General features: G+C 56.7%; 16 protein-coding genes and 1 pseudogene across 17 annotated transcripts; all 17 read left to right on the top strand.

Moving 5' to 3' along the window:
• Window positions 1–8,212: 8,212 nt before the first annotated feature.
• On the top strand, window positions 8,213–10,339 carry LBRM_18_0180 (conserved hypothetical protein; the record flags this gene model as incomplete). The annotated part of the gene is made up of 1 exon (XM_001563893.1): window positions 8,213–10,339. One exon carries the CDS (start codon window positions 8,213–8,215, stop codon window positions 10,337–10,339), a length of 2,127 nt encoding a protein of 708 aa, XP_001563943.1.
• Window positions 10,340–11,133: 794 nt separating this feature from the next.
• Window positions 11,134–12,543, top strand: LBRM_18_0170 (putative serine/threonine protein phosphatase type 5; the record flags this gene model as incomplete). Its single annotated transcript, XM_001563892.2, has 1 exon — window positions 11,134–12,543. One exon carries the CDS (start codon window positions 11,134–11,136, stop codon window positions 12,541–12,543), a length of 1,410 nt encoding a protein of 469 aa, XP_001563942.2.
• Window positions 12,544–14,804: 2,261 nt separating this feature from the next.
• LBRM_18_0160 (conserved hypothetical protein) lies at window positions 14,805–17,045 on the top strand (the record flags this gene model as incomplete). The annotated part of the gene is made up of 1 exon (XM_001563891.2): window positions 14,805–17,045. One exon carries the CDS (start codon window positions 14,805–14,807, stop codon window positions 17,043–17,045), a length of 2,241 nt encoding a protein of 746 aa, XP_001563941.2.
• A 3,633-nt stretch (window positions 17,046–20,678) lies between these two features.
• LBRM_18_0150 (conserved hypothetical protein) lies at window positions 20,679–22,604 on the top strand (the record flags this gene model as incomplete). Its single annotated transcript, XM_001563890.1, has 1 exon — window positions 20,679–22,604. The coding sequence occupies one exon, from the start codon at window positions 20,679–20,681 to the stop codon at window positions 22,602–22,604; it is 1,926 nt and encodes a 641-aa protein (XP_001563940.1).
• Window positions 22,605–23,563: 959 nt separating this feature from the next.
• Window positions 23,564–23,947, top strand: LBRM_18_0140 (conserved hypothetical protein; the record flags this gene model as incomplete). Its single annotated transcript, XM_001563889.1, has 1 exon — window positions 23,564–23,947. The coding sequence occupies one exon, from the start codon at window positions 23,564–23,566 to the stop codon at window positions 23,945–23,947; it is 384 nt and encodes a 127-aa protein (XP_001563939.1).
• Window positions 23,948–25,376: 1,429 nt separating this feature from the next.
• On the top strand, window positions 25,377–29,846 carry LBRM_18_0130 (conserved hypothetical protein; the record flags this gene model as incomplete). Its single annotated transcript, XM_001563888.2, has 1 exon — window positions 25,377–29,846. One exon carries the CDS (start codon window positions 25,377–25,379, stop codon window positions 29,844–29,846), a length of 4,470 nt encoding a protein of 1,489 aa, XP_001563938.2.
• Window positions 29,847–30,328: 482 nt separating this feature from the next.
• LBRM_18_0120 (conserved hypothetical protein) lies at window positions 30,329–31,684 on the top strand (the record flags this gene model as incomplete). Its single annotated transcript, XM_001563887.1, has 1 exon — window positions 30,329–31,684. One exon carries the CDS (start codon window positions 30,329–30,331, stop codon window positions 31,682–31,684), a length of 1,356 nt encoding a protein of 451 aa, XP_001563937.1.
• Window positions 31,685–32,424: 740 nt separating this feature from the next.
• On the top strand, window positions 32,425–34,863 carry LBRM_18_0110 (putative alpha glucosidase II subunit; the record flags this gene model as incomplete). Its single annotated transcript, XM_001563886.1, has 1 exon — window positions 32,425–34,863. One exon carries the CDS (start codon window positions 32,425–32,427, stop codon window positions 34,861–34,863), a length of 2,439 nt encoding a protein of 812 aa, XP_001563936.1.
• An 864-nt stretch (window positions 34,864–35,727) lies between these two features.
• Window positions 35,728–37,167, top strand: LBRM_18_0100 (conserved hypothetical protein; the record flags this gene model as incomplete). The annotated part of the gene is made up of 1 exon (XM_001563885.1): window positions 35,728–37,167. One exon carries the CDS (start codon window positions 35,728–35,730, stop codon window positions 37,165–37,167), a length of 1,440 nt encoding a protein of 479 aa, XP_001563935.1.
• A 1,118-nt stretch (window positions 37,168–38,285) lies between these two features.
• On the top strand, window positions 38,286–40,451 carry LBRM_18_0090 (conserved hypothetical protein; the record flags this gene model as incomplete). Its single annotated transcript, XM_001563884.1, has 1 exon — window positions 38,286–40,451. The coding sequence occupies one exon, from the start codon at window positions 38,286–38,288 to the stop codon at window positions 40,449–40,451; it is 2,166 nt and encodes a 721-aa protein (XP_001563934.1).
• A 2,025-nt stretch (window positions 40,452–42,476) lies between these two features.
• Window positions 42,477–42,950, top strand: LBRM_18_0080 (conserved hypothetical protein; the record flags this gene model as incomplete). The annotated part of the gene is made up of 1 exon (XM_001563883.1): window positions 42,477–42,950. The coding sequence occupies one exon, from the start codon at window positions 42,477–42,479 to the stop codon at window positions 42,948–42,950; it is 474 nt and encodes a 157-aa protein (XP_001563933.1).
• Window positions 42,951–43,685: 735 nt separating this feature from the next.
• LBRM_18_0060 (conserved hypothetical protein) lies at window positions 43,686–46,610 on the top strand (the record flags this gene model as incomplete). The annotated part of the gene is made up of 1 exon (XM_001563882.2): window positions 43,686–46,610. The coding sequence occupies one exon, from the start codon at window positions 43,686–43,688 to the stop codon at window positions 46,608–46,610; it is 2,925 nt and encodes a 974-aa protein (XP_001563932.2).
• An 873-nt stretch (window positions 46,611–47,483) lies between these two features.
• On the top strand, window positions 47,484–48,971 carry LBRM_18_0050 (annotated as a pseudogene). Its single transcript is given in 2 exon segments — window positions 47,484–47,537; window positions 47,541–48,971. Coding segments are annotated over 2 exon segments (1,485 nt in total).
• Window positions 48,972–49,532: 561 nt separating this feature from the next.
• Window positions 49,533–50,567, top strand: LBRM_18_0040 (conserved hypothetical protein; the record flags this gene model as incomplete). Its single annotated transcript, XM_001563881.1, has 1 exon — window positions 49,533–50,567. One exon carries the CDS (start codon window positions 49,533–49,535, stop codon window positions 50,565–50,567), a length of 1,035 nt encoding a protein of 344 aa, XP_001563931.1.
• A 717-nt stretch (window positions 50,568–51,284) lies between these two features.
• On the top strand, window positions 51,285–52,466 carry LBRM_18_0030 (putative mevalonate-diphosphate decarboxylase; the record flags this gene model as incomplete). Its single annotated transcript, XM_001563880.1, has 1 exon — window positions 51,285–52,466. The coding sequence occupies one exon, from the start codon at window positions 51,285–51,287 to the stop codon at window positions 52,464–52,466; it is 1,182 nt and encodes a 393-aa protein (XP_001563930.1).
• Window positions 52,467–54,529: 2,063 nt separating this feature from the next.
• On the top strand, window positions 54,530–57,538 carry LBRM_18_0020 (conserved hypothetical protein; the record flags this gene model as incomplete). The annotated part of the gene is made up of 1 exon (XM_001563879.1): window positions 54,530–57,538. The coding sequence occupies one exon, from the start codon at window positions 54,530–54,532 to the stop codon at window positions 57,536–57,538; it is 3,009 nt and encodes a 1,002-aa protein (XP_001563929.1).
• A 7,248-nt stretch (window positions 57,539–64,786) lies between these two features.
• On the top strand, window positions 64,787–66,676 carry LBRM_18_0010 (TATE DNA Transposon; the record flags this gene model as incomplete). The annotated part of the gene is made up of 1 exon (XM_001562137.1): window positions 64,787–66,676. The coding sequence occupies one exon, from the start codon at window positions 64,787–64,789 to the stop codon at window positions 66,674–66,676; it is 1,890 nt and encodes a 629-aa protein (XP_001562187.1).
• Between the last annotated feature and the right edge of the window lie 600 nt (window positions 66,677–67,276).

Here is a 67,276-nt window from a genome sequence, read left to right as displayed (position 1 = left end):
CACGGCCCAGTCAACCCGTGTGACGATGTTTATTTGAGTGTTGTAGAGGGAGGGAGCGAGGCACTCTTGTGTATTAGGAATTCTTCTTTAACTGCGCTTGTATATATCTATATATGTGCTTTCACCCCCACCCAAGATGGCGACTCTCCTTCTCTCTGTCTCCACCCTACTCATTTGTTTTGTTTTGTGCTTTCGCTACGTTTTACCTCATCTATGTTTTATATGCCTATGGTCGTCGCTTGTTGGTTCGTTAGAGATGTTTTGCATATACATACATCTCCGTCTATCTATAAATACACGTGTATGTATATGTATATGAGTATGTATGTATATGTATGTGTATATGTGTGTGTATGAGTATATATATATATAATTTGAGGAAGGAGGTGAAATCGGAGATAGTTCTCGGATCTCCGGGTGACAGCCACTGCAGGTATGACGAGGCCATGTCGCCTCTTGCTGTACTTTTCGATCTGCAGATTGGCGCTCATCTCCGACATTCCTCGTCACCATGTTCCCTTTTCTACGGACCCCTTTGTCTCCCCATTTGCGCTATCGTTTTACCTGTCTCGGATGTCAGTCTTTTCTATTGAAAAGGGTAATGACGCAATAAAGACTGGGAAAGCTGAAGCACGCTTGAGTGTTGGGCTGCGCGTGGCTCCTGCGCAGAGCAAGCACATACAACAAAAAGCGTCGAGTGACTGTGGCTGTGTGGTTCGTCGGAGTAAAGTACACAGGCGTGGTGTACGTGTGTGTGCGTGTGTGTGAAGGTCAGCGGGGACGTGGCGAAGATGTAAGCAGACGTAGGGATACTCAACAGCGAAAACGGTAGATGGACCTTCTAAACATGACTGCAGTCTGTGAGAGATTAGCGGGGGGAGGGCCGCAGAGAGTTGTTTTGACATTTGTGCATGTTTCAGGCCTTCTCGCTTCATACGTAGTTCCGTTCACGGCTCTTCGGCTGTCTGGGTCGTGTGCGCTCACCGTACCCATGTTTATCGGATACTTCTCTCTCTAGTTTCGGTTCCTGTTCAACGTATTTGCAGTCCTTCCCACCTCCTCTTGTGCCCATTGTTACCCCCTGCGCCATCGACGCACCTCCTCTCGCACCTTTTTTTATTATTTGATAGATTTTTCTGGTTGGTGTCGAAACTTCCTGCACAGCCCTCTCCACTGCGCTGCTTTCCCTCTTTCTTCGCTTCGCTGTACGGTTCCGTGTCCCATCGTCTGCGAGTTGTCTCCTCTCTGTTGTGTTTCAACCCTCGTAGTCGTCCTTCTTCACCACCCTCTCCTCTTCAAGATTGGCCCCTTTAACTCGTATTAGCCTTCTCTTCCTCATCTCCTCACTCACGCCTCTTTTGTTTTTGTGTGCCACTCATGTGAGTCACAGAGCGATTTTCTCTCTCTCAGCGCATCTTCCCTAAGCAGCGTACTGCCACTCTCTACCCGCAAGCGCTAAGCACTCGGTGGTAATAAGGGGCTGCACCCACCCACCCACCCACACACACCCAGTATGAAGAGGAACACTAAAATGAAGAGCGTAGCTGTACTGTACGAAAAAAGACCCTATAAAGTTACTTCCTAGCAACCAGCAAAGCGTACGTGGCTGTACTTTGTGCACTTTCTTTCCCATCCCCTCCCTCACAGACCCACCAACTCTCGCTGACCAGCGACTGCCCCTTCTCGTTTCTCCCTGTCTCTTTCTCTGTTTTGTTTTGTTTTCTTTCTTCGTTCTCGTTGTCCATCTGCTCCCTCACTCGCTGTCTTTTGACCCCTTCCATGCCCATTTCCGTCCATCTTCCTCTACTTCCCTTCTCTCAACCCTTTCGCTCCACCTTATCTCTTTTCCTCGCCCGCTTTTTCGTTCCTTTTCACCGCTGGTGAGGGGCACCTCAGTGCGTGGTCTCTCTGCGTCCGCTACCACACTCTCTGTGGTGGTGGGGGGAGTCAGGCAGCCCCCCTACCACTGCCAATGCCGAGTTGCCTCTGGTGGTGATGGTGCCAAGTGCCTGCGATGTAGGGAGGAGGCCAGAGCGGTGCGTCACTGCTGGTACCGGCGGGTGAGGCCGTGGATGGCATGGCGTCGGAGCGACCTGTGACAGTGAGCACGCTTGCGCCACACACATGGTGGGCATTGTGCGAGAGTGACTCGAGGGCATCGCACCCGGCCCCTCGCTGTCTGCTGGTGTGGGGAGCCTGCCCCCCCCTCCTCCCACTCCCGAGAGGGGGGGATGCACGAGGTGGCGGCCAGCATGACGGGAGCGGCTGGGAGGCAGCCTGCAGCGCGGGTGGTCGTGGCTTGAGGCCGGGGCCGTGCCCAGCTGACTGAGTGGGCGCACTGCTGTGGCGCGTGTGCCCACGGCTGCGTCGAACCCTGCGATGGTTCATGTCACAGGCCGGGGGTGGTGTGAAGCGTTGAGCCTCTGTTGTACGACAGAGGGGGTGATGGACGCTTTGGAGATCGAAAACGAAAGAAAAAATGTCGTATGGTGAATTCGGCACCTGGCCTTTTTGTTTCTTCGTTAGTTGTTAGTTTTTGTGCGTTGGATGCTTCAGCTGTAGTTGAGATTCTCCTCGTGCATTTCTGTCCCTTTCCATCATTGTTACCTCTTTTGTTTTTATGAATTCGTGAAGGGCAGCCTTCTGCGATGTTTCTCTTGTTTGTTGTGTGGGCGCGTATTTTTTTTCTCCTATACTTTATTACTGGTGCACTTTCTCTCTTTCGTTTCTCTTTCAGTCTGCTTGTCTCTGTATTCCGTGGTTGCGGCATGTAGAGCGAAGGTGAGAGTTAAATATATGATGGGCATTTCATCTTTGTGCTCTGTCAATGTCTGGCACCCTGCCCATGCGTAGCTGTTTCGATCGTTTTTTCTATCTCGTTTACACTCAGATTGTTCTGAACAGCTGAGGGCTGAGCAGTGCCCGATGAGGCCTCTTTTATGTTGTTTATCGTGCGCTTGAACTCCAAGAAAATCGGTACACGGCTGTTTGTTCATGGATGTTTTTGTATGTTTTATCGACGCCTTATTCTGGCAGTCCACCTGATCACCGATGTGTTAGCGTGCGCGGAGGAGAGACGGAGCGGTGATTACGCACGAAGGGTCGAAGAGGAAGAATGCGTTGTAGGGCAACATGCTATGCATGCGGCACGGCAGCGGCCGGGAAGGAAGTGTAAAAGAGGAACCGCCGTGGACAACTTTACCGAGATCAACGCTGTGGCGTGGCGCTGTTGTCCTTTTGCGTGTGTTACTCGTCTTTTACGTGACTTTCCGAGTGCAGGTGCCACTAAGGCCTCCCTATCCTAAGCCATTTTGCCAGTTTTACTTTTGTTTTTACTTCTCCGCACCTGCATGGTAGATAATCTACGCACGAAATGAATATGCAGCGAGGAGAGAGCAATATTTCAGAGTTCACCTTGGTTTCGGTTTTCTGTTGAAGAGGCCGTCCCGAGGAGACATACTGTACGCGGTGCACAGCTGCTATACGTAGAAAACGCTGATCATTATGAGATGGGCAGTGTTGCGGAGGGTGCAGGGAGGGAAGGGGTGCCTCCTCTTAGTTTCTGCTTTTTTTGAATTTGCTCTGTAGTACTTTGCTGTTGTTTTGTGCTACGCTTGTCTTCTCATCCAGCATTCACGAATAAGGGTTCCCTCGTGCGCTCTCCCCTCATGTGTTTGCGTGGGTGATGCCTCGTCCCGGGTATCGATGTCCTTTCTGCACCTTTTTTGTTTTGGTCTTCCCACTTGCCCGCCCAGTCACGCTCACTCTCGGGTGGGTGAACGGAAGCGCTTATGACGGGTGTCGGGTGAGCGGGGGGCTTCACTGTGTAGTCTGCATGCTTGACCAGAGTACCTTCTGTCCCTTTTTTTGCCTTTATATCAGGTGTCTCGTGGTTCTCTTTCCTTTCATCGTTACCGTTGCCTCCCCCGTTCGTTTTGTGTGCTCTGTTCTCTTTATTCTATGCATGTGCTTATGCATGCGATGGCGCGCCTTGACGCAACGAAGGACGCAGAGCCCATCACGTGACTGTGTTTTGACTGTCTCCCCCCCCCTAAATCACCCATACCCGTGCGCACCCACGCCTTCAGAAGCACACCTGCGTATGTATATGTATGTATATGTATGTATGTGTATGTGTATGTGTATGTGTATGCTCACCCATACACATACACGCGCCCCCCCTGTGTGCCTATTGGCTGGTTCAACTTCTATCCCCTCTCCCGTTCCCGTAATATTAATACGCTGCGGCTACCAGTCGGCAAATCATCATTTTGCGGAGGGATTTACTAAAAAAACGGGGCTAGGACAATGGCCGGAGAAGAATCGTACGCGAATGGAAGTACATTATGCGCCACGATGGAGCCACGGTCCAACAGAATCGCAGAGAAAGAGTTGACTGTACCTACACGTGGAGGTTACGCGGGAGTTCAGGTCTTTCAAAGAAATGGGGAAAAGGGGCATTTGACGTGAGACCGATTCTCAGAGAGAGAAAACGAGCAACTTCCCTAGCTCGATCCCTGAGCCTTCTCTACCCCTTCCCGTCATACTCTTCATGACTTCGTGTTGCTTTTTTCCCTTGGAAATTTTGCCTGACTTGGGACTCTTTCTCATCCTGTGTATGTGTATGTGTGCGTGTGTGTGTGTGTGTGTGTGTGTGTGTGCGTGTGTGTGTGTGTGTGGAGGTTGCGTGCGTATTTCGTTCTCTCCTTTGACCTCCCTTTGTTTTGTTGGTGTTGGCTGATTTGGTTTGGAGTTTTCCTCCTTTTTCTGCGACACCGTCTTTCTTTTGCTTGTCTCGTCGCTCTTGTCTACCTTGAAAGGTTCATTTTATTTTCCCTGTATTGCTACAACACACTGTCCTCCTACCGACCGCCTCGAACGCTTGCATCGCACGCTCAGTCGGAGGTTGTACGTGTGGAATGACCGCTGCAGGAGTCGGTGACGGAGAAGGACGAAACACCGAGAGTGATGAGTGGCTGTTGCGTGAAGCAGTCAAGGGCCAACCTCGCACTCTCTTCTTTTCCATCGCCGTATACCGGTCGCTCTCTCTTACTTTCACGTGGTCGGCACTCTCTGCTCTTTCCCCCATGTGCCGTGGTCTAACTTATTTCCTGCTTTCTTCCCCCTCGCTACTCTCGTTCTCTGGCGTAATTTCTTCCTTTTACGCCACTACTTGGCCATTTTGCGCGTCACTTTTGTCTTTTGTGGAGGTGTGTGTCGCAGGGGCAGAAAGGCAGGAGCCAGAGCAGCCAAGAAGTGACAAGGGGGTTAACCTGTGTTGGAAAAGGGGGGGAGGTAGGAATGCCAGGTTGAGGAAGAGGCGAGCCACCTCTCAACAAGCATCCGCCTCTCTCTGACGGCTCCGTCCTCTTCCTCACCTTCCCCAATATGCATCTTCATGCATCTACGCGTGTGCTGACTCTCATGTGTGTGTGCGGGGGGGGGCACTCGGGATCAACGCATCATCTTTGACGGCCACGCGACCTGTCTTTCCCTTCTCCCACCTCTCGCCTCTTATTCTCTTTCTTATAGTGCAGGTGTAGCAGAGGACGTGTGACACCACAAACCTTTCTGTGGAGGCAGGGCCCAGGGAGAACAGTAGAACCCTCGTGTCGTCTTCCTCTGATATAGAGTTTACGATGAAAGGTTGTAGCCAAAGGTCTTTGCCTATGTGTGTGTGTGTGTGTGTGCCATCTTCCGCTTCACTTTTTTGTTCTTCAGTCGCTACTCTTGCCTTTTGTTTTCCTTGTTTTCAGTGTTTCACTCACTCCGACACTTGCGCTTTCAGTTTTCCTTTCTGCCCTTTCGAACACATGCTGCCCTTTCCGCTCTTTCTTTCTCGAGTGTCTCGAGGGCAGGCATCCCCCACACCACACATTGGACCATTACTGCAATGTGTGTCTGTCTGTTGTTTTTTTCAGCCTTTCATTCGCCTATATATTTCTTTGGACTTCCTTCCTCGCTTCTGCCCTCCGTGTGAGTGTGCGTTTCTTACTTCTCTTTCTCGCATCAGACAGGGTATGTGCTCCTCCCTCTCTCTCTCTCTCTTGCACTTCCTTTCCCTGCACATCGTGTTTCTTCTCTTACGCTGTTTTTGCTTACTGGCCGCTCCTTTTTTGTTTTACTGTGCTGTTTAGCACCACTTTGCCGTGGCTTTCTTCTCGATGTCCTCTTGTCTCTCTGTCTCTGTATGCGTGTGTACTTATGCGCATTGTGACTCGTCTTGGGTTTTGTGCGTGTCTTCTCCCCTTCCTCCGTTCGCGTGCGTTGCTGTGTTCTCCATTTCCCCTTCGTTCTCCTTTTTCACTTTCTCTCGCTTCTTCCTCTCTACGCGTGTGTGCTTGTCTTGTATGCCCGCATGTGTGTGTGTGCCCCTCTTTCTCTTCCTGGGAGAAGAGGCAGTGACCGCTTTTTTTTGTTTTCGTTCTGGCCTCCCCCCTTTTCTGTGCTCTTTTAGTGCTGTTCACTGGGTCGTCGCGCTCTCTTTCACCAATCCCCCCTCTCCTTCAGTGTTCCCGACATCGACTTTCCTTTGTTGCTGTCATTAGCGGTGAAGACACTCTACGCATCGCCTGCGGACGTCGATACGCATACGCGTGCATGCACGCAGGTGAATTTTCTTATTTTTCGCTTTCCTCCTTTCTCCCTTCCGTCATACGTTTCACCATCCCCAACTCTGTCGTGGTTGTGAAGGCCTACGCGCGCAGAGCGGTGTATCAGCCGTCGGAGAGCAAAGATGAACAAATCACGTAGGGCTGTGAAGGCAAGGAGAGGAAGACGAGGAGGTGATCGATGCCCACACACAAGAAAGGAAAGGGCTCGGTAAAGAAGCAGAGTAGGTGGCGTGTTGCTCTGTAACAGCCCACAAAGCACACGCCATGACTTTTCCCCCTTGTCTTCTTCCCCTCCGTCTCCTTTCATCTCATGTACACCTGCTGCACTCTCAACCTCTCCCCTTCTCTTCTACTCCATAGCCACATATACGTGGCGATGCTTATGTGAGCGTGCGCATGTGAGTGTCATCGTGGGAGGGAAGGTGGAGGAGGAGGGCAGAACGTTCGAAACACCGTAGATAGCAGAGTAAGTCGTGACTGGGGCAAAGGCATCGGCCACTATTTTTTTCTGCGGAAATTGCGCACCGAAACGGGGCGGGCAAGCGAGCACGAGGAAGAGAAAAGAGCGAAACCACTGCAATTTCGGGAGACTAGCGAGGGGGCACACGATACAGGCGCGAAAAGGTTCACCGTTCTTGTTGATATAAAGAAGAGACCGCCAAGAGAGGAAGGGCGACTGAGTGGCGAGAAGAAGGAAACGCGTCTAGTGCAGGATGCCACATCCAAGAGCGATCTCGGGACGCGTGCAAGTGCCTGCGCACGAGTGCGTGCTTCTCCTGGGGCTACCTTCTTCATCGCTGTGTGTTCTCACTTTTATAAGTGAGGTGCACCAGCTTCACTCTGTGTCTTCTCTACCCTCTCTTGTTGTTCTCGTCTTCCTCACCTGCTTCGCGGTTTTCTGTGTCAGCTGCTCTCGCTTCCTTCGCGCGCCGCCCCCCCCCCCTCTTGCCCGCTGCCCATCGACCCCCTTTTTTCCATCTGATTTTCTCCTCAAGCCTTTTTTTTGTGCTTTCGCTACTGCGCCTTTTCCTGCACGCTCAGTGAGCACCACAGCAAAGACCCTAAAGAAGAGACGTACACATCGCATCAGCAATCCTCTTCACCCTTCTCGCGTCAGAGGGAAGCTGCCCGCAGCGAGCGAGTCCGTCTACACTGCGAGGAAAAGCATCGCATTGGATGCACTGCTAGTCTGCGACGCTCAGCTGCCCGCACGAGAGCCGCATGTGCTACCGTGGGGAAGTGGCCTTGGATCTGGCTGCTGCTCTCTGCCTGTCTCACACCAGGCGCCTCACAAACGGCGGACTGCTTACATCTCCAAGGCGTGCGCGGCCTCCGGCGCTCCCGCACCCCTTTCCTGAAATAGTTGTGCGCTTATATCTGACTTCTCATTTTGCATTGCTCTGCTTTTCCCCTGCCCTCTCCCTTTTGCTGCTTTAGCTTCATCTCGCCACAGAGGAGATTGAAGTTGGCCGTGCCGTAGCACCGCCTCTTCTCGTTCACCATCTTGCTTACGGCTTCCTCACCGTGTGCCTCTTTTTTCCTCTTCCTCTTCTACGTCTCTGAGTACTTGCTGAGAGACCGTTAACTCAAGGTGAACAATGCCGTCGTTGGTGTGGTTTGGGCGGGCGTGGTGGGTCGGCTCCGATGACTTTGTGTTCTCAAGCGCCGTGCAAGCCATACTCTTCTTTGGCAGCGGCGCCCTTATTGCATCCCGGGTGAACACCACTAGATCTAACTACCTCGACGACTGCGACCTCGCCAGCGTCTCGTGGGGGCGTACCATGATTGGACTTCTCTGTATGAACGTTGTCAGTGCGGTACTGTTTGTGTGTACTGCAGCCGTTAGTCTGCAGGGTGGCGTCTTTGAGGTCTCCAAGCGGAAAGCCGTGCCTTTGTTGTTGTATATTGATACCGCCTGCATCACCTTCATCTTTGTGCTTGCTTGCATAGGCGCCAGATACGCCATCTTTGGCACTGAGACCCAGTACTGCACCCAGGCGTCGACGCGCCATGTGCTGCGTGGCGCCATCCTAATTGACCTGATTCTCTTTGCGCTCTATGTCGCCTTCTTTATCGTCGCATTTGACCCCAGTGGAGGGCACGCGCATCGCAGCAGCAGTGACTATGCCCAAGTGTGGTGGAGGCGCTTCCACATTTGCTGCTGCCGCCTCAACAAGAGCAGTCACATGGAGGACGCCTACGCAGACCTCGCGCAAGTGTTCGCCTTTGCATTTCGCGGATACGACATCGTACCGAGCGACATTGCGGCAGGCACCCTCCTCTTGCACGGCTATCAGACCTGTTCTCGTGCATTACTCTCTCGCATGGTCAGCTACGGGCCCAACCCGAAAGGGTACCATGAGCGCATATCGAGTCAAGCCAGACCGGAGCCGCGCCTCACACCTGAACAACGCGCCTGGGCGCATGAGCTGCAGCAGTACAGTCGGTTCTTCATTGCGACCTACGGATGTCTCCTCTTCGAGTTCCAGAACTTGGGCACGGGCCTTGCCCGACTCTGCTGTTTTAACCCGTGCATGTGCTGCCGGCACCAACCTGGTCAGCACGTTGGTCAGGGGTGCTGGTGCGATGTGACTGCGCTTCTGCACGAGGCTCATATCCCCGAGGAGGATCTGTTGCTTACGAACTGGGACAACAGGGTCTTCAAGCCGGTGCATTATGTCGCCTACGACCGCACCAGCGACGTTATCATAATCGCAATCCGTGGCAGTATGTCGATTGAGGACTGTGTCACGGACTTCGCTGCGCTGCCTGTGACAGTGACGCTGCGCGACACGCCGCACGATGTGCCTATTAGCGAGTACTATGCGCACGGTGGAATGGTGCAGTGCGCCTACTACGTGCTCGAGAACCTCCGCGAGCACGGTATTCTACAGCAGCTCCTGAGCGGCCGCTTTGTCGGCAACAAAGTAGTACTACTGGGACACTCGCTCGGGGCCGGGGTGGCTCTCATACTGTCAGCGGTTCTTTGGTCTGATTATATGGGGCTACGCAACCGCCTGCGCTGCCTCGCGTACGCCCCTCCTGGTGGCATCGTTTCGAAGGCGCTGATGGAGTATCAGAAGGACTTTGTCGCGGCTGCGTGTATGGGCTACGACATGATCCCCCGTCTGGCCCAGCACACCTTCGAGTCCTTCTGCGAGGCCATTTTCGACGTCCTGGCCGCGTCGGACATCAACAAAAACCTCATTTTTATGAATGTCCTGCGCACCACTGAAATTGCGAAGTCTTTCCACCCCTCCTTCTTGGATAACTTGCAGGAGAGGCGTTCAGCCGAGAGCCTGTTGTTCCGTGAATCCTTGCAGAACACACTGTACAGCCCGCCACGTGAGACACCGAAGCTGTACAACTGTAGTCGCATGATCCACTATGTGAAGGTCGTCGAAGTGTGCACCAACACCTGGTGCGTACCAGGCTGCCGGCGTTACAACGAGGAGGTGTACATCCCCGTCGTACGTGACTTCGAGGAGGTGCAGATGATGCTGGCGTCGCCGACAATGCTCACAGACCACTTCCCCGACCGTTTCTTCCGCGTTATGCAGAAGTCGATGGAACTCTTCGACAAGGGCGAGCTTGACCGCTTCTACGTGGACGACCTATCGGACATGTCTCCGCCTCTGCATGGTGCCTCCATGCACTCTGTGAAAAGCGCAGCAACCACGACGACAGAGACTGGCTTCTTGGCCAACTACGGCAGCACTGTGTAGTGCGATACTGCACATTCGTGCATGATTGGAGAATCTGTCTCTCATACTTGCAGTGAATGAGGCCTACGCCAGCAAGTAAAAGCTCTGCGGGGTCGTCTTGCGTGGTACTCGCATCCCCTTCTACCGACCTCAGCCCTTTCCCCCTTCCCTACTATCCGCGTGGCCATCTATCTGGTTGACCAGCGGGCATCTGGAGGTGGCGAAGCGCAGTGAAGGACCTCTTTTCGTGGACACCTGCCTCAGACGACCTCTTCCGAAGCCGTTGTTTTATTCCAAGCCTGTTTGTATGATTGAGGAATGCCTGTCTGGCGCAGTTGTTCATTCTCCTGCTTCGTACCTCACCTTTTTCTGTCAAATCTGCTTGCTGTCTTGCCCTGAACTACCTCTACCGACACCGTGCGGAGTGTGACCATTGTTTTATTCTGCGCAGGGAGCGCTGCGATCTCTCAGAGTATCTCTGCGTGTACTCTCTCGAGTGAGCGACTACATCTAGTCGGTCCTTCCGTTTCCTCCTCATGCTCTATCCCTTCATTTGGAGCCGGACAAGAGACCCCAGTCCGTGACGGTTTTCATGGTGATGACTTTGTATGGATTCTCCGTCGCCCGCTGATGCGGTGGCTTCCGTGTCGTCCTCCTTTCGCTGCTGGCTCATCCTCTTTTTCTCCCTCGCTCACTCTCTTCGCTTATCGACACACTGCGCAGGCATACATATTCTAGTAGAATCCCACTAGTGCCGCTTCGCGGATACAGTCGAACCATAGCCTGGTGTTCCCTTCTGTCCTATTCAAGCCACAATGGAAGCGTCTGACCGCCTGAAGCAGGAAGGCAACGTGTATTTCCAAGAAAAGAAGTTTCAGCACGCGGTAGACTCGTACTCGCTGGCCATCGAGGCGCACAAGACGCCGACGCTTCTGTGCAACCGCGCATTTGCCTACTTGAAACTCGAACTTCCAGGGGCGGCGCTTGCGGACGCACAGGAGGCAATCGAGATCGACCCTGGTTTTGTCAAGGCGCACTACCGCAAGGCGTCTGCCCACCTGCTGCTCGGAAAGTTCAAGGATGCGCAGAGAGAATTCGCTGCCGTTCTCAAGCTTGTGCCGAGCGAGAAGGATGCGCAACGGAAGTATGACCTCTGTGAAAAGGAGCTCAAGCGCATTCGCTTCGAGAACGCTATCAAGTCCAAGGACGGCGAGGCGGTATCTAAGACAATCAAGCTCGGTGTCATCGCCGCATCGTACAGTGGCCCGCGCATCGAGAACGACACCATCACGGCGCAGTTCGTCGAGGCGATGCAGGAGCACTTCCGCGTTGAGAGAAAGATCGATCGCCATGACGTCGTCTTTATACTGCTGGAGGTGTTGAAGCTGTTTAAGTCGTACCCTAATTTTGTGAATGTCACGGTGCCAGACGGCGAGGACATCACCGTCTGCGGTGACACGCATGGCCAGTTCTACGACCTGCTCAACATCTTCAAACTGAATGGCAATCCGTCGCCAACAAACCGCTACCTCTTTAACGGCGACTTTGTTGATCGCGGATCGTACTCGGTTGAGAATGTGCTCACCTTATTTGCGTACAAGCTGCTGTACCCAGAGCACGTCTTCCTCTCCCGCGGCAACCACGAGGGACTGTCGATGAACCGCGTGTACGGCTTTGAGGGAGAGGTGCGGGCCAAGTACTCGTCCGAGGTGTTTGATTTGTTCTCAGAGGTCTTCAACGCCCTCCCGACGGGGCACATCATCAATCATCAGGTGTTCGTTGTCCACGGTGGTCTCTACTCACGCGACGACGTCACCATCTCTGACCTGCAGAAGCCGAATCGGTTCCGCGAAATCCCCGAGAGCGGCCTCCTTTGTGAGAGTCTTTGGGCGGACCCGCAGCCGATGTTGGGTCGAACACCGAGCAAGCGAGGCGTTGACTGTCCTTCTTTCGGCCCCGATGTCACCGAGACCTTCCTGAAGAACAACAATCTGACGCTCGTCGTTCGCTCGCACGAGGTGAAAGAGGAGGGCTACGAGGTAAGCCACAACGGGAAGTGCATTACTGTATTCAGTGCGCCAAACTACTGCGATCAGATGGGCAACAAGGGCGCCTTCATTCGCTTCACGGGCGGCTCCATGCAGCCTCAGTACACCACGTTTACTCACGTGGCCCACCCTGGCAAGCGACCAATGCAGTACGCCTGCGGTGCGGGCCTATTTTGACACTCGTAACGGTTAGAGGTCTACTTGTGGGCTCCCCTCGAGGTGAGTTGGATCTCCCGTCGCGGAGTGCAGGAGCAGAGAAATGACGAGGGGGGAGTCTTGGCGGGCACGTGCCAACGTGTGTATTTTTTCGGTCCGCTGCTTCTTTGCTTTGTTTGGGCGCTCTCGTGCTGAGACGCGAAAAGTATTTGTGCCGGTGCAATCCCCTGTGGCTGCGTATGCGCGGTGTGTGTGCGTGTGTGTGTGGTATCTGAACTTAATGCATCTAGGCAGAGGAGACTTGTAGGTGTTGACAGCCGGCTCAGCAAGGGGGGGGGGGCGCAGACAATGACCGAGTCAAGGAGAGGGGCAGAGGCGGGAGTGTGTTAGACCAAATGTCGAGACGGGTGAGATGCAGGATTTGGGGAGGAGGGGCCTCTCGCGAGGTACGGAGGCAGATGTATATGTTGAGAAGGCGATTACTCAATAGCGTCGACTGCTCTGGTTCCAAGAGCTGCCACACTCTACGTTTCTTTGGCTCAACCCCTGTTCCTACTCTAGTTCAGCGATGCTTGATGGGTTGCCGTGTGTACGAACGCTATTCTCTGGGTGTGCGAGCGCACCTTGCACTCTGCTCATTGACTAGTGCCCCTTTAACGCTCTGCGCTCGTGCCCTTTTGCGTTTGCTTTCCATGCCTACTCCTGCTGTGGCCCCGGCTGTTCTCGTTTTGCTTCTCTTGCTTGTGATGTTTCCTCTCTTGTAGGTATCGATGTTGCGCGCGCTAACCATCGCTCACGGATAAATTGTAGCCCCTTGTCCCTTCGTTTCTTGCTTCCCTCCTCTCTCCTGATTGCTAATGTGTAATACGCGTCTTGCGTCACTCTCTGTTTTTTTTTTTCTTTTGCCATTCCAATGGGCCGGAAGAGACCGACGTTATCCGCCGAGCAACCCCCACAGACCAAGAGCCACCAAAGTTTCTCGAGCGACGTACTCTTACAAACAAAGCCAACGCCCTCGGCGTTCTTTTTCTCTACGTGCATCTCCCCACATAACGCATTTACTGTTGCCTCGCTGGTGATAGACGCGCTGTGTACTTGTTGTTCTTGCATTCAGGGGCCTCTGCAGGGCACTCTGGTATTGTCAAAGGAGGCATCCGTGGTGCATAAGCTGCAGTTGAGAGACAGGGTATGAGCGCTTCCCTGTCTCTTCATTGCGAATTCACTTCCTCTCTCCGCGCATATTTTTCCACTCTCGTGCTGCTCGACAGCAAGTGAGCACAGTTACGGCATGACGTAATGCATCTCGATACCGTTTGGCTTCTTGAGTGACGCACCTTCTCGCTTTTGCGTTTCACTGCATTCTTTTCGCCTTCCCGCTTCTCCACGTTCTCTCTTCCTCACTATCGCCCGAGGCCCCTTCGCACTGCCCCCTCCACCCACGTTACCTCTTCTTCTTCGCCACCTCCCCTTCCCAGCATTAATCGCCTTGTCGTGCTGCTGAATTCCTTCGAGTGTGTACCGCGACTGCGAGTCCTCGAATGCAGCAACATCAATCAGCTGCAGTCACAAGTAGCAGTAGCGAATAACCGACACGTAAGGCTCACGAATACAAACATCGGCAGGGGCGTATACGTACGCAGATCGGAAAGCGCTGTGCATCCGCGTTGTTGTCTAGTATAGCCCATACACGAACCTCTTTCCTCTTCGCACCGGATTTGAGAGAAGAGTCGTGAGTGTTGCTTGTGACCGTCTCTTCTCGACGACACGTGCCCTCTCTCTAACATTCAGCATTCCCCATTTCTTCCACGCTCTTGTCGTGTTCGCGCTCATACTGTCGTTAAGTGATGCTTGCCTTGTTTCTCCCCTCTTCCTCTTTCTGTTCCGTCGCTCTTCTGCCCTTTCCTCTACTTGTGCGCGTGTGTTTTTAGGGGGTGGCTCGTGGGTGGCTTTCTCTTGCTCGTGGTGCGTGCTGAGCGCACTGTCGTTTTGTGCTCAGGCTCAGGAGGGAAGGGACACATACAAGAGAAAGGGCAGAGGAAGCGTCTTCGTAGTCTGGTGATTGTTGTTCGCTCACTTCGCATCATTATCATCGCGCAGCCGCACGTGAGACACGGATTGGGGTTCTCCAGTTATGTTTTGTTTTTCTTTCGCCCCTCCTCTCTGCACGCCTGTCGCCTCCTTCGAACTCCAAGGAGTGAAACGGGGTGAGCCCGACAGGGTGGTGGTGGTGGTGGTGGTGGAAGACACGGGAGCGCACTGCAGACTCTCTCACATTATCGAGGATGAAGCGAAATCGTTTTTGTGCCCCGACCGGGCGGTCGATTCGCCTCTGCATCACATTCGCCGCGTACGGCCTTTATCTCGCTGCGGCATTTAGTGCAACGGCACACCCATTCCGGAAGGACGCCTTGGGGATCATGAGGGAGAAACTGGGGAGCGTCACCCCAAAGCAGAAGAGGCGTTTCTACATTCTCCTCGATCACTTGCTTCGAATTTGCTTGTACGCCTTCCTGTCCGCGGTCTTCGCTGGGCTGACGCTCGGCGTAATGTGCGCCAACACCTTTACCCTCGAGATTATCGCGGAGAGCGGGCCGAAGCCGGATTGCAAGTACGCAGCGACGTTGCTGCCGCTGCGCAAACAAGGGCACAAGACGCTCTCCACTCTCATCATCTCCAACATGCTGTGCAACGTTCTCATTGTCCAGGAGTTCAGCGATGTCTTTGATGTTGTAGAGGCCATCCGTACGAGGGGCACGATCACCCACGTGGTCGACGATAGCGGCTCCGGTATTTGGAAGTTCATCGTGAGCACATTAGTCATTGTGCTGTTTGCTGAGATTTTGCCCATGTCCATCTGCTGCTCGAAGTACTCGCTGCGTGTCGCCGCGGCCGGCTCCATTTTTGTGAAGGTGGCGATGATCCTCACATATCCGCTGTCTGTTTCTCTGGGTTGGTTCCTCGATGTTGTGGTGGGTAGCGAGGAGACAGGGCAGCTGTACGACAAGAAGGAGCTGCGCAAGCTGATGGTGATGCACTACGAACGCGGCGGTGGGGATGACGCGCGCATGCCTAAGTCAGAGTTGAATCTTTTGCTCGCAGCCATGGATTTCCACGAGCGCAAAGTGCGCGATATCATGACACCGATCGAGAAGGCAACGTACGTCCGCAACACGGACCTCATCACACCGGACTTTGTGGAGATGTTGTGGAAGTCGGGTCGCTCACGAGTGCCGGTCGAGTCAGCGCCTGGAGTGTTTGAGAGCATCCTCGTCGTCAAGGACTTGATGACGGTGAACACGTCCTTGGAACTTTCGCCGCTGACAGTGGCGCAGGTGGTCAAATCAAAGAACCGCCGGTTCGCGATGGTGTGCACCATTACGTCGCTGCCGTCAATGCTCAAACTCTTTCTGGAGGAACAGACGCACATGGCAGTCGTCTTCGAGGAGGATCCTCACAGCGTGGGCGCAGCGATCCCGGCGATCGTGACGGATGTTGGCTCGATGTGGCGGGTGGAGCCTTCCGCGTCGCGCAGCTTTGCATCGACCCACCCCAAAATTGTCGGCATTCTCACAATGGAGGACGTTGTGGAGGAGCTGCTGGCGTCCGAGATCTACGACGAGTACGATCGCTATAACGCGGTGGAGCAAGAGCCGCTCTACGCTACTGTCGACATTCCCGGCAATGGCCGCTACCCCGAGACTCTTCACTTACCGAAAGAGCCCGAAACGCCGCCGCGCGTCAACTTCTACTCGTACTTTACCCACCCAACTGAGAGCATCCTGCTAACCGATTCTCAGGTGTGGGCAGTCGCGTACTACCTCAACCGCACGGTTTCTTGCTTCTACAGCTGGCAGCCGGCATACATCAAGTTGCTATTGGAGGAGTCTAAGGACCTGCAGCTGTGCTCCATCACTCCCAGTCAGCTTAGCAGCACAGCGGATTTGCCTTCGATCATGCCACCTGGCCAGACGCCCGACATCCCCAGCATGATTAGTTCGCAGACATCCGGCGTGCTGGGGATGGCGTCGCGGTCCGAGTTCTTCTTCAAGGGCGGGCACACTCAGTTTCTCAACGCGGCGAGCGACCAATCGCACATTTTGTACTCGCGCGGCATCCGCTCTGACCGCTTACTCCTCGTGCTGGGCGGTTGTGTGGAGCTGCTTGTCGGCTCTGAGGGCTTCCGCTCGAAGCTGCAGAGTTTTAACTACATCGGCGAGGGGGCCCTCACGACGCCGCTCTTTATCCCCGACTTCAGCGCCGTTGTGCTCACGGCGGCGCGTGTTTACAGCATCCCCAAGGCGCTTTTTGACAAGTACTACCATTATCAGTCCATCAACCGTGAACGTAGCAGCAATGTGTGCGTCCTTGGCCCGAGCTTACAGAGCACGCTGCGCCCCTCCGTGTCTCGTCATGCTATGACCACCATGGCCGGCAGCGAGTGTGATAGTCTCCTTGGTCACCGCACGGATGGCATTCAAGCGCTGCAGAGGCAGTACGGTACCACGAGCAAGAGGACGGGGTAGCACCGAGCTCACTCGAAAGCGCAAAGTGACAGGGGCAGCCACAATATAGGAGGACGGTGCTGAGGGAAAGAGCGAGAGGTTTCTCCGTGCCTCTACTCTGTACTGGAGCAGCTCATCCCTTTTCTTACATGTCGTGCTGTGCGGGTGCCCGAAGTTGTGACTAGTCGATTGAAGAGCTTCTCCTCTCTCCGACGCCCCCCCCCTCATTCCCTGCCCGAGTCTTTCTCTACACCTTCGTGGAGCCTGCCGATATCACGATGAACTGGCAAACGGTGAGGTGCGAGTGTTGGCAGAGTGCCACAGCTCTGCCTGGAAGAAACTCCCAGCGGTGAGAGGCGTGACATCACACGCCTGTGCGTTGAGGAATCGAGATGTTTCGACAAGGTAATCAGATGCCATCAGCAAAGGAAACCAAGACAACCTGCTTGCGGGAGTTTGCCAAGGGTAACCGACGGTACTATAGCAAACAATGTGGAAAGGAGAAGGACACTCAGCTGTAGGACAAGGGCAGCGTGCTGCTCTGATGGCAGAAAGTTTTCTCGGAAACATTGATGGTGCTGAGATTGCACACGTAGGCTAACCTCTACGCGCTACAAAGCATCAACTCGCTCTCTGTGCGCACCCATTTTGCTCCATTTTGGTGCCATGGGGGAGCGGGGAAGGGCGGTGAATTTTCTCGGTGCACATCGTCCACAGACTCGCACCTCGTTCTTCGGGCTTTTCGTTTAACACGTCTGCTTGTGCTTTTCTCTCTCTACTTCTACGCGGATGCTCGTGCATACTAACACAACTTTTGATTCATCGTCTCCCTCCATCAGGAGACAGCCAATCGATGTACGCGCGCGACGACAGCTCAGCTACCTTCGGAGGACTACGGCTAAAGCCTGGGCGTCTAGAAGGCGCCGTCTGCTGCTGACGCCCGCCATGCGTCTCACGCAGTCGTCTCGTCCTTCCTCGCATACGTGGGGCGCAATCGGCGCCAGATGGACTCGGGTGGGCTGCGCGCCTCGGCACAGGCGGGTAGCGTCCAGGGTCCTGCTCGAGGACGGAAGCGGTGGCGCCTGTCGGGAAGGCTAGTAGAGGGTGCACCAGGTTCATACCGGGTGTGCGCAGGGAGGAAGCCGGCCAGCTGCAGACCAAAAACCCTCGGACAGCCTGCACCTCGCCTGTGGGCCATGCCTCTCCCTCAGTCGCCTCAAGCTGCGGCGTCCCAGAAGGTGGTGTGGAGACCCTCCGCAGTGGAGCCTGGAGGGCGCGATGGTGCGACGCGGGGTGTCCTCGCTGTGCGTCCGGCACCCGTGCCTCACCGGCACACCCGGCCGGGTGTAGGCGATGCCGCACATCCCGCACGCACGCACGCTGCGGCGGATCGGTATGCATCGCTGCGCACCTTTTCCGCCCATCGCTCGTGCCCCTCTGGCTTCGGGATCCCTCGTACGAATGGGCTACACCAGGCCAGCCGTGCCTTACAGAGGGTTCGCACGGGGCATGCGCTCGGGGAGGAAGGGAGGAGCGCTTGGGGCCTCTTTCAGTAGGCTATACGGAGAGAGCATAGTTGGGCGCGAGCTGTCTTCGCCTGCTCCGGGTCAGAGCCCTCCTCTAAACGGACAATAAAGTTGAGCACTCAGTGGCTACTTAGCGCCCTGGTGACGGTACCCTAATCACAGATAGCGAAGCTGAGCGCCACTGCGACCACTCTGTGACTCTTTGTGCACTGTGCGGTATCAAGGTATCTTAGATTGCTTGTGCATGCCGAGTAGTTGTCATTGGGTTTAACATGTAACGTGGCCTAAGCTCAGTTGGGTCGACCTTTTATACCTAACAACAACGTGCGGTACGAGCCGGCGCTCAGTCCTCTGCCGTGAGGACTGTTTGTGACAGTACCTGTCCTCTGCCCGAGAACTTCTCGCTGCAGCAGGTCATTCTTATGTATGTGCCCGGGCGTGGTGCGCATCCGTCTATTAGGGTCACTGTAGCCAAGCGAGACCGTCACTGATTCCTTTTCGTGCCTGAGAATGGGGGGGGGACATTTACCTATACATGTGGGTTATTGAAGGACAATGCTGATGCCACTGTTGCGCTTCGTTTCCCTTGCTGCATCAGAGTACTGAAAGCCCGGGATACCAACTGCCCTGTAGATCTCTGCGATGAGATGCGTCTCTTGCACTGCGACTAAGCCAGGGGGCCGAGCCGGCCAAGGGCGTTTGGCGACATTCAGTCCCACTAAAATCCCACTGCAGAGAGCGCGAGCGAGTGCCCAGCACTGGGCTCAACATCACCGCAGCGACGCAAAAGTGGAGCAGACAACGGACACGCGTGCGTGTTTGCTGGATCGTCGGCACGATTCGTAGTGCGCTGATGTAGTTGTGGTCATGGCCGCACGCCTCTTCCGCACCGCGCCAGCCCGGGCCTGTCCACTGAGACCAAGAGCCTGCAACCGTGCCCGAGGGCAGGCTGCAGACTCTTGGCTTCCCCACAACGGGGAGGGGGGTGCTAGACACCCTGATATCATGCACTGGGGTGGCCGGCATCATCAGTGGAGAAAGGAAAGCAGAAGCGAAATAGGAAAATCAGGACAACGCAGATAAGCATGCAGTCATCCGCGCAGATAAACACAGAGAACCACTCATACAGAGAGAGTCTAGTGAGACCAATGCATGCACGCACTCCGACTATGTTGGACTGCGTGCATGCATTGGTTAGGCTCTCGAGCCCTGTTTCCCTTCTACACTTTGTACAATAGCTGACTAGCGTGTCATGGAGAGGCGCAACATGCTACCGATGCCCCCGTAGAAGCCCGCGTTGTTTCTCATTTTCTCTCTTCACTTTACTATCCACCTTCCCTCGCTACCGTATCTTTTCTTCTCCTTTCATGTATTTCTGCGGCACACACGGGGGGCGGTGACGAGCGGCCCCCCCACCACTCCCACCTTATGCGCTTCTTATCGGCCTTTGTGAAGTGGGTATGCGTGCGTGTACGTGTGCGGATCCCCAGTCTCTCTCCAAAGGTGTGCCTTCCTTCTTACTGCCTCTCATTGCGTACCCAACCATCCGCATACGCCAAGCCTTGCTGCGATTTGGTCAACCTCCGACCCTGCCCCCTTCCCAGTCTTGGCTGCAGTTTGTTGGCCTTTCCTACTGTCGTTGTTGATTCTGCAGCTTTTGAGGTGTGTTGCGTCTATACTTGTTTCCGCTACTCTTTTTCTTTTGCTTGCGCTCTGTTTTGCTCACGTGCGTGTGTCTTCGTATGCGTACGTGACAACTCCCCCCAAAGGAGAGAAATTGCGTTTCTTTTCATCATCGTTGAGTCTTTTGTGTGCGGTTATCTTCTCTTTCTCCCGCCGCTGCCTTCTTCTTTACTTCATTCTTCCACCTTAACTCCCCTCTTTTTTTTTTTTCCGGCGCTGCGCGCTCTCATCGACACAGACGCGCTAAAAAGTGGGTATGAAAGTAGCGCTGCCATTCGCTACTTTAGCGAAACATACTCGACGAGGGCTACTTGCACTCGCTGCAGGGATTCTGGCGCACGTGGCGCTCGAGGTTGCCGCAAGTGAACAAGAAGCTACCGGGTACGCAGCATTGCCAAAATGGGTCCTCATTGTGTTTTGTATCAGCACAGTTCTGCTCTCTGCTATGTACTGTGGCCTTACAATTGGGCTGCTTGGGATGGAGACCATATATCTGGAGATTATAGCCGATGCGGGGCAGGAATCTGACCGCAGCTACGCGCGCAAGATTTTGCCGGTACGCATGCTGGGGCACCAGCTTCTCGTGACTCTGCTCGTCGGCAACATGCTGACTCTGGTGCTGACCTCTCAGCTTGTCGCTGCCATTGTGGGTGGCAGCGAGCTCGTGAACTTCATCTTGGGCACACTGGTGATTCTCATCTTTGGTGAGATTCTCCCCATGAGTTTTTGCAGTAACCAAAACAATGCGCTGTGGGCCGGCGCAAGGAGTCTGCCAGCACTCAAGATTTCGCTTTTTGTGCTGTGGCCCATCTCAAAGCCGCTGGGGCTGATCCTGGACTGGCTGGTGGGGCACGAAGCGGGCCAGGTATACGACCGCAAGGAGTTGAAGAAGCTCATCTGCATGCATTGTGAGAAGTTCTCGGCCAAGTCGGGCATCGACATGGACCAGGCGCGCATGATGCTGAGTGTGATGGACATGAATGAGGTCACGGCAGATGCAGCCATGACACCAATGGAGAACGTCGTCATGCTAGAGGCGAGTACCCGGCTTGACACAGCGCTCGAGCGTCGCTTGTGGATGTACGGTATCTCACGCGTACCGGTGTATCAAGAATCTCGCGACAGGGTGATTGGCGTGCTCTACGTAAAGGACCTCATCAGCAACACTTACCTCTGCCATGACAGCGACATGACAGTGCGTGATTTCGTGCTGCAGCACCCGCGCGACCTCCTGGTGGTGAAGGCGGACACGCTTCTGCAGGAGGTGCTGTACATTTTCGAGCAGCACCACACGCAGCTTCTCTTCGTGGAGCCAGCAGACAAAGCTGCCTCCGACGAGCAAGGTGGATCGCCGAGGAATTTGTCGCAGGGTGCGAAGGGTTCACAGCTGAGTCGCGCAGGGTTCAGGACTATCGACGGCAAACAGGCATCAAAGCACGGCTCAGGCCACAAGCGGCAAGGCAGCAAGCCTACCGCGCCTGTGCACTGCATGCCGAAGGTCATTAACTCGATGGCGCTCCTGTCGAACGCGGCGGAGCCGAGCGGCTTCATTGGGCTTGTGACACTGGAGGATGTCATTGAGGAGCTCATTGCGTCGGAGATTTACGACGAGGACGAGTACTCGGGTGATACGAAGCTGCTGTCAGACGTAGAGGCCTTCGACGGGTCAGTGATTGAGCCGCCACCAACTCGATTGCCGCGGGTGAATTTCTACTCGTACGGCGTGTCCTCCACGTCAGAGAATCAGTGCCTCTCGGAGGATCAGCTATGGGCACTTGCTTACTACCTCACCCGGGCGTACGTGTACTTTGCAACGTGGAATGTCTCTCACGTCAAGTTCTTGCTGCAGCATGTTGGCGACGTGGTGGTGCATGTAGGCGACTCATGCGGTGATGGTGAGGAGCAAAGCGATAGCACATCTTCCCCAGGAGTTGCGGCTGGGATTCTGGACCTCGCCGCGGTTGATCCAGCACGAGTGCTCTACAGAGCCGGGCATCCGAGCAGCGCCTTCACACTGGTGCTAAGTGGCGGAGTCGAGGTGATTATCGGACACGAACGACTACGAACGGAGTTGCGCTCCTTTTCCCACCTCGGCGAGGACGCCCTCCTCTCAGACGCTCCTTTTCTGCCGGACTACACGGCTGTAGTGTCACGCACTAGTCGTCTCATGCGGATCACACAGGCTGACGTGGTGATGGTGGAAAGGAAGCTGAACGAGGCCCGGGCACGGCATCATCAGACGGCGGTGCGTCTTACGCCAACCTTAGGGGAAGCGGTAACAACAGTAGTAACGGTGCCCCCGTCAAGTGTGCCACGCAAGAGCTTGCGGAAGCATATGAGAAGCGAAGCAAAGCGCGTGGCGATTGAGTAGGGATTTGAGTGTGTCATGCGCCCATCTGCAGAAAGCCAGCGGAGAGTGTGGTGGCGGGCGGAGGAGGGGAGGGTACACCCAGACAAGCCTTCTGCCATGTAGGCGTTGCCGCATGCAGCGTCATGGAGTTGCTGCGCTCGTGCATGTCGGTACTGAGCGCATCCAATTTCATCTTCCGCGCGCTTTTTTCTCAACTGCGGTTGTGTATTGCAGGCATTGCTGAGTAACATCGCCTTCTCTGCCCCTTTCCCTCTTTTATATGTTTAAAGCTTTCTGCCAACATTGTGCAATCTCTCTGCTTTCCCTCTCTGTTTCTCTAAAGGAACTGCCTCGGTGATTCTGGAGACAAGGCTGCTTCGGTGGTAGTCTGAGCGTAGGAGTGCTCCCAGTAAGGCGGTCTGCTCTCGCGGACCTGAGCGCCAATTTTTCTTTTCTACTGCGGCTCTCAGCACCTGCACGTGTCTTCGGTGTCGTTTTGACAGGCCTGTTTGGGCGTCAGTGTTGTACGCCATCTCTCTCTGCGCTACTGTGTGTCGGCCATTACACCCCCCTCCTCTTCATCAGCACACAAGCACCCAACCATACAGGAGAAGGAAGAATGACACCATCGCGTGGAGTTTTACCCGTGTCTTTCCCCGGCATCCCGTGCTCGCCGGGGCACTTGCAACACTAGAATCGCCTGTAAGCAGGCTTTTGGGCTTCGGAGAGTACGTCATGATGGCGGACGGCTCACACCCATTCTTCACACACTCATCCTCCCTCTCCACTGTCGGCGTCGACTCTTCACGCGACCTCTCGCATCTTCGTCTTTTCTCTGCTCTCTTTTGATCCACGCTTGCCAGGCCAGGACCCACACAGCGACAAGTCACAGTCGAGAAGACAAGTTGTATCGCGCACACGCAGCACATTCTATCAGCTTGTCTCTCTCTCTCTCCCCACTGAACTCGTGCGTTCTATTCATGGACACGGAGGAGGGTGAGTTCCTCATCTGCGGCAACGGCGGCTCGCCCGAGGACGCGGCCTTCGATACTGTTGTCGGTGTTATCGAAGACTTCATGATTTCGTTGGACTTGGAGAAAATGTGGCAGTCAGTGCCACCCCTGCACACCATCTCGGACGAGCACGAGCAGCATACAGTGTACAGATCCTTCGTGGAGAAGGTGGATCAGGAACTTGACGCGCACGTGCTTGCCGCGTGTCCAGTGTATAAGTCGATCGACGAAGTTGTGGCGCTGCTGCAGAGGCGCCACGAGGACATCACCGAAGAGGTGTGGGCGTTTGTGAGTGAGGGCTGCTTTGGCTACGAAGCGTTTGTAGAGCAATGGAAAGAGAAACGGCCGTAGACACATCGCTGGGTCGCAGCACAGTTCTTGCTCGTTGAGCCTCGGACGTGGTGCGCACTCTCCTGCTCGAGCGGCACCGCGACAGGCCCAGTGGTGCTCAACGTAGATCACAGAGGGAGAGAGGGAGCCACGCAACATCTGTTTCTCGAGCACCACGAAACAAATAAGGAAACAATCTCCTCAATCGGTTCACTTCTATACGGGCTCGAGGGCGCCCGAGAAACGTTTTGCGCCCCGCCCGCACTGCGCTCTGTGGTTCTTACTTCAAGATTGTCAAGTTCCTCGAGCGCAGCGCCTTGCCGTCGCCGGTGGTGCCTCCACGAGTGCGAGTGGTGAACGAACTGTTTGCTGGCAGTGTCCCTCTCTCGCTGTGACTCTTGCTCTGTTCTCGTTTCTGCCTCCTCCACATATCTCTCTTTCTGTGTTCCTCGCGCATGTTTGTGGCTATCCGCCTCTAGTGGGCTCTCACCGACTTCTCTTATTTTGCGGTCTCCCTACGCCTGGATTATGCGCATGTTTGAATGCCAATGCTGGGGTAGCCTGGAGCGCGCTCCTGCTAGTTACTCCGATAAATTGGTAGCTTGCCCACCATTTTATTGGCATGGTACTGCATATTGTCCTTGAGCTACCCTGCAAATATGTTTCGCGACCTTGTCCAGCACTGTCCAACACGTGACATCAGCAACAGACCGCGGTGGTGCGGTGTAAGGGGGCAGATTAAGGCTCGCCTGTCTTATTGTTGTTGCTCCTGTATGAGCTCCTCTTCCTTCTCTTTCAACGGACTCGCCGCCTTCCTCTTACGCGCCTCTACGGGGGAGATCTGTGAAGGGACAGCCAAAGAGCTCTACTCTGCAGAGACCTCTACTACCACATGCCTATTTCTTCTCTGCCTTCACACTATCCCTTTCACACCCTGTCTCCATCCAGAGAGCGCCATCACAGCCACAGTGACCACACTCCAGTTCTTGTCACGACGCGTGTATCTCCCTATTTTGCTTCCCTTATCACTCCCCTCTTTTACTGTTCTCGTAGCAGATTTGTCGCCACCTGGTGCTGAGAGGACGGTGGCATGTACAGTAGAAGTGCGTGCGTGCGTGTGTGTGTGTCCACCACGCATATTGCTGCAGTCTCCTCCCCACTGTTTCTTTTTTTTTTGGGGGGGTTTCTCTTCCTGTCTGATGCTCACGGACGCACAAGTCTCACACATGTGCTGAGGCGGAAAATTTTCACGTCTGAGCCGTCTGCGCGAGCGCGAACAGCTACAAGCACACCCCTGTACGCATGCACTGAGTTGCAAAGGGGTGGTTGTGCTGCCACTCCCCCCCTCGACAGCTCGAGCCCTGCTCTCCCTGCTACACGATCACATAACTTTCGATTCAGGATCATCCGCTCTTACTCTGTTGTGTGGCGGAGGAATTTTCACTAGGAAATGGCGGCCCAAACTGTTGTGCGCAACACCTACAGTTTATTTGACAGCTACCAGTACCTATGGAGCCCGCAGCGACCGCAGCGAACAGCGGAGGAGATTCAGCGACTGTGCCAGAGCACTGATGTCCCTGCATCGGAGATGCCCATCTTCATCTCCTTGGAGGACCGCGTAGCGATTCGGTCGCTCCTCTACGCCGTTGTCGACGACACCAGCCTTCGCAACCTTCTTGATGGCGTTCTTCTGCCACCCCCATACGCCTGTCCTGACCTCCATCACAAGCGATGGACGCCAAAAGACGTTCAAGCGGTGTGTTCAGTGCTCAATCCCTCGCTTGACTGGGTTGTTGTGAATTTGCCCTTCAACCTCGCACTGCGACTTGGCTCGTACGACGCAAGGCTGCGAGCAGCAGCGCAGAGACTCTCCTGGATATTGTCGATTCCATTCTCCCTGGTGGAGCGCGAAGAGACGATACTGGCGCAGCTGCGCATGACGGTGGGCCGCGACATCGCCGCCGAGCAGGCCGATGTGGCAAAACAGGATGGGGTGCGGAGGAGCAAAGAGCAGCAAAGGCGCAGCCTGATGCGTGTCGCGACTATCGGCGGCTTTTCTGTGATAGGCGGTGCGGCCCTTGCCGTGACGGGTGGGTTGGCTGCGCCCCTTGTGGGCCCTGCGTACGCGGCACTTGTGACTGCCACAGCGACGAGTCTGGGCGCGATTGGGGCGGTTGGTAGCGCTGTGCTCGGCACTGGGGTCTTTGCCACCGTTGTTGGCGCCGCCACTCACGCTACCGCCCTCGCTTCCCTTGTTACACCGGTGTTGACGACCGCCAACATCACCGCCATCTTCGGTGTGACAGGTGCCTCACTGAGTGGCTACAAGGCCTTTCGCCGCACGACAGACTCTGATATCTTCATGCTGCGTTCCGTCGACGATGTCGAGGCGTTCGAAACGGCTGCGTCGTCGACACCTGAGGTGGTGGCGACAGCGGCAGAAGAAGAGGCTGATGTTAATGAGGAAGTGGTGCGCCTCCTTGCGTGCTCGCACCCTTTGGCGGAGAGTGGCAGTGGTGGTACTGGCACCTCTTGGGACCTCTCCGATGTATTCGAGGATGACTTGAATCCCGGCGTCGTCGTTCCCCTACACACGAGAATGGTTGCCATGTCGCACACCAGAAATCTGCCGTCGCTACAGAAGCGTCACCGCCACATTGTTTTTGCTGTCGAGAACAAACTCGACGGTCTCCAGCTCCGCCTAAAGGCTGTTAAACTGATTTCTGGAGTATGGGCAATGGCGCCGCCGGCCGTTGTTGTGCCAGGACACGCGGGCGTATTCGCGTGCGTCAATCGGTTCGCACACCTCACTGGTGCCGGATTCATCGTCTGTTACGTCGCTACGCCATCGTCTAGCACCGGCAAGGCGACGCCCCTGCGGATCTGGGTCCGTGCTGAGCGCGACTTCTTCGGTGCCTGGGCACTTTCTGCGGCCTGCGAGAAGGACGAGCTAGACTTCGATCCGACGGTAGCCGAGAACTGGTTACGAGATCACCTCACTTGCTCTGACTTCACGCGGCGCCAGCAGGGGGTGGCGCTTGAGCTGCACGTGGCACCGTACACGTACCTGAAGGTGTACCCTGCGAGCACGGGAGACAAGCTGCAGTCGCGTAAGGTAACGTTCCCAAAGGAGGAGTTGCCTCAGAGGCAGCTGGAATACCGGCACGCTGTAAAGCAGCGGCGGAAGCTCGGCGTGTCGCTGGTGAATCGCTCTTCGCATGACGTTTTAACACGCGACATGGGTATAATAAACGGCCAGCAGTGGCCCGAAACGGCCTCACCGATGGGCGTCTACCCTGCTGAGGCGTCGCTAACGTACTTCACCAGTCGCGAGTGGAGTCTTGCGGGGGCGGAGGGATACTATATTGTGGAGGTGGTGAACAGTTACACCAATCCCGTCACGCCGCGCTTCTACGTGAGGGTACAGTTCGAGGTTAGCTCCCTCAACAACGTGAATGTTGCCTTTGCCTCTGCTTACAACCTTTCGGAACTGAGACACCAATCGCTGACTCCATGTGCGCCGTGCAGTCCACAGCTCCCGGTGGATCTGCCGCCGGGACTTTTCTTCTCACTCACCTGCGTCATCGACGTGGCACTCTATACGGTGCAGCTTGTGTTCCAAGACCTTGTGGAGCGGTGCGGTACAGCAGGCGTGCTGGCCATGGAGAGAACGACGCTCGTCATTGGAGTGAGTGGCTACTCGGCCATCTTTGACCCCCGTCGACCGATGCGAGACCAACAGGTGGGTCTGTGGCAGTCGGTGCTGCACCGCTGCGCGCTGTTTGGGTCAATGGAGCCGTACGTGCTGCAATGGGAGGATAATTACCTCATGCAGTTTGGGGAGACGATTCAAGTGAACCTCGACATCGCTGACAAGGTGGCAAGGAAGGCGGTGGGCATGACAGCGAAAACACTCTTGCAAGGCTCCATGTTTTCCAGTTTGCATGCCTTCTGGTCTCTGATGGGCACCTTTCAGCTGCCGCTGTTCGCGGTGTGGGCGACTGGAGTGATAGACAATACCTTCGCAACGCTGTCGAACCGCTCTGCCTACACCGGCAAAGACTTGGCTGCTGCGTTGCTCGACCAGCACCGAGGCAACCGCCCGGTGACGTTGGTCGGCTTCAGCTTCGGCTCTCGCGTGATTGTGGAATGCCTGCGAGAGCTGGACAAGGTGGAGGCCTACGGCGTTGTCGAAAATGTCTACTTGATGGGTTGTCCGTGCAGCTCCGACCCGAGACTGTGGCGTGGTCTGCGCCGAGTGGTCGGGGGGCGCCTCATTAATGTTTACACACGGGAGGACTGGACTCTGTGGATGATGTACCGGCTGAACGAGACAGAGTTGAAGCCAATGGCCGGCACCAGCCCCGTCAATGTACCCGGTGTCGAGAACGTCGATGTCACGCCGCTTGTTTCTGCACACGGCGACTACGCGGTAAAGCTGCTGCCTGTCCTGAATGCAATTCCACAACAGCCAACTGTGGCATCATGGAGCCCGCGGGAGAACTGCGGGTCGCCGGGGGTGACGGTGCCCGTGAGGAAGTGCAGCGAGACGATGGCTGCGGTTAGCAAGTCACTTCACTCGTACATGACACCCACAACGTACGTCGCTTTGGGCGTAAAAAACTGTGTTGTCTCTGACATTCCACACTATGAGCCGCAGGTGGAGTTGCTCACGATGCAGCTCTACGGCTGCTTCTTTGACTTCGTGCCACCGCTGCTGACATATAGCGGAATGGCCTCTGTGGCGGGTTTGTTAGGGGACACCGAACATGCAATGGGCGCCGTCCTTGCGTACCGGATGCGACCACCCGCGTCAGCGCCAGGGGACCTGCTGGTCGTACTGTATCTCTGCAGAAGCGGAGACGGGGATGTGCAGGTGTTCATGCAGCCGAGCCTGGTGGAGCGACGCTCTTCTGCAGCGGAGACGGAGGAGCAGGCGTACCAGCGGCTCTGCGCCATCACAGCGGGGGCATGTCAAACACTCGACGACGTCCAGCGAATGTGTCACACCAACGGCGTCGAGTGGGGACTACGCGGTGGCGCAGCCCACATGCAGTCGATCTCAGTGCTAGTGCCAAACGTGTTCAGTGACACCCACCGAACAGCGACACTTCGACTCGCGCTAGAGCGGCTAGACAGCGCCGGGGTTACGGTGACGTGGCTTGCGCTTCTGAACAAAGCAAGCACGCAGCTCCAGCAGGAGACATTCGATGAGACAGAGTTCAAGAACGCCATGGCCGGCTTCGCGACTCTCCGCCCAAACCTCCTGGGCGGTGGCAACGGGGTGCAGTTACCAATGGTGGCAGAGACATGTAGCACCGACAACTTGCAGCAGCGACTGCGGTTTCTCGCCGCGCAACTCCAGGATCCGGACAAGTACCCGTCCAACACGAGACCATACGTCCTCCTCAACTGCGGCACGTCACCACTTTACTTTTCTGAGACCTTCTACAAGGCCGCCATCACGTCGCAGGTCGCCAATGATGATGCTATGCCTGACATGCCATCCTGTGGGGGGATGATGCCCCAGTGGCTGTGGTTTCCGCCTCCAGAGATTCCGCCAAACTCGTTCACTGTTGTGCTGCTGACGGCGCACGGCGGTGGGGCCAGCATGTACCCAGTCGTGCCGCTGGTACGGTACGAGACAGACAAGGGCCAATGCGCCTTCGACGTGGGGTTTTCCGTGAGCAGCGACAGCTCCCAGGAAGGCGCCCACCCAGAAGGTGCTGCACATTGCCATCCCGTTGTAGGTCGACCGTACATCGGAGGTGCCACTTTCTTCGGCACTACGATCCAAACAACGCCGTTTGCCATCATTACGATGCTGCCTCGCAGCAGCACGGAGGCTTCCGCGCCCGTAGAGGACATTCATGACACAGTAGGGTCTCGCCTGCGCAAGCACGGCTGGTACATCATGTAGGTCGGTGTGTGGGTCATTTCTTCTTGTGCTACAAGTGCCTTACAAGCGCTCTGATGCGGCTTGACTGGCGAGCGTCCTACGACTATGAAGGCGTGACTGCGAAGCATCTCTCGACTGGGAAAAATAAAGTCACAGCGGATGCGCTTTTGCGTCCTCCTGTTTTAGAGTGGCAGTCAAAGAGGCGGCCACCTGATGTGTGGGATGGTCCGCTGCGGAGAACAGCACCGGGTAATCTTTGCTATCATGTGCTACGCCGGACTCACGTGAGGGAGGCTATGTTGCTGGCTTGTCTGGCTTCGTGCCCATGGACGCGTGCATCTGGGACATCTCTCTTCTCTACGCATGCCCATGTGTCTTCCACTGCCGTTCAGGATGTTTCACTGCGCTTCCCCCGCTCCCCTCCGCTGTATACCCCAATCGCCGTTTTTGCTCGTGATAAACAGCGATTTCCTCGGTCGCACTGCTGCCTTAGCACACGCGTCATGAGCCTCCTTATGTGCAGCGAGGACTGTAGTCTCGCCAAGTTTGCGAAAAAGCACCAGCTGAGCCCGCATGACCTGTGGCTCCCACTGGTGGTGGCCCTTCCCTCACGTGCAGGTGCCACGGCTGCCGTCGCAGTTGATCCTCGCACGCCCATAGCGATGCTGGAGACCGCCACAGATACCCTACTCCTCGACAAGCGAGCCATCTGCGTCAAGCTACAAGCCGCCAACGCTCTCAGGTATGATGAGATGACCTTCGTGGTTGACCCTGCCGCGATACCAAAGGGCTTCGAGGTCTTTGTGCGCTGGAGTCGAGCAAGTGGCAAAAAGCTGCGCGCCAATACACAAGTGCTTCACTACAACGTCGAGGACGCACCCAGCGCCTCGTCTTGCAGCTCCGTTGCTGGGCTGAAGCGTGGTCGTGTGAACGACAGCGACAGCAGCGTCGGTGCATCCTCATTGGCGGGGTCACTACAAGGAAGGCAGAGTCGAATCTCTTTGCTTCAGCAGAGCATGGAGGATCTGAAGCGGCGTCTGGCAGCCGCTGTCGGCGCGCACGGCGGCCAGCTCAGTCCCCGTTGTACGCAGATTCTGCAGTCCACACTGGCCAGCATGTGCCAACGCCTGACACAGCCGCCACTGCATTTTGTGCTGCCTCCTGAGGCGACAGTGCTGGACGCAGCTGGTGTCACATGGGTCAGGTCAAACCGGCGCATCTTCTCTCGTGTATTCCGCTCCACTTCCTCGGAAGAGAGGTCGGAGGTGTCCAAGTACAGTGATGGCTCGCGCCAGCTGCGGTTCTACTTTATCGAAGATGTGCTACTGCGCCGAACACGTCAGTGGACTGCGGCGGAGGCGAGGTGCCAAGGCGACAGAGATAGTAAAACAGAACGTGGCACCCCCTCGCAGGGGGTAGAGATCTTGCTCAAGGATGAGATCCTGGCGGACATGGACAACTTTGCTGAGCGCGGCTTTCGTATTGTGTTCATCGAGCACTACCCGGTGCTGCACCATGGCAGCCGCTACACAGTAGAACAGACACTGGCTCCGGTCGTGTGTTTGTGCCGCCAGATGTGCCCGCACCTCACTGTAACGGTGCTTATTTCCGCCATGTCGTGTGTGACTGCCGCGCGAAAGCATGGGATGGAGCTGTCCCTGGTGCTTCCGCAGGCCGGTCTGCTGGCTTTCTTCGTTTCGGAGCTGAACGCATCGCTCTCACCAGACCCCAGGACGGCAGCCGTGGTGGGGAGTAGCGACAGGGGCTCCAAGTTTCTCAACAAACTGCACGCCGAGTTTGCGCGCAACGCGTCACTGGCCTACGTGGATGAGAAGAAGCTGCGATGTCGACGGCAGTAGTGTGCAAGCCTTGCGCTGGGAGATGAGAGACATTCTCCATCCGGTGATGAGCATGAGCTATGTGGACGCCTCCGCACGTCGCTGCGCGAGGTCGTAGGAACCCACTAACCCATGTGGGCTGGGTGCTCTTGTCGACCTACATGTCATGTTGCAGTGTGCGCCAACACATACGCAGATGAGCGATGAAAAGAGGATTCAAACTGCGCATATGCTCAGTCGTTTGGCCTTACTACTGAGGCCTCTTTCTGTGCTGTGCTGAGGATTTCCGCTTTCCCTTCTTCCATGTCATGCACTCTGGAACTGCGGTAGCCCTTGTGGTAAGCCACATGCAGCTGACTCGCTCTCTCGCGTGATTTCATTCTCTGACTCTTTCTCTCTTCTACCTGCTTTCTAGCTCCCTTCACTAGTTCTGCGACACGCTCCTCTTTTATAGTGACACACTGTGCAGAGAAGCTCGTTTGTTTTCATCGTATTCTTCTCTTCTCTCTATTCTTCATCGTTTTATTCTGCACCTTCTGCGGAGTCGTTTGTGCCTTTTTCTTATCGTCTGCGCCTCATTAACGCACCCCCCTCCTTCCTTCTCGCTCCAGCGGAGACAAGTGGCATCGTTACCAGCGGACTGTGACGCATCTCCTGCATGGCACATTCTCGCGCGACAGACGCCCTTTTTATCTGCGCATATGTTTCTGTTTAATTCCTCCCTATGGAGGCTAGCCTGCGGCTGCACCGCTCAGCTAGGGATGCTGCGCTCTGCTCTGAGTGTGATTCTGTTCTCGGTACTCCTGCTCGGAAGCAATGTCGCTTTATCGGTGCCAGTGGTAACAACAGAGGGCGGCCTGGCACTGGAAGCGTTTGGCTACACTAACGGTGTGGTGCGACTGACTGCTAAGCCGGAGAAGAGCTGGACGTACCAGCCGGATGGCATTATCCTACCTGCGGCTGCGCCTCTACTGGCCATTAAAGGAGTTAATGGCGCGCAATGGAGTATCCCACACGGGGACTGCATGCTGACAGTAAGCATAGTGACTCCGCATGTGCGCTTCGAGTTCTCGTGTCACGGGAACTCCCTTATCGAAGCAACCGCGTTCTCCAACGCGACGGCGGCGCCAGAGGTCAACTTTACGTTCCCGGTTGCACAGACGATGTACGGCCTGGCTGAGCACGCGGCAGACTTGCCCCTGCAAGGCGGGCAGGTGTACGAGATGTACAACACAGACAGCTTCCACTACCCTGTGAACAGTACAGTGGCACTCTACGGTGCGATCCCCTTTATTATGGCGTATGGCCCGCAGTCGACGTGCGGGGTTCTCTTTCTGAATCCGTCAGAGACAAATGTGGAGGTCAGCGCCGACAGCGCTGCACCGTCGTGCCGGTGGCAGCCCGAGGTTGGTGCGATCGACATCTTTTTCATGCCAGGTCCCACTCCTGCAAATGTACAGCAGCAGCACGCGACTCTCACCGGACCGACAGTGATGCCACCCTACTTCAGTCTGGGACTGCACCAGTCCCGGTGGAACTACATGAGCACGAAGGACTGCCTCTCCGTGGACGAGGGCTACGATGCACACAACATGCCGTACGACACGCTGTGGCTCGACATTGAACACACCGACAAGAAGAAGTACTTTACTTGGAACCCCTACACCTTCCCTGACCCAAAGGTACTGACCGATGCGCTTGCCTCCAAAGGTCGAAAGTTGGTCACGGTTAAGGATCCGCATGTTAAGCGCGACAGCGGATACAGCATTCACCAGGAGGCCAAGGAGGGCCAGTACTATGTCAAGGACGCCTCTGGGATGGACTACGAGGGCGACTGCTGGCCAGGGAGAAGCTCGTGGCCCGACTTCCTCAACACACGCACACGTGACTGGTATTCACAACTCTTCTACGACGACCACTACCCAGGCGGCAGTCGCGATATCCACACCTGGGTGGACATGAACGAGCCATCAGTGTTCCATGGCGAGAAGGCCACCATGGCGAAGACGGCGGTGCACACGCTGGACAATGGTCAGGCCGTTGAGCACCGGTTTGTGCACAACGCGTACAGCTTCTACTCGGTCCTTGCCGTTCACAAGGGAATGATGGAGGCCAGGGGCTCCAACGAGGCCCCAGAGCGCCCTTTTATCCTCACACGCAGCTTCTTTCCTGGGTCGCAGCGGTATGCGGCGATGTGGACGGGCGACAACATGGCCCGCTGGGACCACCTGGAGAACAGCATTCCCGAGCTGCTCTCTTTGTCCATCTCAAACTACCCATTCTGCGGCAGCGACGTTGGCGGGTTCTTCTTCGACACGGAGGAGGAGTTGTTTGTGCGGTGGATGCAGGCCGGCGTTTTCGTGCCATTTTACCGCACTCACTCCCACTTGGAAACGCAGCGCCGCGAGCCATGGACGTTCTCTGTGGAGGCCCAGTCTCTTGTGCGTAACGCACTGGCGCTCCGGTACGCCTTGGTGCCGTACCTCTATACCTCCTTCTACCACGCGCACACCGAGGGCAACACCATCATGCGACCTCTCTTCTACGAGTTCCCGGGGCAGCCGGAGTTGCGTGAGGTGCAGAGCGCTTACCTCTTCGGCCCTTCCATCTTAGTGCAGCCTGTAGTGAAACCGAACGTTACGGAGGTGACGGTGCCGCTGCCCAAGGAAACCCTCTGGTACAACTACTTCTCGGGCGAGTTGGCAGTCGGGCAGCACACAATGTCCGTGGACAAAGGTACTATGCCGATGTTCCTGCGGGGCGGCCACATTGTCCCGTTGAAGTTGCGGCTGCGTCGCAGCACCTTCGCCGCGCGCCTGGACCCTTTTACGATCTTCGTGGCTCTCAACGCGCAGGGCAACAGCTACGGCGACCTCTATATCGACGACGGTGTAACCTACGATTATGAAAACGGCGCCTTTGTGCACCGTGCCTTTTCCTACTCGAATCAGGTGCTCCAGAGCAGCGCCTACCATGACTCTCCCGGGGACACAGTGCTCTTTCACGCTACCAACGCTGTCGAGCGCATTGTGATTTACGGCTACGTTGGCAGGGCCAGCAAGGTGGTATTGAGCACGCGCGTCGACCAGACCGAGGTGGTGACACCACTCGAATTTGAGCAGGTGGGGCAGACCGTAGTTCTGCGTAAGCCCAACGTTCTGGTGGTGGCCGACTGGTTCATTTCTTTTGAAAATGAGTAAATTCTTTCCCGTTTCCACGCCAAGTCTCTGTTCATTGTCTGGTGTGTATGCGTGTGTTGTGAATAGCGAAGACCATAGGACTCGTCTCGGCGCGGACGGCACGTATCTGAGATAGTTTCTCTTTTTAGTCATGTACTTCTTTCCATGGTGCATTGTCAGGGGGAGAGCGAGCGCAATCCGTAGAGGGGCGAGGAGCGGGGGGCCCCCAGCCAGCGTAGTTGCGTCTGTGAAGCCCAATAATAAAAAAAAAGCGGCACCAAAGGCTTGTTTGGACGGAAGACGGGCTTTAGGCACGCCTCAAGTGACGTTTGACTGCGATCTTGGGAAATGAAAGAGCTCTTCCTTTTCCCTCGTTTGAAATGAACGGTGGCTGTCCCTCTCGCCTCCTGTACTTCATAGCACTCAGATGTACGTGCATCCCTCTTCCCTCACGCTACTTCTACGTACCGACTGCCTCTTCCCATCCCTCCACTGAGCTTTGCGCTGGCGCTTTGTGCTCAGCCGTCTGCGCGTGTGCGCGTGTGCTTTCGGTTGTTGCTGTTTTCCTTCTCGTAGCACCTAGGACGAAGCCACGTAGTACTGGCTTTTTTTCAGCGTCCTGCTCTTCAATCAGGACTGACTCAGCAGCAGGGGCCAGAGACACCCGCAGCACTCCTGACAAGTGGGCCAAAGTCAAGAAACGGGGAACACGCAAACACAAGAGAGCGTAGAAAAGTACACACAGACAGCAGCGCGTAGTCAGCTACCATACGTCCGCCTTGTCTTCCTCTCTTTCCTCGCCTCACTCTGTTTTAGCAGCTTCCTCTCTCCCTCCCCACAAACGACAACAGCGCAGCAGCCCTTTCGTTCATCTCGTTATTCATCATGCAGCGGTTTTCAGCCAGGTCTGCGAGTGCAGTCGCCACCGTCGGAGGCGGGCGCACCTTCTGGGACCCGTTCGGCCACCAGCCCGAGTCCATGTTCCTAGACCGCAAGGACTTGAGCCAAATGTACCCAACCCAAAAGCCGAAGACAACTGGCGGTGGGTTTGGCTACGAGCGCGGCCCGTACTGGGCGGCGATGCTTGTGCCTAACCCTGCTGTGCGCCTGCCGCACGAGCGGCGCCGCCTGAACCCGAAGCCAGCGAAGTGCGTCACCGTCTTTGGCGCCAGCGGCTACCTAGGAGCTGAGATTGTGCGAGAGCTGTGCGAGCACCGAGAAATCCAAAAAGTACGCGCCACCACGCGCTACCCCACGCTCATCCTACAAGGATCCGACCTCGACATTCTCCTTCGCACCTACCCAGAGAAGCTAGAACTGCACGAGTGCGACGTGACAGACCGTATTCAAGTGAACGTCGCCGCGAACGGGAGCGACACTCTTATCTTCGCTGTCGACTACCATGCCGAGTATGCCAATAATAGCCATCACGACGTGTTCCTGATCGGAGCAACAAACGTCAGCTGGACTGCGCGCAGCGTGCGGGCAGAGCGCGTCATTTTCTGCAACGGCCTCGACGCCACCTTTGCATCAGAGTCGAACTATGTCGACTTCCGCGCCCGCGGCGAGGATGCCGTTGGTGCCAACCACCCAGATGCCACGATCATCCGCTTCGGCCCGCTCTACGGCAAGAACTACCGCTACCGCGGTCTGGGCCGCTACATCTATCCGGCATGCTTCCCAAACACGCAGGTGCAGCCGACATGGGTGGTGGACGCCGCGCGTGCCGTTGTACGGTGCTCCATGTCTCACCGCGCCGTGCGCTACAAATTCGATCTTGGTGGCCCGCAGACGATGACCCACGTGGAGGCATTCCGAGAGATTGCGCGCTACTTCGAGAAGCGCCTTGTAGTACCGTGCTACCGTGGCTTTGGTCGCTTTTTTGGCAAACTCGCCGCCTGGACAGTGCCAAACCCGTGGTTCGACGACAACTACATCCTCACCTTCGAACTGGATCAGGTGAACCGCCGTAGCACGCTGTTTGACCGTCTGGCGAGCTGGGAACGTATCGCCTACACGCCACACACAATCCGCGAGGCTGCCGAGATCGAACGGAGTACGCGCAAGCTCGCCCCCTTGCACGAGCTCGACGTCGCCTTCAGGGAGCTTGAGGCAGCAGACAAGGCGGCTTTTGAGCAGGAGGAGGAGGCGGCGAAGAAGTTCGGAATTTATCGCGCCAAGGCAGAGCCCGGCTTTGGCCGCACTGACGGTCTCGAGGCCCTCGCGCAGGAGATTTACCCAGGCCAGCAATTCCGCATCAAGCCGCTGGCGGGTGCCAAGTACCCATCCAGCGTCACGAATCCTGGCCCAACAGCGATTCAATAGACATCGCACTTGAGTACTGCGCTTTTTTTTTTGCTCTCTTTTTCAGCTGTACGGAGGGTGTGCGGGATAGGAAAGGCTCTGTGTCCCGAGTTACTCACGTGACACTAGTCTACCGAAGGGGAGACACCACACTGTGCCTGCAGAAGACCCCAAAAAGAGTGTCTCCCACATTCACGACTACCTGAGCAGCTGGTGTGCATCAGACGCCCTGCACCTGCCTCCGTGGGCCTCTTCAGTCTACCGGATGATATCAACGAGGTACTTTTCGTGATTGTGATTGTTGTGGCTGTGTTTCTCTGTGGTGAGGCAAGTGCGCATTTGCTGATCTCGTGCGTTTGCTGTTTGGTTGCCCAGTCAGCAGGCGTTGACTTCGACTGTTGGTGTACGTGTTATGTATCTGTGGCACCGCCTCTCTCTGTTCTTTCTCGATTTTCTGTTTTCTGTTAGCAGCACTGTAGCGTGTAGCGCCTTTTCCTCTTCCTCATCTCTCTCATCGGTGCTCTCTTCTGTACTTCTCGCTGCCGTGCAGCAGGTGATTACTGTGCTTAGTGCATGCAGCGCACAAACATCGAATCACGAAAAAGCAATGGGAGCCCACTGGCGTGGGCTCACCTCACCCGGAGCTTTTGCCGAAGAGGATTTCTTTTTCCTGCATGGAGTGACTCATCCAGCTCCCTATTTATTTTTGTGCTTCTGTGCACCCAGCCGTCTGTTTCGCTGCGCAGGATGCCCACCAGCTGGTTCCGCTCGCTTCTTCGTTTTTCTCAACGTCGCTATTCTCTGGACACGTCACTCCAGATGGTCGGCGGACCCCCTCCACCGCCTTACCCTCTCGCAATGGCATCCCGTCTTGTATGAAAGGTGCTGGGCATGGCACGCTCTCACTCCCCTGCGATTCTCAAGACCGTTTCTAGGAGACACCGACGTCGTGGACGTTTTACCTTCCTCGCGGTCCCTCACCGTGCACCACCGACTCCTTTCCTCTCTTTCCTTTTCCCTGTCTCCTCCTTCGCTGCGGAACTGACCAGCCAAACAAAGAATTCGGAGGCCAAAGTTTCTGCGCACCTGAAGTCCCTTCGCATGCGAAATCTGTCTCTTCAGAGCGGCAATATAAAAATATGCTTCCTGCATTAGCAGGGCCGAAGCGTGTGGGTCACCGTCCTCAGTTCCGCGTCTGCTACCTATGCGGTCAGCAGTTCGGTAGCGCCTCCATAGGCATTCATGTTCCCCAGTGTTACCAGAAGAAGCTCAGTCAGTGGGAGGGGAATGACCCGGCTATCCGTGGCCCAAAGCCGAAGCACCCCGACACGGTTAAGTGGAAAGGCGGCAATGGTGTCTCGGTTGAGGCAATCAATCAAGAACAATATCAAGAGTTCAATGCCCAGCTGGTGCCGTGCCCACACTGTGCCCGCACATTTCTGCCAGACCGGCTACCGGTGCACTTGCGCGGCTGCAAAGGTGATGGAAAGGATGTCATCTCACCCTCCAAAACAAAGGCGGGTGGGGGTGCGGGCGGTGCACCAGGGAGGGGCAAACGCCAGAGCGAGCCGCGGCGCTCGCCTCGAGGCCGGTCACTTTCCCCCGGCCCCCCGCTTCTCCCGACGTGTTACCTCTGCGGTCAGCAGTTCGGTACTGCCTCCATCGGGATCCACGTGCCGCAGTGCTACGAGAAGAGGCTGGCACAGTGGCAGAACGCCGACCCACGCTCGCGCGGCCAGCCTCCAAAGCACCCCGACACAGTGAACTGGCGCGGTCGCTCCGGTGCCTCAGCTCGCGAGCAGAGCGAAGAGCAGTTCCAGGAGTTTATGAACAACCTAGAGGCGTGCCCCAACTGCCGTCGCAGGTTCTTGCCCGACCGGCTAGTGGTGCACTTACGCTCATGCCGCCCCGACAATCCAGCCACGGCAGCTTCTCCATCCAAGGCAAAGGCCAGCGGCGGCCTCAGCTCGCGCACCCCCACAACAGCTGCGGTATCAGCGGAGACTGTATCCACAAAGGGTAGCGGCGGTGACGAGCGACGGCATACTGAAAAGCAGCAGGAAAGCCGCCAACGACCAACCTCCTTCGCCAGCGAGGACCGACTTCATCCGAAGCACAACAGGCTCCCTTGCAACTCCGCCCTTCCCGCTGAGAGTCGTGTGTGCCCGCAGTGCGGCGTGGTGGAGTACGACACCTATACAAAGTTCTGTCGCGATTGCGGCCACCACTTCGTCTCCAAGCAGCACTCCAACCCATGTCAGCATTGTGGAGAAGACATTCCGCGTGGGTCCTGCTTTTGCGGCACGTGTGGGCAGCCTGTCCAAGGAGCACCATCGCACAGACGTACTCCAGGCGGGACCAACGAGGGCGTGTCGACTGCACGCCGCCTCGTGTGCCCGGCGTGCGAGGCGCTTAGCGATGCGGACGGCAACTTTTGTGACAACTGTGGCGCCGCGCTAGGCGATGCAGACGTCGCACCGGCCACTGCAGCCACCGCTGCGTCTCCTTCCTCCTATACGGGACGTTCAACGGAGTGTAAGACGTCGCTCTACTGTGCTAATTGCAAAGAAGCTGTAGAGGACAAAAAGGCTCTTTTTTGTGAGGACTGCGGGGGCCGACTAGAGGTACTGAAGGTGCCCCCCACCGAAGATGGTGGTTCACCTGACAGCTGTAATAACACACTACCGGTGACCAACATGGCACGACTGTCGACTGCGAAGGTGGGCAAACCACAAGAGTCCACTTCAAGGGCGCGAGCTAAGAACTCCACACTGGCGGCAACCAATGTTGCCTCTCCAACCTCATCTGCGATGTCCAACCTGTGGCACCCTCAAGAGGAAGACGGCGGCAATGAGTTGCCTGCACACACCGAGAGCGATGTAGAGCGGCTGCCGTGCAGACACTGTGGCCGCCGCTTTGTCTCAGAGTCGCTAGGAAAGCATGAGCACATCTGCGCCTCTCTAAAGAAACGACGGGTATTCAATGCGACGAAGCAGCGGCTCGCGGAAGGAGCCACGGCTGCAGCCAAGGTTTCTCCAGCGCCGCAGCCCAAAGCTCCAACGCGGGACTGGAAGGCGGAGAGTGTGGCGTTTCGTCGCGCAATACGCGAAGCTCGGCACGTGGATCAAGTCTTGAAAGCAGGTGGAACCATCAAGGACTTGCCGCCACCAACGTACTCTATCAATCCTGATTACGTGCCATGTCCACACTGCCAGCGCCGCTTTGCTCCAGACGTCGCAGCGCGTCACATTCCTCGATGTGCGAACACAGTAAACCGCCCCAAGCCACCTCCACGCCGCCGTTAAGGGCCCCCAGGCGTTCGAGAGGGCACTCATCTGTGCAGTATCCCCCATACCTGCACTCGAGGGGCCCCCCTTCTCTCATCTATGTAGAATACCGTGTGTTTTCGCTCATCCTGCTGGCGTAATTAGCAGTTTTTCTATTTCTCTACTGTGTCACAACTGGAAAAGTGGGCATATGTGTCTTTGTTGTTTGTTTGCTTCCTTTTCTTGACCAGCACCACCCTATATCAAAAGTGCAAGAATACCATGCGAGCCAGGCGACAGGAGAGTCGCCTCGCCCAGCCCCGCACGGGTACCTGACCGATACACTTTGGATTCCCGCAGCTGAGGGTGACGGCCACTGGGAACATGGCGTGCCGATGGTTTGCCGCCTGCTACTCCGCTAGCGGTGTGTCACCTCCTCCCCTCCCCACCCCTGCCAGAGCCTAGACCTCCTCCCGCCTCTTTTCGTGCAATGAGGGCGTCCGACTCGGCGTGGTGCCCGCTGCGCCAACGCGAGATCTGCGGATCGTTCAACGCCCGGCACCCACCTCATTTCACGCTGTGGTGTGATGAGGCCCATTTTGCTCGTGCTGGATGGGCTTCCTCCGCCGGGCGTCTATGGCTGCCCCCCTCTGTGCCCCGTGAGAACGACAAGTCATGGGCTCCTTGAGCGGAGGCACGTGCCTATGCACAGGCCCCTTCCGCCTGACCCACCCACTGCTGTCAAGGGCGTGCATCTTCCGGAGACGGCGGGGTGCCCGTGCCGTCACAGACTCATGGAAACGTCCCGCCTGCCGCGCCGCATGTGGGCAAGCCATCCAGACGCCGCCCCCGGCGGCGTTGGCAGAAACAGAAGAGGCAGGCAGCAGGCACCTTCCCCCCGACAGCCACGCCGTCCTGACACAGGCCCCAAGCGCTCCTCCCTTCCTCCCCGAGCGCATGCCCCGTGCGCACCCTCTGTAAGGCACGGGTGCCGGACGCACGGCGAGGACACCCCGCGTCGCACCATCGCGTCCTCCAGGCTCCACTGCGGAGGGTCTCCACACCACCTTCTGGGACGCCGCGGCTTGAGGCGACTGAGGGAGAGGCATGGTGTCCGAGGGGCGTGGCCTGCAGCTGGCCGGCTTCCTCCCTGCGCACACCCGGCATGCACCTGGTGCACCCTCTACTAGCCTTCCCGACAGGCGCCACCGCTTCCGTCCTCGAGCAGGACCCTGGACGCTACCCGCCTGTGTCGAGGCGCGTAGCCCACCCGAGTCCATCTGGCGCCGATTGCGCCCCACGTATGCGAGGAAGGACGAGACGACCGCGTGAGACGCATGGCGGGCGTCCGCGGCAGACGGCGCCTTCTAGACGCCCAGGCTTTAGCCGTAGTTCTCCGAAGGTAGCTGGGCTGTCGTCGCGCGCGTACATCGATTGGCTGTCTCCTGATGGAGGGAGACGATAAGTTGCAAAACTTATGGGATGCTGTGGTGCAGTGCTGCTCGCTCTCCGAAGGTATACACTGTGAAGGAGGTATTGCAAAAAACGAAAAAAATGAGTGTGTTAAACATTGCGGGCGCAGGTAAAAGTTGGCCAAGTCCGTGGGAAGTGCGTGCGCGGCGCTCTCATGACGCATATGCTGCATCCCCTGCCACGGAGGTGCACGGGCACCGTTGGCGCTGTGGACGTTCTACATCGGAGGCATCGCGTGTGTTTTCCAGTGCGGCGGCTCCCCCGCACTGAACGGTGAAGATGTGTGCTGCGCCGTTTCTTTCTTTCTTGGCGACCTCGTCGGCCTCTCGCATGGCAGCCGCACGCTTTCTCTCTCGCCCCCCTTCTCCCTTTCTCCTTGCCAAGCCACATCACCTCTAGCAGAGCAGAACCTTAAGCTGCTCGACTCATCCGTCAGTGCTTCCCAAAGGGATCTGGTGCCACGCGAGTGTTTCCGAGTGACACCCTTCCTGCATCGGCCTTTCACGTGCATTGATTGCTTCTTAGCTGCATTGTTCCCTTCACATTCCAAGTTGGTACTCTATCACTCAAAACGAAGAAAAAATAGTTGCCATGCTGCGTCGCTGCACGGTGTCCCGGATGAACCGTGGTCATCTGGCTCCCACGCCGTCCAAGTATTCGGACCATCCCGGAATGTGGGGTCCGGGAGCGGGTCCGGTGAAGGACACGTTGGCGCGTCGCACGATGTTCTACCGCATGCTCGTCATGAATAAGATCGGCAGTTGGACGAAGCCGCTTCGCACAAACCGTGCTCGCTGGATTTGGCGCAAGACGCAACTGCAGCTCTGGAAGACATTTGTAATGTCGATGGTATTCATCTGCGTTATCCTATTCGGTAATGTTTGGCTATCCTTTGTGTACCACGCGTACACCGTAGGACCTACGACCCCGGTGCTGGAGCGCAAGGTGCGCGAGCACCGGGTATCGAAGCAGATTATGCAAATGGTGCGCGAGCGCGAGCGCCACGTCACGCAGGAGGAAGAGGTGAAGGAAGCGCGTGCCATCATCGATTCACAAAGGCGATAGGAGATGCTGTGCACCGCTGATCGGCAGAAATCCACCCCGTCTGCTGTGCTTTCGCGCCTCTTTGCTGCGTGTGTGTTTGTGCGGATAATGGCTGGACTGGTCAAGTGCCTCGCCTAAGTCTCTACTTGTTCTTTTGTTGAGGTCCCACGCGTGTCATCTGTGTCTGTTACTCGGTCTCCAGTTTCTCTCGCTCCGCGGTCCTAGAGGGTCGGGAGAGTCTTCTCGTGATGCCCTCTCGCTTTACTACGCTATGCGTGCCCCAATAACGGTCACCGGAGGTCTAAGCACAGATGACTTGCCCATGCAGCACAGCAGCGTTTTTAGCGTCTCTCCCCAGTTCTCAGCTACTCTCTGTTAAACCGTTGGTGGAAGGCATTAGGGGACTTTATGGGACCGTAGTGCTTCCTTGTTGGTGTGCCCTCTTTCGGCGCCCCTCCCCACTCAAGTAATGCAGAAAAGGAGTGTAACAGATGGTGCTTCCTCTGGAGTTTGGCCCATGTGGAATTAGTCACGACTTCCTCTCGCTTCCCCACCCTCTCTGCCCTGAGCTCTCTCCTTCCACGTGATCCTCCGTGTGTCTCCCCGAGTGTCCTCTTGTCGCTCCCATTATCTGCTCGACCACTGGTTACATTTTCACTCCCTCACCTCGGCCTTCTTCTCTCGTGCTAAGGGATCGACAAGTCAGCCGTGGTCTTTCATCACTACATAAACACGCACAGCAAGGCGCAGAGACAGATGACAGCAGCTACGGATGGCAGTGCGTCGAGCGTAGTGAGGTGCGCGGAGTGGTTGCACAAAGTTGTTCCATGCTGGCTGGACGCTGATGCTTCAGTGCACCTCGAGGATGCGCTGCGGGAGCTGGAGATTTGGCTCAGTTGCGTCTCCGCGTACGCTACGAAGGGTGGACACCTGCCTGTGAAGGCAGCGCTGCGGGTGCAATTGGTAACGCTGGACAGCTGGAACACAACTGCTTTATCCGGTTGGCCGTCAGAGCGCCAAGACCTCAAGGTGCAGTTACGCTGGCTAGTGACACAGTTGTACCTGTGCAGTCACTGTGTCTTCGCGGAATCAGCCGTTCGCGAGGCGCACTTGTCTCACCACCTAGATGACGCCGAGAAGTGCATTCTAATGTGCCTAAAGACGAGCAAAGACCTCCTCCGTACGCGCCGCACCGATGCCGCTGACAAGGTGCTCGCTTGGGCGGCGTGTGTTGTCAAGGCATGCGGGGGCACCCCCGGTGCCACCGTACGCAAATTTTCAGTAGAGGTTCATTTTGCCCAGCTGCGCGCAGCCTGGGAGGCAGGGGGATACGATCGCGCTTGTGTCATGGCCGCCAAGCTGGCTGATGAGGCACGCTTGAGCCCAGCGTACACAGAGGCGCTGTTCGAGCTCATCTATAGCATCGGAGTCAAATCACTTCAGGTGGATCATTTTGATGCAGACCCATGCGGTGGACACGTTCGCAGTGCATCGGAGACCGAGGGAGTGGAGCTGCCACCACGTGCATCAGCCAGGCGGATTTCAGACGAACAGGCTGCACTGCAGACCCTACTGCTCCTCTCCCTGCGACTGCAGGAATCCATCAAGGTGCGAACGGTGAAACAGCGGACATTTTTCGGCATGACACAACTGCAGTACGCCTATTCGCTGCTTCTATGCGGCAAGTACGACGACGCGGCGGACGCGGCGACAGCGTCGCACGCGATTCTCCGCACCGTCGAGCCTATTGTGGTGCGTTTTAAAGCTGAAGTGCACCGCCATGCCACTAACGAGGTGCTGCCATTATTCGGTGCTCTTTGCGGTGACGCCACTGTCGACGTGGGGGATCTGTGCGCCATGGCAAGCCTTGCAATGGAGAAGATCCCTAGTTTGCAGGAAACGTTGTTTTCAGAGCTGCACCGCCGTGTGGCGGCCTCGGCGATCGCCGTTGACCAGTTCCGACTGCTGTGCGTTCTCATTCGCCACTCCTCTGAGTGGAGCGTTGCGGAGCTACTGCGCCGACTCTCCAAGGGCGATTTGCCACCACCGACATTTCACCGCTTCCTGTTCTGCTGTCTCTGGCAGCTGTCAGCCAAAACGGTGGAGGAGCAACCTCGAAACTTGTCTGTGGCCACTCGGTGGTGCTGCCTGGACGCGGCACAGCGGCTTTTCCGCAACGTTGCGTCAGAGGAAGAGCTGCAGTCCGTTTTGCTGGACATGGCACAGCTCGCCGTCGAACTGCACGTCGATGGAAGAGAGGCCACGAAGGAGCTCGAGCAGACGCTGAGACTGTGTCAACAAGTGAAGGCTATCGTTCCTGCGCTGGAGGCACCTTTGTTGCAGGCTCAGTCGCAGGTCGCTTTTTTGCTAGGAAAATCAGAGCAGGGAATGGAGCGGGTGAAGGCACTGCTGACCTGCACATCAGAGGAGACAGCAGTGCGGACCTGCAGCGAGCTCGTCACGTTTCTGCTCCGCTCGTCGTTGCTTCCCTTGGCTGGCGCGGTTGCAGAGTTATGCGTCGTTGCCTTTCACCAGCATCAGTCCCCATTGTGTATTATCGAGTTTGCCAAGGTGTTTGCGATGGGATGCTTGGTAGAGGAGTCAGAGCAAATCCGCGCCGAGGTTGGCGGCATTCTCGAAGCGCATGTTTGTCCTGTCTTGCAGCACGTGACGTTGACGTTGCCTGACGCGCGTTGGTGGAGTCGGTTTCTCTGGTACGCTGCCGAGGCGCTCCTTGACAGCGACCCTGGGCGAGCCGTGAGGCTCCTTCATGCCGGGGTTGAGCTCCAAGCAGATCGTAGCGACGCCTGTGAGACCGAGATGCCCGCGGCAGCGTCGGTCGGGTTTGTGTGTGAGCGCCTGTGCCTTTTGCTCGACACTGAGTTTGACACCTTTGCAGCTGGGCAAGCGGCTCTCTCCACCGCAGAGCTTCAGCGGCACAGCGATAGTCTTGCAAGCCTGCTTAGTTCCTGCATCGACGAGAAGGACAGCGCAGACGGCTGCTTCACGCCGCCGCAGCGTATCACACTTTTTCTTGCGAGGTTAGAAGTTAAGCTGCGTGATGTGCTGGCACGTGATGTCTCCGTGCCCATTGACATGGAGGCACTTGGCCTAGCTGAGCTGCCCAGTATGACTGGCATAGGCTCTGTTGATCTTGAACAAGTAGCGACAGTGTGCCACCATGTGGCCTTACGCCTTTCCCCTCCTGGTTCCTACTCTCTGTGTGATGCGGCACTCACCATCATGCTGGCGGCGGCCCAGCTGAAGCTCAGCAGCGGTGTGGTCTCTACCCCTGCGCTCGGTTCTCTCTTCGCAACGATCTACTCCGCCTTCAGGATTGCTCGTAATGCTGATGGACGGCTGCTGGTATGTGAAGTTCTCATCACTGCCCTCCCTTTTCTCACTGCCAACGGTGCCTCGCGGCACTCCGCTTCCTCTCATTTGCACGATCACTATGGCAGGTCTTCTTCCCTGAAGGGAGACCTCGGCCTCTGCGAGACCGTCGTTGAGTTCTTTGCCGTTGAAGCGTGGAATGAGTCCGTACAGTGCAACATCCTGCAGAGGCGTGCGCTGGTAGAGCGATGGCGTGCCATCACTGCGGCGCTCACAAGTGTCTTGAGCGACACAAACGCGTCAAAGGCCGCCATTGCGGACCTTGCTGCGCAGATGCCGTTGCTTTGAGGATTGCGCAGCGTGCTTTCATGTCCTTTCTGAGATTGCGGTTTCCTTGCCCTGTTGCCCCGTATGCGGACGGGAAGGGAACCGACCAGGTGGTGAACTCGCGATTCTACTCGATTTTGTTTCCGCTTTTCTGCTCCTCCTGCTGCTGCGGCTTCTTTCTAGTCCATTCTTCTCCCACACGAACACGTTACGTTTCGGCTACTGAGCTAACTGCAGTCGATGAGGCCGTTTTTTAGGGCGCGATGGTAGACGAGCGTTTCCGCATTCCGTTTTCCACACGGCGCCTCTCTCCTTCCGACTCCCGGGTAGATTCCCTCAGGCCAATCTGCCCTGGTGCTGCGATTATGTTCCCGTTCCGCCTCTCTCCTCCGTCGTCTCATCCTACTTTTCTTTATGCACGTTGTGTACACCGTGTGGTCCCTTTTGTCTCATGAGCTTTCCATCGCGCTGCAAGCAGGGGATGTGGTGGAGCGGCCTCCTTGCGCTTCTGCTTAATCTTGCCTCACCGTCGCCTTCTCCAGGTTTCCTGCTCACCTCCCTCGTGTAGGTGACCTTGTTGTATGTTCTTCGCTTTTTTCGTGCGACTCGCAGATCCATGAACTCGTCGCAGCTCCGTGGCAGCAACCTTGCGTATCAAGCTGTGTCAAGCGACGCAGGGAGCTCCAACACGTCTCGTGAGCTGGGCGTTTTCTCGGTCGCTGAACACACCTCCTTCCCATTTGCATCGTTGACGACCAAACGCGCAAAGCTGGAATAGCGAGGGAAGAGCAACGCTACATGAACAGCGGCGGGGAAGAGCAATGCCCCTCTAAAAGGGAAGATGGCACTCCGAGCAGCATGAGCATGTAAAAAGCGTCGCACGAAAACGCTTTGATGCTCTCCGACGTATCGGGTAGCGGTGCTACGCGGACGGCTGCTGGCACCGCCTAGGGTGAAGCCTGGATGACGTCGTGCATGCTCTTATGAACGTTTTCTGCGATTAGCCCTCTGCTCTACTTCCATCACGGCGCGACAGTGAGTGAGTTCTCTTCCGTGTGCAGTGGTCGAAACCTCACCGTGCACGACACCGCACTCTTCACTGCGAAGAGCGGGTTCCTCATCTCCGAGTGCAGTACCGACAACGTTTTTGCGAGTTTCTTTTCCTGCGGTAGATCAAGGGACTCCGCGGATAGTCGTGCTGCTGGGAATGGCGATCTGGTACACTAGGTACCTTCTCTCTACCATATCGTTCAGCTACTTGACATTGTGTGTCTCTTGCATCCTTTCTGGCGCAACACCGGCTGCGTTCATTGGCTTTGACGCCACCACCATTGGCAGGATCGCTTCTTACAGGCACCCGACGCGGTGGAGAGGGTTTTGTTTTTCCACTTGACGACCCTCATCGGCACGTTTGTGTGAATGGGCTGCTGCAGCGTAGCTACATCGTACCCCTCATTATGGGGCATTGAGCCATGCCAAGTGGTTTTCAGTGGCTCAGGTGAGGGCGGCGCTCCGCGCTCTGTTCCAGGCGTTCTACATCCCTGCCTACTGTCATCTTATTCCGTCCATTGAGTCCGCCTAGGAATGCCGTTTTTCACCAGGACTGTCTATATTTTATGCAACGCCAGCTGCAGGCAGCCTGTACTTGGGGTTTTGACTATGCTGCTTCGCGGCTGGTGATGTCTGGACCTGGGGAATGCTCTTGTAGCTTGAACGCCCACTGTGACTCTCGACGACAACCGTGCTGGTCTTTATGGGGTTGGGGAGACTTGCGATGGTGTGGTGAGTTCGGTGCTTAGTGCTCTCGCCGTTGATTGTGGAGCTGGTGGCACTGCAGTGCCCCAGCGGCTTCATTGCTAGGCGCTGCGCTTCTTCATGATCCTCATCTTCCTTTCATGCGGGGGAAGTCACGCTCTTCAGCACCGGTGCGTTGGCTTTTGTAAATACGTTTGTTGTGGCAGTTGCGGCAGTGTTCGCCATCACGGTTCCTCAGCACTGCTTCTCTCCTCACCGTGGTGCTAGGCTGACCTACTACCGTATGCTGTGAGCTACTCCGTTTTCACCATCCACCTTCTCGCTTATTTTCCCTCGCGAACACTAGTGGGATTCATGTCAGGGAGGGGGTTGGGGTGGCGCTGCCGCGGCTGTTCACGCAGCGCCTGCCATGCGACTGAGGGGTCGTTCTACTGTGTGTGAATTGGCGACACGCAGACGGTCGTGGGCGTCGCCCACGCGACTTTCAGCTGCGCAACCCCTGTGTTGTAATCTTCGCAGGTCTACTCCGTGTGCTTCCCTGCTGATTGGCGATGTTGTAGCGTTTGCGGCGCGAGGTCAAGACCACTGATGACAGCGTCAAGGAGGTGGGCGGGGTACCGTCTTTGAGTATGCCAGCCGCGCCAACGTCTGTGTTCTCTCGCTCATCTGATGAACTTGGTCGACACCCGCTGCGCACCCCAGCTTGTTGAGGCTAGTTGGTCATCACACGGCTTATAAAGGCGTTCTTCTCGATGCAGACCCGCTGCTTTTCCGTTTACCGTGTAGGTTTGAGCACCAGGTGAGATCAGCACAATGACACACAGCGGAGACGACCAGCAGGGAGACTTTTTTTAGTTGAGGGGGGAGTGGAGGGCGTGCACACAGAAAAAAACACCATTACGGGAAACCCTCCTCGCTGTCGGCGCCCTCTTCAATGATCCGGCTCGTTGACTAGCAACCTCCACCCTTCTCGCATCTTCAACTCCCCTCCCCCCTCCCCCCAAACACACTAGACACGCCGTATTTGTACATCTCTCTATCGTGTCACGAATCTTGGAAGGGTGGCGTCTTATTCCCCCCCCCCCTCCCTCTCCCTCGCGGCGTCTCACAGTGTCTGACCTCCTCTTCAGTTGTTGCTCCCCCTCCAATTGTTTCACATGACAAGGCGGTGACGCAGGGATACAAACGATGGTGAACGCTGCAGCCGTTGTGTACATCTTCCTCGAGGATGTCCACAAGGCTGTGTCTATGGAGGACGTCAAGGAATGGCTGCAGATTGTAAACGATGTGGTGGAGATCAAGCTGCAATTTGACGCGGCTACAGAGCGGCCATGCTACTACGTGGAGTTCCGAAGTGCGACAGCGGCGCAGCAGACTGTGCAGTATCTCAGCGGCGCACGGCTGAAGAACTGCGTCGTGACGATACAGTCCCCCATGTATTCGACGGCGCCAGAAGCGCAGGGGCCAGTAAGCTTCCCTCGAGAGCCTCTGTCGACGACCAGCGCTGCCCCCCGACCGAAAAGTGATCCCTGCAGCGAGACAGAGGAGTTGCCCTTCAACCATCTGCTGCCTCCTGACCTTCAGATGGATGCGCCACTAGCGAAGTGGCTCCCTCAGCTGGAGAAGACAGCACTATACTCTACCGACGGCTTTACCATGTGGCAGCAGCTACAGAAAGTACAACGGGAGCTAGTGGAAGTTTACCAGGAGCTGGAGCTCACAACAGAGCAAGTCGCGGCTTCCGACACGAGGTTGTCGGAGCTCCTCCACGTGAAGGAAAGCGAGTCAGCTTTCCATGGTACCATTCTCTCTCACTCGCCGTTGCCTCTGCAGGATCGCACGGCTACCCTGCAGGCACACCACGTTCTATCTCACCAGCAAGCGATCCCATTCGATGCGCATACTCCGAGTCGGGTTGTCGCTCTGCTGACCAATTGCTTTGGACCGCTCTCACTCTGCTCCGAGGTGGTTACCCAGGCCGGTTTCTTCCTCGCGGTGAGGTTTCTCTTTGCTGCCGACGAGGAGGTTTTCTTAGCGGCTGCTACTGCGCCAGGATCCACAGAGGTGAGTAAGGAGAATGGGCAGCATCACGGGGCGGAGTGGAAGAGCATCGTCCAAGGACTTGACTGGAGACCGGCGAAGAGCAGCACTGCCGTGCATCACCTGTTTCCACTCGAAGTGGACGCGCGTCTGCAGCGCGTAGTGCGCCAGCTGCTAGCGTAGATGGCTCATCTGGAAGGACTTTCGGAGGCGTAAGTGTGACTTGATCCTCTTTCCTCACGTTTGTGCTGCGTGGTAGTGAAGATGGGCGAGGCGTGTATTGAGACTGATGGCTGCAGGTGACGTGTGAGCAGCGAGAGCACGCGAAACAAGCGAAGGTGGACATGGGGCCCAGTCCGATTTTTTGTCTGCCTGGACGGAGGCACATGGACGTGCGCAGCCATTGAGGGATATCCACTTGGCAGAAAGACGAACCTGTCGGGCAGATCCAACATAAAAGTTGTGCCTCGCGCCTTACAGCTAGCCCTCTCTCTCTCTCTGACTGCCGCGTCCTCCCAGGTGCTTACTTGTGATCCCTTCCCGCACTCTCACAGTTTCATTTCCCTTTACCCCCGACGTTCTTCCTTTTTTGTGGTTGCGCTTTCCTCTGCACATGGGTGCTGCCGTCGTGACAATGCACTGTGCGGTGCGACTTCTGCGGTGACTTCACACGTGTTTTCCTGCTATTCACATCTCGACCGCTAATTTCTATCCCAACCCTTCTCTCTGAATCGCGCTCCGTGAGGGAAGAGAGACTCATTGGTTGCTGTCATTTCTGACTCCCACACTGATACCCTCCTTCAGTGCCCTCGTTACGGTGCAGGCAGACACACACACAGACATACGCTTCGTAGCGCCTCACTTATAGTTTATCGTTGTACGGTTCCTCCTTTCTGAAAAATGGAAAGCATGCAAGAGAACTTCACACCAGTGCCAGCGCCGATTCGTGTGACAGTGGAGGCACCGATCAACATTGCCTTCATAAAGTATTGGGGAAAACGTGAGGGGGGTGAAAAGCTCATACTGCCCACCAATGACTCCTTTAGCATAACACTCTCCACGAAGCCGTTCCGCTCCAAGACATCGGTCGAGCTTCGCCGCGATGCCACCGAGGATGAGCTATGGCTGAATGGAAAGAAGAGTAACATCCAGGAGACGCCGCGCATTCAGTCGGTGCTCTCGTGCATCCGAGCTAATTGCCCAAGCCATCTGAAGAGTCTGAAGGCGTACATCGTCTCGGAAAACAACTTTCCGACAGCAGCCGGTATGGCCTCCTCTGCCAGCGGCTACTGCGCGCTTGCCTCGGCGCTCGTGAAGGCGTACAGCGCCACCGTGGATGTGTCCATGCTGTCGCGACTCGGCTCTGGCAGCGCATGCCGCAGTGCGTACGGTGGCTTTGTGATTTGGCACAGGGGTGAGAAGCCGGATGGCACCGACTGCATCGCGACGCAGTTTGTGGACGAAAAGTACTGGCCGGATATGCAGGTACTCTGCGCCGTTCTCAAGGGCGAGAAGAAGGATGTGTCGAGCACGACTGGCATGCAGCAGTCGCTCAAGACATCCCCGATGATGAGTGACCGCATTGCGTCTGTCGTGCCGGCTCGCATGAAGGCAGTCAAGGAGGCAATTCAGCAGCGGGACTTCAACAAATTTGCGGAGATCGCGATGGCTGACTCCGATGACCTGCAAGAGATCTGCCACACGACAGTGCCCTGCATCCAGTACGCCACGGAGGACAGCTACGCCATGATCCGCCTCATCCGTGCCTTCAACGCCAAGAAGGGTTACAACGCCATGGCCTACACCTTCGATGCCGGCGCGAACTGCTTCATGTTCACCCTCAAGAAGAATCTCCCGGAGGTAGTGGCGATGCTGTGTGCGCATTTTCCCACCTCATGGGAGCAGATGTTTTTCCACGACGCAGCCCTCTTGGAGGAGTGCAAGGCGTACAAGCTCCCCACATCTTTCGAGGGGCTCATCAACTACCCGAAGAGGCCGTTGGAGATGCTCCTCCAGTCCCCCGTGGGCCAAGGTGTCATTCACCTTGACGACGCCGAGTCCCTCATCTCCCCGCACACCTAGCGAGCCCTGTCGCTGAAACACAGCACCTCTTTTTTCTTCGCCAAATGATTTGGATCCTTTCCTTCCCAAAGGAGGGGTGGGGCCGGCGGCGGTATCCATTACTCGACCAGCACATTTATTTTTTCTTGTGCCACACACGCCTCGTTGCGGTTGGTGTGGCTGTTGTTTTCCTTCATCTTACCCTTCCCTTGTCCCACATTCATCTCAGCGTTCTCATCACGTGTGCGTCTGTTCTGCCTAGAAGAGATCGATGACACTTGTTTTGTTGTTTTGCTGTCGAATTGGAGGGATTAAGCAACGCGGCAATCACGCGTTCAATGGAGAGTTGCCTGACTCACACAAAGTTGTTCATTCAGCTCTCGTCCGCTCACTAGGTGGGATGGAGGCGGCCGGGGAAGGGAGCTGGGACTGTGCCCACATTCTGTACAGGGCATAGGTGGAATGGTAAGGGAGGCGTTCAATGGGCGCTGATTTGTGCTATGACCTCTGGGGGGGGGGGGGTGTTGCGCGACTTTCCTGCGAGCGTGCAGCGTCGTCCGCTTAGTGAATCCATGTAGCGCCACTTTCCCCTTTGCCCTTTCGTTTGCGACGCGATTGCAATCCTCACTGAATAACAGGCGTGTATGTTACGCGAGATGTTTCCTCACCCCTTCTCCATTCTCGCCTATGGTGTCCCCTCCTCACACTTGGTGCCCCACCTTTCTTCTCTCTTTCATGAATGACTACGCGTTTGTCGATTCAACGAGCGGACAAGCCTCACTCGCATGGCGTCTACCCGCTTGCAGGCACAGTTGCAGCGGAAACAAGGTCCAATCGATGCTCTTCTGAAGCATCGCGCGCATGATGAGCGCTGTGGTGACTCGTATCAGCGCATCGCTGGGGTACAAGATGCACATCGATATCCCTGATAAGGACATGGCCCATGTGCGATAGAAACGTTCGCTCGTGACAGCGCTCACTCATTCTTAAGAGGGGGAAGAGAAAGCCACTGGGAAGGAGCGTAGCACTATGCGCCCTGCTGCTCGACTTAAGAAGAATACTTGTGTTTTGTCTGCTGAACAGCGCTTCCGTATGACGCTGCGGCAGACACAGGGTATGCATACTGCCTTGCAGGCCGCTCTGGAAGAAACCTCGACAGTGTGTGAACGTCTGCACCAATGCCTCTGTACAGTAGCCGCACGAAATAGTCGTATGCCAACCGCGTTGACCCTTGTCTCTGCTGCCGCCGAGGCTGCGCCATCCTTTGCTTCTCCTCAGAGCTCTTCTTACCAAAAAAAAAACAAAAATGGCTTGCTGTCTCACAACCTGGTGCAGCTTGCGCGAGACGCTGACTACTGTCATGTAAAGGCGTTCTGCATGACGAATGCGATGATGGCAGACTACATTGGCCATCAGGAAGTCACCAAAAGGCAGCTGGAGGGATCTATGACACACTGCGACTCAGCCGCACCGATCGGTCCCCTGGCGACTGAATCAAAGGCTATAGGAACGTGTTACTTCTTTCCTATAGTCGATTCCATAATGACCGACGCATGCACTACCACGTGCAACGATGCGCTATGGCTGAGTGTTTGGGAGAATCCAAGTACCTTGTCAAGCTGGAGCTTTTCAAGTGTGAAAAGTGGGCAACGAGAGACAATAGTGGGCGTGGAGGCGCATTGGCGGCGACGTCCATTGCCGCTGCTCGTCGAGGTGCCATGGGGTCCACATGGAGTGATACCGCCTACTGGCGTTCTTTGTTGCCAATTGCGTACCCTTCTTGCACTCTATTGGTCATCTCTCACATTTTTCCACCATCTCTTTCTGCTTCTTCCACCCAGCTTCGCTACGTGTGCTGTACGAGTTCTACATCGGGCGCGCAGCTCCTCTCCGTTGACTTCATCTGGTCGGCAGCGTGTCGTCGACACTGTGCTTCGTTGAAGGAAGCCGATTCCCGGGGTACTCGTGCTAGGTTGGCGCAAGGACGAAGTGCAGTATCACTACTGTTTTTTTTTTTTTGCCACGTACAAAATTTTCCCGTCTTGCTCGCACCTCATTTCTGTCGGTCTTAGCATCGAGCGACTATGCTACGCTGGTCACCTCAACTCCTGCGTTTGCGCCTTGCAGGTGCGTTTGCTTGCACAGCCCCACTCCACAGCCGCACAGGAGCCTTTCAGCCTTTCTCGCAAAGGGATGAGGATGACCTGCTGCAGGTTGTAAAGACAAAGCCGCGGCATGTTCTCCGGTACGTTCGCCAGCAGGTCTGGCGATCTCGCAAACGTGAACTGCAGTTCCGAAATACAGTGACGCACCTGATGATTCTACTGCAGGAGTTCCTCCGCAGGCAGCTCGTTGACCCAGCCAATGCATCCCAGATCGTGGAGGGCGTGCTCGAGGAGTGCGTCAAGTACGCGCAGCATGATATGGCTCACCTGCTCTTTCGCGCACTTCTCCGTTTCCGCAAGTACGGTTGTGTGATTACTGTCAACTCTATTCGCTGTCTGTTCGAGTCCTATCGCAACAATGACAGCGGTGAACTCATGTACCAACTCGCGCAGGAAATGAAGGATGTGCCAGAACTTCGGCCGCTTTGTATCGCTGCATACTTGTTTGCGAACCGCGAAGCCGACGCGGAAGCCCTACGCGAGGGGTTGTCGCTGACGGAGCTAGGATCAGAGGACGTTCTGGCGCTCATCTCTGGCTACGAGAAGTTGAGACGTGTAGAAAAACTCCAGGAGATTCTTCAGGCTGTCTCAGGCATGTCCACCGACAAGATACGAACGGAGGTGTGCTCGGCACTGTTTCGCGCATTTTTCAAGCTCGACGACGACACAAGCTTCACGCAGACGCTTCAGGTTGCTCTAGAGCACAAGCTACCGTTGTCCGCTGATGTGTGCGCGACAGCGCTGCGGCATAAGATGCGGCATGTGACCAGTGTGGAGGAGATCCCTGCCATCGAGGAGGAGCTGAAGGAGCTGGGGTATGTGCCGGATGCAACGGGTGACTCTATCGTCATCACCGCCTACGCCCGTCTACTTCACTTTGGTGACCGTGGCAGTGAGGAGCTCATGCTCGCCAAGGTGGACACACTGCTGTCGTCCGTCGCGTCCCGCATCCAGCAAGGCGATCCTGACATGGACATCAGTGCTGCGCACATCCGCGCCGTCATTCGCGGCTACGGGGCTGCTGGCCGACCTGAAGCGATCAAGAGCGCATGGAAGCGGATGCAGTTCCACTCCCTCACGAACGACGTGCGCATTTACAATGAGTTGCTAAAGTGGTTTGCCCTCATGGGCAATGTCAAGGACGTGCTCGCCACAAAGAGAGAGATGGAGAGCAACGGCGTCAGTCCAGACGCCGTCACGTACACGTGGGTATTTCGTGCTCTCGGTAAGTACTATCCGAGGCACGTGGAGGAGTACTACGCAGAGATGCAGGAGCGGCGTGTTCGTCCTGACATTCACCTCTACACCACGCTTCTGGGTATATTTGGGGACCTCGGGCAGACGAACACTGTCGAGGCGCTTCTCTCAGAGCTGCGAAAGCGTGAGGAGGCCGGCACGGTTCAGCTCACGCCCATCACGTTTGCCGTGCTCATTCGCATCCATGGCGGTGATCTTGACAGGGCAAAAGCTCTTTACGCTGAAGCCCAGCAGAGAAACGCCAGTGATCATCCGCACGTCCAGACAAGCATGCTACATGCCCTCGCTATCCACAAAGGAAGCACCGCTGGTGATGTCGACGAGTTTTTGAAGACGATTCCGACCTGGAGCACGGATGTGTACAACGTACTCTTGCACATGTACGGGAAGCACATGGACCGCGATAGGTTCGACGCGACGCTGAATAAGATGAAGTCGGAATCTGTGGCGATGAATGATGTCACCTTTGGCACCCTCATCACCGCGTTTGCTCGCTGGGGGGAGGGTGAAAAGGTGAACGAGGTCATCCAGCTGCTCAAGTCTCACGATGGCGAAATCTCCGCCACTTTTTACTCGGTACTCGCCTCCTCTCTCAGCCGCATGGGCAATCCAGAGGGCGTCGAGAACGCCTGGGAGGACCTCCTAGCCTCCCGGCTCTTCCCTGATACGGAGGTGTACAACCAGTTTTTGTCTCTCTATAGCCGCCAAAACAACATGTCCAAGATGCAGGGCGTGCTCGACAACATGATGAAGCAAGTGCCACCAAACCCAGTCACGGCCACCACAGTTCTCGACATGCTCGGCAAGTCAGGGCGCGTGTCAGAGATGGAGACCCTCTTCGACGACATGAAGTCTACGCCAGACACGGCGCCAACGTCCGTCACGTTTCACCAGGTCATGAACGCCTATGCCAAGACAGGGGATGTGGTGAAGATGGGAAAGATCCACGAGGAGTTCTTGGAGAAGGGCTACACGGATAACAACGTCACCTACAACATTCTCATGGACGGTCACGGGCGGGCCAAAGCATATGAGCAGTTAGAGGAGCTCCGCCAGAAGCGCAGCGCTGCGGGTATCGCGATGGACGACATCACCTACTGCATCATGATCTCCGCCTACGGCCGCTCCCGACTCGGGAAGGACGTGCAGCGTCTGTTCGACGAAGTCACCAAAGAGGAGAACCGAGCTCTTCTGACAAAGCGAGTGGTCTGGTCGGCGATCGATGCGTTCTGCCGCTGCAACGCTACTTCTGGGATCCAGAGGTGCGAGGAGCTGCTGCGGGCGCTGGGAGGCGAGGGCGGCACGCTCAGCGCCTCTGACTATTGCGGCCTTATTCCCTACTACTGCCGCATGGGCCAGATGGAGAAAGTCGAGGACGTCGTGCGACTTCTTCATGAAAAGGGCGAGGCTGAGGCGTTGACGTACAACGCCCTCAACGCGATCGCGCGAGGTTATGCTCGCACTGGCCGATTTGATAAGACAGTGGAGACGTTGCATCAAATTCGTGATCGCAATTGGGTGCCCGACGCAGCGACGGCACTGCAGCTCTCGGCTGCGTTCCTCAAAGCAGGGCTTCACGAGCAAGCGCAACAGATCATTGAATGGCGTCGACAGTATGCTAAGGTGGCGGGTAGCGGTGTGATCTCCGCCATAGAACATAGTGAAAAGTAGGGTGCCTTTCGTGCTGTGCGCCGAGGCACCGTAGGACAACACTGCGTGATTGCCGCAGCGGTATCGGCCTGGTTTCACAGCGGCTCCAGAAGGTAGAGACACTCAGATCCTACCTAACAGTTGCTATGGTGGGCCTGGCCCTCAGTCTTGTAAACCGCGCCTATACATTCGGCGGGCAATCTGTGCTGCAGTGGCGCCTTATTTTTTTCGCTTCGTATTCGATCTGTTGGCAACAGATGAATCTCACAAGGTCCTTTTCCTTTCCGCCGCCGGGCGACGCCTCTATGGCACTTTCACTTACCCCAAATATGCTGATAAAGCAAAGAGCAGCTGTCACAGGTGCTCTGTGTGCCATGTGATGGTTTAGCGTGACAAAAGGGAAATGTGAGACTCTATTTCGGTCGTGGTAATTTTCTCGTGACATTACTATCTCGGTGTCGTCCTGTATTCGACTGCGCGGTGGCGTCATCTCCTCGCAACATCTTTTACACTGCCAATCCTTCAAGTGCGTTTTATGCTATGCGATGTACTCTTTTCACCTCTGCCGCCCCCCTTTACCTTTCAGATAAACGCATGCGAGGAGCCCTACATAGCGTATTTTTTTACTCCTGCACATCGTGTTTGTCCTTCTCTGACAACCACCCAGACACCTTTTGTTTTCTCACTACTGAATGAACAGCATACCTGCTGGACACCTACTACATTTTCCTTGGCCTGATTATTACTCTGCCCTGTTACCAACACGCACACCACCTATGTACTGACCTGGGTCGTCCAAGGAAAATTCATGGACACCTCTTTTCCACATCGGGCGGCAGGAGGCAGGGCAACAACGCTGAGCCGCGGCTGGCAGTCATCGGATCTGACGCACTCGCTCAAGGGCCGTGGCGCATCGCTGAGAGGGTGCACACCAGAGCGGCTGCCCTTCCGCAGAGGCGATGCGACTCAGCTTGCGGTCGCTTCTTCTTCTAGCAAACTGCAGCACATGTGAAGATAGAAAAGAACAGCGACTCGAGACCCATACACGCAGTGCGGGGCGTATCGGTTGGGGGCTCACTAGGTCTGCCCTTTTCTTTCCAAACCAGCGGCGCCGTTGTCCTGCGTGTTGTCACGTGCGTGTCGGCGGATGTGCTGTCAAGTCCATGTGGATGCACTTGACTAAACGGTCCCCATAGCGCGATGCACATCTCCCCCACGACGACTGCGGCGATCGCCACCGTGGGCAGCAGGCCGACTGTGGCTGTGGTGGCGACATCGCGCTGAAAGGCTCTTTGCTCGGCTCGCCGAATGGGGTTGCAGCTTGTGGGTCATTTGAGGTGCTGCAGTGAGTGCTCTCGAATCACGTTTCCAATCCTTGTGGGCTGCACCTCGGGGACTGCATTGCTCGAGCTGCCGCTCTGGTCCAACCTTCACCACCCGTCACCGAACTCTCAGCCAGCGACGGTGAAGAGGCTACCCTCAGCATGCGCGACTCTGCGGCCGCGCAGCACCTCATCCAGTTCTCTGTTGCCTGCGACAGCTTCCTCCAATGACCAGCTTTGACGCATGCCCCTCGCTAATTTGTGCGGACCTTTCAATCTGCGGAAGCGTGACCTCCTTGGCACTGCACGCAGATGCGCGTCAGCTGCGTGTGATTCGCGCTGCGGGCAGCGTCGTGCGCAGCCTCGAGGGACGTCTTGCCGCACAACCTCTCCACACTGAGGGACTCGCCACACATTCGAGCGATGACGGTGGGGGCCTCTTCAGCTCGCCGCGTGGATACACGCAGCCAGTGCCCACACCTCGAGACGATCCACATACGCGGCTGCAAAGATCTCCCCAGTCTCGCGCCGCTGCAAGGGGCACCGACTTCGAAGACAAGCAAAGCTCTGAGCACGCGCTTTTACAGCACTGACGAGCTCAACGGGTGCCTAGAGCGCCAAACCTGCCGGTGATCTGTCTCCAGTGCTCGCGTGTACGCACCGTCGAGGAGATTGCATTGCCTCTCCCCTGTTGAGGGTTCTCGGCCTTGGCGACCCCACAACTTTGCACGATCTTGCCACACTAGCGCGAGCACCGCCTCACCAGAGCCTCAAGGCCAGCCGTAGTGCTGCCGGCACTATCGTGTGCTTCGAGGTATGTCCGCCACTAGCGATCGTGAGCTTGCGAGGCTGCGGCAAGAGGGGCAGCCTTGCGTCGCCCACAGATGCCGCGCATGCGATCGAAGCCGTAGCGTCCACAAAGGGGGAGTGGGAGTGGAGGGGCAGCCTCCCTGAGCCTTCTCAGTTTCCCGAACTGCCATTGTCTCGGTCCTGCGCGGCTCGATAGGCGCCTATAAGCGTTTTTTCCCGTCCCCTGCCCGTTTCCTATGGTGAGGAGCGCAGCCACTCCCCAAGCAGCATCATGCACTTCACCGTTGCGGTGCCGTTGTTTGCCTTGTGACGTTCTCCCACTCTCTTCTTGACCGACCTGGTAAGGGGTTTCTGCCCTGAGCAAGGACTAGTGGCGAGTACGTTGCGTGAGCTGCGCAGCAAAGACACATAGATCGTGCACTGCTATTCACCTCTCTTTTTTTTTCGTTCTTCGATCCCTTTCTGACTCCCGCGTCGTTTTGTCGTTTCTCTTTTTCTGTGGCACCATCGGTGGGCGTGTCACCGCGACGGTGGAGTTACCCGCACACATACACACCGCGTGTATCACTTGGAGGGGTCTCACGTCACCAACCGGATGCCCATCTGCCGCGTTCTCGTCTCTGCTGATTTGACCTCCCGCGTTTTTCTACCCCCCTTCGCCAGTGGATCCTCCGTTCGATTTCCTATTCTCTTTCGCTCTGACAAGGCCACTTGTGCGCTCGTGTGCTTTCTGCTCCGGCCCGCCTTGTGCCCAACCGCCTTGGTTGCATGGCGATGCTTTTTTTCCTCGGTTCGCCACTGTGGTAGCGCGTGGCACTGTGCGCTTCTTTCCTCTGTGCTCTAGTTTTCTCTCCTCTCCCACCAACCGTGTTGTCGGGAGATTTAGGCGGTGTGTTGCCGTCTGTGTTCCCTCCTCTGCTGGGAGCAGTGATGCTGTACGCGATGGTTTGTCGACTGGAACAAGAGCAACTTTGCCAACGCTGCTTATCCTACTCTATGCGGTTCTTCCCGGCTGTCGAATGCGTTCTCCACCCGTTATCTTGCAGGGAAACAAACACGGCTCGCCCTCTGTTGCGCGCCACTCCGCGGAGGAGTTCTGGGGACGCTATGCGGTGCGCGGAGAAGGCCCCCCTCGGCGAAGGGGTCGAGCACAAGAGCGTCGCGATGACGCCTTTGTGCACGAGGGCGCTGCTGCTGGTGTGCGCCATGGCCTTGCCGGCCTCGTGCGCTCTTCGAACTGCACCGCCATTGGTTTTCATCCTCGAGCGCCACGAAGGGCACCGTCCCTCACTTGATCGAGCTCAACTCTGCCAGCTGCATGTCATGGCGTGTGCCTGTGGGTTCTTCTTGATGGACTTGTCCGGGCATTTCTCGCCTCCTCGATCTCCACACCATGTGCGCCTGCACGCCCACAGACGCACAACCCCGCTCTCTTCCAGCGGTGCTCAACGTGCCGCTCGTCTCCTCCACTGAAGAACTGCCTGTCGTCGTCCCTTTTGTGCTCCCACTGCCGTCACCGGCTCCCCGCTGTTCCACAGACCTTGTACCGCATCCTCTTCTTTGCGTCGGCGGGATACCACACCCATCGAGACGGACGCTGTACTTTGCAGAGTGACGCAAGCCCACCGTGACTTGCTCGACTTGGACGACTACAGGACGAGCGAGGTGCGCAGTTCCTTGGACTCGTCGGAGGGAGCTCTGCTGGTACAGGTGACCTACTGTGTGTCGGCACACGCCCACCTGACAGTGTTGGCGGCGCTGTCTCGCGCGTAAGTGTATGCGGAGCAGCGGGGAGAGTACTGCATGGAGTGCACCACCATCACTTTGACGGGAGACGTTGTACGCGACGCAGTGGGCTTGGCTGATGCCTTGTCAAACCCGGAGAATGCCATCCAGCACACCAGCTGGTGGCTGGGAAAGCGTGCGTTGGCTCTGACTGTGCGTGGGGTGTGGGTGCAGTGCGTGCGATACTCGCCGCTCCGCCTGATAGGGCGTCACACCTGCTTCTGTTCGAGGTGGCAGATGGTGAGGCTGCCACAGCTCTTGGCGTCAACCAGCGCGCGCTCCTGCAGCTGAACGAGAGCGTCACTCATGTGAGAGTCACGTGGTACGGCACAGTGCAGTCCCGGCCAGGATGACCCAACGCCGCACGCGCTGCATCAACGACTGCCGCGAGGCCCGTTTGCGGCTCACGTCTCAGCTGCTCGCATGGAAGAGCCTCGTCGTGTGTGGTCCCCAAAGAGTGACCCCCCACCTTGAGGAGTTCATGAGTACCGCCCGCCTAGTTGGACTTTCTGTCCGGGGGGTCTTCGATTGAGGAAGCCTCCGACTTTCATCGATGCGTACCACTCACGCAAGCTTGCTTTGGCTCACCTCAGCAGCTGAGGGGCCACGCACCGCTGACACGAGCGCGGTGCCTTCGCATGGTCGTCGCCTGTGCGGGCTGCATGGGCAACAGTGAAGGGTGGAGGACTTGACCCGTGCTGGAGTCTGTGGGGATCCGTGATGGCGGGTGCCTGGAGAGCCTTGCCGTGCTTGCAGCGGGTGCACCGGCGATGACCGTGCGGAATCTACACCAGTGGGAGTGGTGTACGCAACATCGGTGCCCTCAGCAAGTGCCGTGCGCTGGAGCTCGCCAACTTCAGCCACTGGGGGCAGCTGCAGAGCACCCTGCCGCTTGCGGGATCCGCAAAGCTGCACAGTATCGTTCTTTCCTCGAATCGAATGTCTCTATGCGGCGCCATGCCGGTACACGCGGCGCTCTATTGCATAGACTAAGCGCGAGATCCGGAAGCCCCCTCTGCACTGCCTCGCTTCCGCCTCTTCCAGTCCTGATTGATTATTCTTGCTGCTCGTTTCTCCCTCTTCTCCCCACCCTCCCGTGCTAGCGAGTGGCACGTGCCGTGTCCACTCTGAAGGTGCACTCAACGATCGCGGGTGCAGTGCCACCCTCGGGCGTTTTCAGGTACCATGCGCTCCGCGTCCCCCCACGCTCCTGCGTTCACTTCTGCAGTGAGCGACTGAGAGGGGAGCGCACCATTCAAGCACCGGGCCCCCTACGTGTGCTGTTACTCCTCCTCGTTATGCCTGGCCTCAAGCGTCACAGGAGGTGCCAGGACGCTTGCCGCTCCTCTGCTGCGCTGTTTAGGCGGACTAGGCGCCCCCAAACTCCGTTTTCGTATCCCCCGAGAACCCTTTGTCTTGCAGGCGTGGAATCGGTATTGCAGGCGTCGCGTTACCCCCCCCTCCTGTACTGCCGCAGAACCGGCGTTGCTCCAAGGAGCAGATGCAATCCCTCTTCAAAGGCTATCGAGTGGGTGTGCAGCGTCCGTGACGGTGCGTCTCGCAGGCCACAGGGGGTCGTGGCAGCCATCCGTGCTGGGGCAGCTCCGGCAGGCTCTTCGCTTCACGCAAGGCACCGCTCCCACCACCTTTGCTGCGATGCCGACCAATACGCATGTATTCACGTGTGTGTGTGTGTGTGTGTGTGTGTGTGTGTGTGTGTGTGTGTGATCATCATCCCCTGGGGAGTGCAATGGTGGTGTGCGCATCACATTGTGCAGGGGAACACTGATATATCCCCCCTCCAACTGGATTGCGCGCGGGCTCGAACGTGACAGTCATCCCCTTGGACCTCTCCGGTCGGTGCGGTGCATCCCTTGGTGAAGCTGCAAGTCCCAACTCTTGTGGACGGTTTAGGGGTGGGGAGGGGGTGCTGTGGCGGCACTCTGCGCCACCGAACGTGTTGACGAAACGACAGACCATATGCCCTGTCTGTTACGTCAGGAGCATCACGCGTCCGGGGGACACTGCACCTGCGGCAGCTGCAGAAAATGCTCCCCATGGAAGGTTTTCTGGAGCCCGTTTTGCAGTGCTCTCCCTCATTCACTGCTTGGCCGTAAGAGGCTGCACTCCAGCTTTCCTGGACATCGTTCCGCATCCTCACGGAATGCGGCACCCTAGCTTTTCCTGCCACGGCGAAAGGCCACTAGACACGCGTGAGGTGGTAGGCGCCCTTCTCCACGGGGCATTCCTTGAGAGCACCTCGCTGGGAACCTCAGCTGCATTCGATCTATCCGGCTCTCTCGCGGCTGTCCGTTTGGCCTCTTCTCCAGAACCCCACGATCTCACCTGGATGAGCGATGCTACGCCGCAGCACACCCTAAGCTGGGGGCAACTGGGCCTTCCGCGGTGCCGAGGTCTCACGGTGAGATCATTTTCTTTCCAGTGCTTCCTCGCCCTGCGACACCCTCTCCCACTGTACCGGGGAAATCCTCCCGAGGGCCAGGGTACACGGGTTAGGGTTAGGGTTAGGGTTCAATTGGCGGCGTGTAAAACCACAAAGGCAATCGAATGGCACTTGACCTTATAGGGGGGGGGGGGGTGGTTGGTGGGATGTGGTGTTGGATGTGCGAAATTTGACCGATAGCTGAATCGGTGTTCGTGTATCCGTGGAAAAGGAATCCTGAGTGAGCGCGTGTGTCTCGGAAACCCACTCCTCACTTCCACTTGGTCGATAAATATGTATCTTACTAATCATGTGTATCTTATGGATTCTTACTTCACTGTTGTCCCTCTATCTCTTCTCAAAATGTATGAAGTAATTCACACTAAGTGGAGTTGATGCGGCCCGCGACGAAAAAACGACATACGTGAAGGTCACGCTGACGATCCGCAAGGGAAAGGGTGCCAAAACACGCGGCCCATACCCGATCCCATCGATGCTAACGAGGGACCTCGCAGCGACGCTGCAGGAGATGCTGGTCGAGAAAAAACCATCCGAGGAGCTTTTCTCACCACACGTGGAGGAGCTGCGGGCGCTGATCGCCCAGGAGGTGCGAACAGAGATGCGAGGTGCACAGCTGCCCTCGATCCGGAAAGGCGCGCTCCGTTGTATGGCGGAAGCGGGTGTCCCGTTGAAGGACCTGATGATGATTTCCGGGCACGCGAAGCAGGCCACGCTGCTGCGCTATCTTGGGTATGGCCAGCAGCCTACGGTGGAGGCCGAGACCGCAAGGGACAACGCCGGAAGAGCGCTATTCCAGACCCTCTAGAGGCTGCGGCTTCCGTGTTCCGTTTCCGATCGCAAGAGTCATCGTGCGCGAATCTCGGAATCGCACCACAGGAGGTGGCGGCCATGGTGGACCAGATGTCCGGTTTCATCCAAGTGCTGACGGAGCGACCGGCACTCGTGAAGCAGTGGCCGCTGCACCTGAAACGGAACACACCACTGGACATGGATACCGTGCTGGCGATGCCGACAAAACGCGCCTCAACGAAGCGGTTTCTCCAGCGAATCCAGTGCTTTCTGGATCCCTCCTTCTACGATGGGTTGAGGACCTCACGAACCATCAAAAAGTGTGCGCTCACGGCTGCGGAAATCCAACAGGCGGTCGAGATGGGCAAGTTCGAACCGTGCCCGATCAGCGACATCGGCGCCCAGGTGCAATTGCCAGAGGGCATGCACGGCGTGAACGTCTTCACGGTGCCGGAGCTGAAAGGACGACGACGCCTCATCACGGAGCCCCTGCTGAACCGCGTGATCCCCAAACATCACGTCCCGCGCGTCCACTACGACACGCGCCTCGGAAGACGACAGCGGCTGCGATACGCCCGGTACATGCTACAGATCGACTTCGAAGCTTATTACGACGCTATCCCGATCGCGGCGACACTCCGTAACAAGTTCGTTTTTCGAGCCAGGCATGACGGGCGATACTACCGCCTTCGTACTCTCCCGACCGGCGCGCGGTGGAGCGTTGCCGTCGGCCAGGCGGTGACGTGGACGATTGTCGACATCGACACGCCCGTCACCATCACCACGCTCATCGACAACATTCTCGTGGCCGCACGCGAAGGCCAGGAGCGTGAGTTTGTGCTCGCGGTGCGCACGGTCGTCGCACGCATCAAGGCGGCGAACCTGATGACGTCACCCAACCGGGACGAGCTGGAGGCGATGTCGGACGAGGAAATCCTGCAGCTGGCGAGTGCCAACACCGTTTTTCTCGGTGAAGAATACACATGGAATGGCCGAGAGCGGCTGATCCGCAACTCGGTGAAGACGGTGGCGAAGCTGAAGCTTGCGCTCCAAAAGACCAGCCACACCATACGCAGTCTGGCCTCGCTGATCTCGCTGATTTTCTTCGCGCTCCATACCACGCAAATGAACCCCGCACGGGCATTCAAGCTGCTGAGAGCCTACCGAGGCATATACCGGCTGACGTTCCGCGGGTACGACTGGGACGACGCGGTGCCGTACATCGACTCCTCCGTGGCGCGGTCGCTGCAGGAGATCGGCGGCGCACTGGTGCAGAATCCGTGGTGGAAAATCTCGGACGAGAGACACCCAACGACGGACGAGGCGACCTATGACGCGGTGGCCTTCACCGACGCGTCGCTGGAAGGGTGGGGTGCTGTACTTCACCTCCGCGACGCGGGCGCCACAGAAATGTGGACCTATCGGCAGCGCTGGACCGAGGACCTGGAACGGCAACTCGGCGGCGACGACGGCGAGGCGGAACGCGTCCTCGAAAAACTGCGCCAGTACCAGCTGCGTCGCCGCGTCCGGTCGGGAGGCCGGTTCGAGGACCCAGACCTGCAGGCGGACCGCTTCCAGGCGCGGTACTCGGCACACGCGGAACCACGCGCGGCACAACTAATGCTGCGACACCTGGTGGAGCACCACAGGGTGCCCAACGGAGCGCGAATCGCGCTTGCCACGGACCACCGTGCGATTGTCATTGCGCAGAAACACCTGAACGGTTTCGACGGCATTGGCAGAGGCTACGCCCTGAACAAACTTTTCGAGTACACCTACGACCTCTGGTACAACAGAGGGATCGACGTAGTCTTTTTCTACGTAGAGGGTGCGCGGAATCCGGCGGACGCCTACTCGCGACACTTCGGGGTGGACGCGACAGGATCGCTGGAGGTTCACCGAGTTGAACCGTTTGGCGTGCCGTTCCTCCGGCACATGTGGTGCCCGCTATGCGAAGAGCGGCGCCGCGAGGAGGGCGGCGAGATATGATCGTCACCAGAAACATCCGAGGGGAGCCGGAACCTGACGGCCGACTCTCCGGAGGACGGTGCGACGACATCGCTCACAAGATATGGATGGCTAACCGCGTGCTATGGGGGGAGGCTTCCCCGGTACCGGTGCCAAGCCATAAGAAAAAGCACACAAAAGAAGTCCAAGACGACTTGATGTGCTCCTCACGCGACCGAGCGCGGTAGAGGGGACCGGCGGCATAATCATGACGCGGCGCCGCGGTCGTGGTTGCGTGCCTGCCTTGCCGCTTCCCAATGGGGTCGCGAAGACTCTCTCCATACCCATCTGCCTTCCACAAATCTTTCTCCCTTCTCGCCCTCTGTTGTCTTCAAGAAATTATATCTTCGCGAGCACCCTATCACACAGGACGGTGGCATTAGGGTTAGGGTTAGGGTTAGGGTTAGGGTTAGGGTTAGGGTTAGGGTTAGGGTTAGGGTTAGGGTTAGGGTTAGGGTTAGGGTTAGGGTTACGGTTAGGGTTAGGGTTAGGGTTAGGGTTAGGGTTAGGGTTAGGGTTAGGGTTAGGGTTAGGGTTAGGGTTAGGGTTAGGGTTAGGGTTATAAGAGGGTTAGGGTTAGGG

The sequence above is a fragment of the Leishmania braziliensis genome, chromosome 18 (assembly GCF_000002845.2).
Source record: "Leishmania braziliensis MHOM/BR/75/M2904 complete genome, chromosome 18".
Classification (NCBI taxonomy): Eukaryota; Euglenozoa; class Kinetoplastea; order Trypanosomatida; family Trypanosomatidae; genus Leishmania; species Leishmania braziliensis.
Note: the sequence above shows the minus strand (reverse complement) of the source record. Positions and strands in the feature narration are given on the sequence as shown.